Source organism: Bidens hawaiensis, unplaced genomic scaffold, assembly GCF_021521415.1.
Source record: "Bidens hawaiensis isolate Kalapana, Puna unplaced genomic scaffold, B.hawaiensis_p1.1 tig00028477_1, whole genome shotgun sequence".
In the NCBI taxonomy this organism is placed as follows: Eukaryota; Viridiplantae; Streptophyta; class Magnoliopsida; order Asterales; family Asteraceae; genus Bidens; species Bidens hawaiensis.
In genome coordinates, this window is record NW_027494650.1 from 73498 (window position 1) to 145586 (window position 72089).

The 72089-nt window shown below is 36.7% G+C and overlaps 4 protein-coding genes and 2 pseudogenes across 6 annotated transcripts; 3 read left to right on the plus strand and 3 right to left on the minus strand.

Annotated features, from left to right (window-relative positions):
• Window positions 1–3135: 3135 nt before the first annotated feature.
• Window positions 3136–3677, minus strand: LOC143577157 (uncharacterized). Its single transcript, XM_077061078.1, has 2 exons — window positions 3666–3677; window positions 3136–3564 (listed from the first exon to the last, which is right to left on the minus strand). The coding sequence occupies exons 1-2, from the start codon at window positions 3675–3677 to the stop codon at window positions 3136–3138; spliced, it is 441 nt and encodes a 146-aa protein (XP_076917193.1).
• Window positions 3678–25475: 21798 nt separating this feature from the next.
• Window positions 25476–30680, plus strand: LOC143577149 (BTB/POZ domain-containing protein POB1-like). Of its 2 annotated transcripts, none has more exons than XM_077061070.1 (6): window positions 25476–25799; window positions 27789–27923; window positions 28996–29117; window positions 29207–29270; window positions 29355–29634; window positions 29708–30680. In XM_077061070.1, the coding sequence occupies exons 1-6, from the start codon at window positions 25544–25546 to the stop codon at window positions 30519–30521; spliced, it is 1671 nt and encodes a 556-aa protein (XP_076917185.1). In that variant the 5' UTR covers window positions 25476–25543; the 3' UTR covers window positions 30522–30680. The 2 variants fall into 2 exon arrangements, with proteins under 2 accessions (XP_076917185.1, XP_076917186.1); XM_077061071.1 differs by having other exon boundaries at window positions 27798–27923.
• Window positions 30681–30798: 118 nt separating this feature from the next.
• LOC143577150 (NADPH:quinone oxidoreductase pseudogene) lies at window positions 30799–31609 on the plus strand (annotated as a pseudogene).
• Window positions 31610–32198: 589 nt separating this feature from the next.
• On the minus strand, window positions 32199–33882 carry LOC143577165 (protein CURVATURE THYLAKOID 1A, chloroplastic-like). Its single transcript, XM_077061080.1, has 5 exons — window positions 33679–33882; window positions 32883–32977; window positions 32671–32778; window positions 32507–32578; window positions 32199–32421 (listed from the first exon to the last, which is right to left on the minus strand). The coding sequence occupies exons 1-5, from the start codon at window positions 33812–33814 to the stop codon at window positions 32356–32358; spliced, it is 477 nt and encodes a 158-aa protein (XP_076917195.1). The 5' UTR covers window positions 33815–33882; the 3' UTR covers window positions 32199–32355.
• A 1754-nt stretch (window positions 33883–35636) lies between these two features.
• Window positions 35637–45655, minus strand: LOC143577159 (GDSL esterase/lipase At4g01130-like; annotated as a pseudogene). The gene is made up of 5 exons (XR_013143069.1): window positions 45574–45655; window positions 37972–38181; window positions 37728–37885; window positions 37319–37588; window positions 35637–36856 (listed from the first exon to the last, which is right to left on the minus strand). The product of XR_013143069.1 is annotated as a GDSL esterase/lipase At4g01130-like (transcript).
• On the plus strand, window positions 35639–36463 carry LOC143577158 (uncharacterized). Its single transcript, XM_077061079.1, has one exon. It carries the CDS (start codon window positions 35639–35641, stop codon window positions 36461–36463), a length of 825 nt encoding a protein of 274 aa, XP_076917194.1.
• Window positions 45656–72089: the final 26434 nt, after the last annotated feature.

Here is a 72089-nt window from a genome sequence, read left to right on the forward strand (position 1 = left end):
TCGAACAAGGTACTTCTTACTTCGAGCAAAGTTTGTATCCGAGCAAACTTTGCTAGATATCCAAGCTTAAACTAAGTTCACGAGTAAACTTAGTGGGTCGAGCAAAGATAATAATAAAAGGATCTCAAGCATGCTCGTAGGGAGTTATTGAAGATATTCACAAGTATTACTCCGAGCACACGTCTCAGCCTCGAGCACATCTACAGTATCCCGAGTATACTTATTTTTGTCAGCAACACATGTTGAGTGAGCAAACACCAATTAATATATAAATAGTAAATAAAAACTAATTCCATGCGGCTTGTGATAACACATCATTGAGTTAAACAATCACAATAAATATATATCTGCGGTGTCACTAATACTGCATATAAATTAAATACCTGAGGTGTCACATAGACGGCGCATGATTATACTATATGGCTGTGGAAATGCGGTCGCCACCCGAGAAAGCAATAAACAATTAAGCATGTAACAACTAATCGAATAGTTACACGTTTCGAATATAATGGAATCGCGTTTGAGGTTTATATGAAGTAAAACATTTTATGTTTACGCATATGAGTCCCAAAATAATATAATGCTAAAATGGGATAGTGATAACTAAATGAAAATAAAAGAAAATGACTGCTGTCCAAGTCAACCCGAAAAATCATATAAATATTACGGTAAATAATATCAAGCGAACATTTAGCCGCTGGAATCGCATCAAACGGCCTTACGGTTCAAAAGATATGAATTTAAAAAGTTAAACGAGTGTTTAAGTGAGCTGGTCCTGTTCATAATCCGAACTTCAAATCTGGAGTCGGGTTCTGGTCAGTACACTCAAAATTTCAAAACAAACATAAAAGTCTTTTTTCCCGAAAGGTAGAGGTGCTGCCGGATGCCGCTGCCGACGAGGATAAATAGGCAGCTTAGGGGGTGATGAAGGATAATAAAGACAAGGCCCGAGCCCCCCTTTTTTAGATGTTTGGTTGTGTTTGAAACAATTTCGATATGGTTGTAATGTTGAACAATAGTTTCTAGGTTAAAACAATTTGGTAGTCGGGGTGGAGGGATCCTGAGTTTCAGGATGAAGCCCTGATTATCCTGACTTTTGGTATCCTGACCCGGGTGGCGGGATCTTGGTTTTCAAGACGAAGCCCGGGTTTGGTATCTTTTAATTTCCTGCATGACTACTTAATAAAATATCAGTAATCTTTTGGCTTAATACCATGGTGTCTTTGTTCTATAAATGGTTAGTGTTTTAATACCAACATGCATCGTATCCACCATGATACTTAGCCAATATTAAGAATGAAACAAAGATAAAATAGTTTGGGATCCATACCAGAGCGAGACTTTCAATTTATCAGTCTTACTTGAGGATCCTAGTGTTGATTGAAAGACTTCTTATTTTTTCCAAGTAGTCTTTTTCTTCAAACAAAATTTGTAGTTTTACCTTGTTTTGGTAAAACTTTAAGTGCTCAGAGCAATATTCAAATTGATCAAGTCTTATAAACTAAGATTAGTTCATAACACTTTAGTGATACTGGCGATACAGCCTGGGATGCTGGCTACATAGCCTGGGATACTGGCGACAAGGCCCGGGCGACTAGGCCAATTCTTAGTGACATGAAAATGCCAAACCATTAGTTAGCATGAAAATGCTAAAAACCTTTGGATAATACACGAGGTTCAACAATTAAATGTTTGAAACCTCTTAGGATGGCACGTCTGCCATAAACTCAAGGATTCAACTACTTAGCCCAAAATAATGAAATTGTCAGCCACGTATAGTGAACTGGGATCAAGATTCCTGGACTAAGGTCGAATGATCGTGCGCTGTTGGCGATCTTAGAAAAGGTGAAGACCTTTTAAACCTTAGAAGATATTCAGAATATCTTAATCGTAGGAGAGGTGATCAGCCTCTTTTGGATGAAAAGTCTTGGGGATCCTGATCATCAGGATCCTAAGTGTCTGCAAAACATTGAATTCTAAGTAATGGGTGGGTGTTAGTTTTTCTAACACCCCTCCGATGCTTAAGTCAGCAAACTTGTTTAAAAGATGATAAATAAAATATGAATTTGAATAAAGTATAGAATATCATACCATACTGGTTACTTGGAGTTTACTAGGATCCCAAAAATTGATTAACCCAAGGATCCTAGATAAAATAGGACTTAAGGTGGATTGCATTCCAGGCCCTTGGCAGTAGGTCTCCTTCCATAGTAGTTAGCCTATATGCCCTCTTTCCTGCTTCTGACTCAATTAAGTAGGGACCTTCCCATTTAGGAGAAAGCTTCCCCTCGGCAGGATTAGTAGTATTCTGAAATGCTTTCCTTAGTACCAAATCTCCAACTTGGAATCTTCTTATCCTGATGTTCTTGTTGTAGGATTTCGCCATTCTTTGGTAGTACGATGCCATTCTAATTCTTGCAAGATCCCTAAGTTCGTCTACCGTATCAAGATCCTCAAGGAGATTCTGATTGTTAACCTAGGGATCCTGATTGCTGATTCTGAATGTTGGGATCACCATTTCTGTCAGGATCACAGCCTTTGACCCAAACACTAATGAGAAGGGTGTTTGGCCAGTTGCTGTTTTTGCAGTAGTTCGATCAGCCCAAAGAACAAATGGGAGTTCTTCAGCCCATTTTCCTTTCCTGGATCTCAATTTCTTCTTAAGATTGTTGATGATGATCTTATTGCTTGACTCCACTTGGCCATTGGCTTGAGGATGAACAGGTGTGGAAGTAATCATTTTGATGCCCCAGCTGGCATAGAAGTCAGTGGTTCTTCTTCCAATAAATTGAGAACCATTGTCGCATACTATCTCCGTCGGGATCCCGAATCTGGTCAGGATGTTGCGTTTGATGAAGGAGATAACCTCTCTCTCTCTGACTTGGACAAAGGCTTCAGCTTCAATCCATTTGGAAAAGTAATCTGTCATTGCTAACATAAAGACTTTTCCTCCTGGTGCCTTTGGCAATTTCCCAACTATGTCCATTCCCCATTTCATGAATGGCCAAGGGGATATAACAGAATGTAGAGGCTCAGCCGGCTGGTGCAGGATGTTGCTATGTCTTTGACAGGCATCACACTTTTGAGAGAAGATCATTGCATCCTTCTTCATAGTTGGCCAGTAGTATCCTGTTCTCAGGGTCTTGGAAAACAATGCTCTGCCCCAGTATGATTTCCACAATCGCCTTCATGAATATCCTTGAGTACTTCAAGTGCTTCAGGCTTCTCCAAACATCTCAAGTATGGTCCTGCAAGAGATCGTCTATACAATAAGTTGTTCAAAATAATATATGGAGTTACTTTTGTGCGAAAAGATCTAGGATTTTCGTCTTTCGAGATCTTTCCATCTTGAGTGTACTTAATAATACGAATGGTCCAGGATTCCTTTGTATCCTCAGGATCCTGAATTTCCATATCTTCAGTGTCTGATACTTCATTGATTTGAACCTCTTCTATCATCGGAGTCAAGATATGTGTAATAGGTATCATGACACCGTCTGGGATCCTGAGTGATGATGCTAAGTTTGCCAAAGCATCAGCCTCAGCGTTTTCTTCTCTTGGTACCTGTGAAATGCTAAATAACTCGAAAGATTATGCACATGAACATACAATATAGTCAGATCGTTACGAACATACATGAACTGTTGTCGATACACTTAAAAAACAAAATTGGCCATCTTTCGAAATAGACAATCTGAAAATGTCTATTGAGATAAACCATACTCGATTTTAATGCCTCTACTTCATGTGCAGACAAAGTAAAGATTGAGGATTCTGATAGTGAGAACGATGAGGGTGAAGGGGTTTATATTTGTAATAAAGCTGAGTCTGACGTTTCGTTAAACTCAAATGAATCAGAAACTTTAATAACCTTAAAAACTGAAAACTCAAATTCAGTTAAGTGTCAAAAATATAAATCACCTAAACCTGCTTTGAAAAACAAAAGGGTTTCATCCAAAGATTTTCAAAATTGTGCTGATAGATCGTCAGGTTTTAACTATGTTAAAAGACAAACATGTTATCATTGTGGCACACCGGGTCTTATAGAAAGAAATTGTGTTCATCGTCTATATGTACCCTATTACAAACAGGATCAGAGGGTTACATCAAGGAATCACTTTCATTCAAGAAATGTGAAACCCATGGTTAAACCTTCTGATAATGATTGGAATTTAGCTAAGCGAAATCGAAAAACAACTAAATTTCCTACTAAAATTGAAAAGAAAACCTTCGTGAAAGGGGGGTTGTTGAATGATGAGAGCTCAAAGATTGAAATGTCAAACAATGATTTCGTTACAAAGAAACTCGAATCAGCTTCCACTTCACAATCTTCCAAAACAGAGGTTAGTGATTTTAATGTTGTTAAACATAGAATAAAACATGTTTCGTCTGCGGGAATGGTGGACATCTAGCAAAGGAGTGTCCCCACCGGCCCGTGCAAAAGCAAACTCTTCCGGTGCAAGGTAATAAGTTTAAGAAGAATTCGGTGGTTAAACAAAAGTTTTATTCTACAAAGCCACAAGTATCTGTACATTCGGTTACATATACTCAAGGATTCAAAATTAATATGCCAGGTTTACACACAAATGATTTTGGTACCGTTAAAAGTAAAATGAATTTTTCAAAATCAAATAGTGTTAATAGTTTTGAGAGTTCTAATTCTAATTGTTCAACTCCAAAGTCTGTTCTTTCTCGTTTTACTAAACCAAAACAGATTTGGAAACTTAAGACTCAAGAAACAAAATCTGTAAAATCAAACTCATCAATTGATGATGGAAATGATATGCTTTTAACGGTATTTTGACCTTCAAGCGTGCAGATTATATTTCTAGTTGACCCAAATCTATATATTAATATATGCCGAAAGATTATCAAAATCGACATATAGCGGCATACAAAAGAAAATAAAATATAAAAACTAAACATATTTTTGTATTATCTTTTTTTTTTGGTTTTGCATAACAAAAGATATACCCTAAAATTGACCGACTCGAATGGAGATTGAGTACAAGCGGTGCAATTATGGAGATATCAAAAATAAAAATAGAAGAGAGAGTGACAAACTGTACAACTCGGGCTGCCTCCCGAGAGCGCTTGGTTTAACGGGTCCTCAGCCTGACCCCTTTCTTACTCTTAAATCGAAGATGCTGTAAGGCGAAAAACCTCACCTTGCTCCATGCTCTCCTTCTCACCAATGTAGTGCTTCAGACAATGACCATTAACTTGAAACTCCCATTCTTGTCTTCAATTTCGATCACTCCATACGGGAAAACTTCCTTAACTGTGTATGGTCCATACCGTCGAGAACGCAACTATCCCAGATGCAACTTGAGTCGGGAATTAAACAAGAGCACGAAGTCCCCACACTTGAACTGTTTATCACCTCTCAACTTCCTATCATGCAGCTCTTTGCTTATGAACAAGCTTGCCGACACGGACATTTTCACGCGCTAAACAAACAACCATAACCGCTCTAAGAATTATCCATCTAATCAGTAATCACAAAAGTTGAAACTATTTTAAAAATTTTAAGAATCAAAATCAGATTATTAGATTCATAAGCTCTATTTGCATAAACCTTCTACAAATGGGAAGCGAACTTCTATTTCTTACAAACCTATAACACATGAATATAGATAACTTCAATCTTTTCCGTTTTTAAAATGGGATATTGAATACGTAATGGTCTTAAGAAGCGGAAATATGTAAAAATATCTAGTTTTTATACGACCTGTTTTAGATGAGAGAGTTTCGTTTGATTGCTATTTTGTTATTGGTTAACAGGTGCAGAACACTTACTACTAGGTTGATAACGACCACATAAACAGTGACTTGTTCAACATGGTCAAGGACTTGTAAGACGTATGGTCACGATCCATGTTTGTTCTAATGGATCTCTATAGAGAAGTGATGATGTTGCGCTTATAATCCTCTTTTTTCTTTTCACATGTTTTAGTATTTGTAACGTTGCTACATTCGTTGTGCAAATTATGTGTGCTTAAGCAACTGATTTATTTACTCCGATGAGCATGTTTAGTTGCATTAGTACAATCATCAATGCATCATGATGTACCATCTTATGTTACATCAGTGTTTCTCTTTTTGTATTTAATACAGTCGTTGAAATCTAAAATCTATGAATGATCCTGGTTGGGACCTACAATTAGGTTGGATGTGTTCACAAACCGACCCGATAACACCCCAAAACCGGTTCCCGAACCATCCCAACCCGTAAGTTCGTATACCATGTCGCACTTTGGAGATTCACAAACGTTTTTTGTTTTGCACCAAACCGGTTTATAAATCAGAATCAAAACATGTTTAATAGGGTCATTTATTTTTCCTCCTTCACTATGAACCCGAACATGTTTAAACCAAACCGGTTTTGATTAGCTATTGAATAAATAGATCCGGATTGGACCCATTAACCAATTTACAACCCAAACCACATAAAACGGTTGGTCATGTTCAGATTATATTCAACTTTAACACTATTATACCTTAAAAAAAATAATTAATCAAGTTTGAAGCATCTAAATAAAACTAGATAAAATATTATACGTGATAATTTGTACAATTTCCTTTATCTTACTAAAGTAGTTTTAAAAAGTTACTTGATAATAGTCTGTAATTACTTTTATTAAGCATTAATGCCAAAATTTTAAAAAGTTACAATTTATATAATTTAAAAGCTTAAGAAAACCATACTTCCTATCTACTCTTTGAAAATATAGTTTCCAACACTCTTGAAAGTACTTTTTATAAATATGACAACTATTATATGCGTACATACCAGGGTATCTGTGATTTTATAATTAAAACAAAATAGTCAGTTATCATTATTTATAAATAATAACTAGCAATTCTAACAACAACACACATCATTTAACTAACTAAGTTTTAATCACTAATAAATAATTTAACTTGAAAAGGTACGTCTATATATGAACCAACAAAAATCATTGCGTAGGCCAAACCCGTAATTAGCTAGTGAATTTAGGGGTGTGTAAGAAACCGAAATAACTGATCCGAAACCATATAGCTGAAAAACCCAAACCGAAAAAACGAAACGAAACAAAAACTGACGGTTTAATTTTATGTTTTTGTAAAAACCAAACTTATGGTTCGGTTTTGGTTTTGCATGTAATAAAAACCGAAAAAACCAAACCGAACCGAATTTCAAGATTTTTTTTAGATAAGTAACTTGTAAGAATTTAATAAATATATAACTAAAATACTTTGGGCCAAATATAAAATCGTCAATTAGTTAATGATTAACAAAATTATATATACATAAATTCACTATTATCGGCTAAATTTTTTTTTTCCGATTAAAATTTCAAGCTCAAATGGCAAAACCCAAAAAACTAAAACCGAACAGAAACCAAACCTAAATCCAAACCAAAAAACTGAAACCGAATGGTTTCAAAAGTCCAAAAACCGGTTTTTGGTTTGGTTTTACAGTTTTGAAAAACTAGATATGTGAGTTTATAGAATATGTTGTACAAGTCATTATAGCAGTTTTTGGAATTGTATGTATTATTATGAACTATAAGCTCTGAACGCGAATTCTGCAAATAGATTATCGAACGTTCACCATGCGAATTCTGCAAATAGATTATCGAACGCTCACCATGCGAATTCTGCAAATAGATTATCGAACGTTCACCATGCGAATTCTGCAAATAAATTATCGAACATTCACCATTTTCTGCGACATTATGATACTTTGTCCCTAATTAATTATTATTTTATTTTTCTGAATTATGTGGTTATCTTTATTTGCAGTTAAGCAGTTAACTGCTGGTGAGACAGTAGAAGAAATGAAATCAGTGGCTGATATGCAAACAAAATGTTAGATATTTCATGTGATGTTAATGAAGCTAGAATTAAGGTGTTTTCTTAACTTGGGACTGTTAATTTTTTGAAAATGATATATGATACAGTTGTTTAAAAATGAACAAGAATAAGTTTTTTCATTTATGCTTCACCAACTTTTATTAACAAACTTCTAGACTAAATCGGGTCTTTGTGTTTATTATTACCAGACGGATTTTTGGCCGAATGAAACTTGTATTGTTCGTTATTTATAAGTACTGTCTAAAGGTGAAATTCACTATAAAAGGGTAATTTTTTTTTCTTTTCTGCTTTTAAAACGGGCGTGTCGGGTTGGACGGGGTAACAGGTAAAAACAGATTAGGGTGAAACTTGGTTCAGGTCCAAACGGGCTATGAGCAAAATGAGTTCGGATAAAACGGGTTGTTTAAAAGAAGAGTTAATTTGGTTTGGCTCAAAACGGGCTATGAGCATAATAACTTTGGGTCGAAACAAGTGGTTTCAAAAAACTAGCAATTTGGTTCGGGTTAAAACGGGCTATGATCAAAACGAGTCTGGGTTAAAATGGGTTGTTGTCAATCTGGTTCAGGTGAATACAGATTTTTTTTAGGTATATATGAATTGGTTCGGTTCAAAACGGGTTGTGAACAATATGGACTAGGGTTGAAATTAGTCATTTTAGACATAAGGGTATTAAAATGATTTGGTGGCTAAATATTTTGTTGTTGGTTGTGGTGACAGTTGGAAGTGGCTACAGTGGTGGCAGCGCTGGAGGTGGATAATGCGGTGGTGGAGTATGCGGCGAAGGCTTTCATTGCTAGATGCCAGGATACAGGCCCTCAAGATGAGTTGGGGCAACATTTGAAGCCAATGAGGCATTTGCAAATGCTAACGTGATTTAAGGAGTGAGCTGTGTTTTTAATTTGAAGTAAACTGTTTTAGTTATGTTTATGTTTTATCAATATGTAACTTTATTTGGGTAAACATCTTTTTGAAAACAGTTTTGTTATTAGTAAATAATTTGTATGGGGTTTGTGTACTTTGTTGGAGATGGAAGTTCAACTTTAGAATTTGCTATTGAAGTTGTAGGGTTGACTTCAAAAAGTTCAAATTATTTGACTTTGTGAAGTGGGTCATGTTGTTTGGTCTCTCTAAATCAAAATTTTTTTGATATCTATATTATATATTAGGGTTTAAACATGTTATAAGTGATGAGTCATTTGTTTAATAAAATAATAATACCATTAATAACTAAAGTATGGCTGACAAGATATATGAATCTTAGTTTTTTACCTTTATTAAGTTTTAATACATTACACAATATTATTGCCAATGGTCTTCATTTAAATAATTTATTTTTAAATCAAACAAATAAAACAAGTACTACAATGAGTGTTAATCTCAAACAGAAGTTGACAAATGTCTAAAGTTTGTGGATTATTATAATAATACGGGGTGATATTCCCGCGTTAATATTCTTGTTCACCGGACGGGTAAACTGCTAGTTTAGAGTGGGGTGAAATACTGAAATGTAATGGAGTGAGTGGACTTTTTGTTTAAATAACTAAATGAATGACACGATGAAGTGGTTAAATCTAACTAGTTTGCGGAACAAACTTTAACAATGAAATTGGGCAGCACCCTGTCACACCCCGACTTAGGGCCTAGGCGTGTGACCACAAGTTGGTACCTGTTTTGTAAATATATAAGAGAGTTTATGGGTTAATTTTAGCGGAATACTTTAGGTTGAATATAATATTAATTTACATTTAATTCCCAAGTATCGGTTTACAAAATATATGTTTCACATTACAAGGATTTTATATCAAAAACGGAGTCATCTTGTCATGCGCTTCTATCTTCATAAGACTCCAATCCTTGCTATTGATACTAATAGTTAATTACCTGCAATGGGTTGGAAAAATACGTCAGCTATATGCTTGTGAACACGTATGACTCGATAAATCATTTGAATGACATTATAATACAAATATAGTTTTCTCTACAAGCTCAGCAGAAGCATTTCTACTTCTGGTCTATGTACCACTGCCCTAGACACACAATTATTTCCCAAGCCACGTAGCCCTTAATGGGAGACTAGTTATGACCATTAGCCCGCGGCCACGTAGCCTTTGAATGATTAGGCTGAACGGTTATGTTTGGATCCAGACACATGTGTATTCGGTCTGAGTTGATTTTATTCTCTACTTTGTATTACAATGTTTTAGAGATCACATAATCTCATGAAAATATTGATTCGCTCTTTAAGACAAACATCCGTTTATCTTATTGAGTATAAATATGTTTTGACTGATTAAAAAGGTTAGCGTATTCACCTGTACCGTCGGTGTTGAAAACCTTGACTGATTGATTGATTTGAATGATACTTAACCTATACATAAATAGGTTCGTATGAATGTTTTGAATAATGTTAAGCTATGATTGTAAGCTTAACCTTGAAATCGTTTATCTTTGATTGTGAATGAAAAAGTACTTGATTTTATGTGACGTTTGATATAGCATGCTTTGGCTTAATAGGTTCTATCACGTTGGTAAGTTTCTCCAGGTAAGTAAACGGGTCCCTCGGTTGATTGGGATTTATACTAATTACTTTTCCTTAGGCAAGAAACTTACTACTAGTGATATCCCCCTTACAGTTACTACATGCCCATCAAAATATATCTTTTGTTGACATTAATTCGCCATGAAGTAACGTTTATGAAAACTTGATTGTGAATGTTTTTAAAATACGATCAAGGTTAAAGGTCATAGCATCGATTGATAGTCTAAGCTATAATTCAAATAACTTAAACATAACTCCTACCTTAATGCGAATACTTAGATTAATAATAAGAAAAAGGCAGGATCTTGATCTACTCGATTATATGATTACTAGCTCGATTATAACTTTGTTTCTTACACGAACTTCGAGAAAATGGCACGTCGGTATGTTACGGCAATGGGGCACACCTTTCGAGGTTAAGTGTGTGTAAATGAAGGTGTGTTTTGGGATGAGATGGTTCACTCCCGTAACCCCCTATTTATAGGCATAAACTGGACCCCATCGCGGTACGCGATGGGTTCCTTAACCCCGTCGCGTACCGCGGCGCCGTAATTTAACGCCACCTTATCTGGTGGTGACACGTGGCCTGTCATACTGTGCCACGTGTTGACACGTTGTTTGACACGTGTCCAATGACTCAGTAAGGTCACCGCGCTACGCGATGGGTTCAATCTTACCCCGTCGCGTATCGCGATGAGTTCAGATTTTCAGAATGTTCAATTTTGGTCCTTATACTTTCTAAGTTAGTATGTTAGGCTTAATTTTATAGGGTAAAAGACGCGGTGTTACACATCCCATGGCGCTAAAGGCGTTATAATGGTGGGCGCTAAAGCTTGCCAACACATACATTTTCGCCCTCCCAAACAAAAAGCCATAACCACTCTAAGAATTACCCATCTAATAAGTAATCACAAAAGTTGTAACTCTTTTAAAATCTTTAAGGAATCAAAATCAGATTATTAGATACATAAGCGTTATTTGTAGAAACTTTCTACAAAAGAAAAACACGCTTCTATTTCTTATAAACTTAATACACAAGAAATAGATAGTTTCAATCTTTTCAGTTTTTAAAATTGATATAAAGTAGTTTAAGTAAATGTTAGAAGTGCTGACAACAAGTTTTATATTCCTATTTTGTTGGTAACGAGTCATATTTTGCATATTGCATCTTCTATATAACAAGTCATATTGCTAATGCTCGGTGACATTAAAGTGTAAAGCTATTTGTGGATAAAGAATAGATCGAAATGTTAGCATATAGATTGGAACAAGTGGAAGTTGAATGTTACGTAAAAAAAAGTTTCTTTGTTTATAGCCAACTTCTACTAGTTGTGGGTTAGTTGGGGCTCGTGGTGTTTGTTTTTAATAAAAGTTGCAATTAAAAAAATAAATATATAAAGATCCAATAAAATACACATATTTTTTAATTAAGATATATTTTACAAACTTTTTTCTTAACTTTTTGAAGAAATAAAAAAAGTAAAAATAAAAAACCAACATTTTCTTTAATGTAATGAGATTAAGACTAGAAGCAATTTTAGAAAAAACATTATTTGTAGATATTTTTAAATATCATCATTTTGGTCAATATAACATTTAATTTATTAATGTATTTTACAACATTTAAGACAAGACTTAAAAAAAATAATGACCAGATCACCCAAATATGATTACTAGATGATTTAGTTATGTTGCCTATATAAAGCATTAGGTTTCTACATACATAATCATCAACAATAATTCTTAAAAGCTTTCAATTTTAGAGTTAGAGAAAATAGAAAAATTATGAAGGCCATGGTGAATATTTATGGTTGGAGCTCTCTATCACTTCAATTCTGAAAGAAGCAGTTGATGGTTAATGGTTGCTCGTTCATGAATGCATGTGAGTGCACAAAAAGTTATGGTGTGCATGTCAACGACGACCATGAATGTAGAGCCATGATTCCATTATCTTTTTGAATTGGAGTGAAGGGAGCTTCTTCCATAAATGCCATTAAATAATTCGATCTTTTTACGATTTCATTTCTTTTAGATGGGATGTATGTTCTGAATCGATATTCATTAACATTTTTGTGTTTTCCTTTTATGTTCTTAATTAATACAATTATGATAAGTTTAGGGTATTCTTGAATATTACGACTCATATTTGCCGGGAATCAAAAACCTTGTGTTTAGCGTTGTCCTTCAGTAGAGGTTTTTGAATGCAAACAACAATGATATGCTTATTGGTGAAATTAAATTAGACACGATGCATGTCAATCAGTTTTATGAAAAACAACATTTTTGCTCCACCTTTGTATTCTAATTTTTATTATGTCTTGTAGACGGAAAGATGAATTTCATGACAAAGAAATAGAATTAAACAAAGAGACAACATTCATCATGAGAAAATTTTCATTGGCAAATGTTGAACGACCTATTAGTCTAAAGATTGTTAGCATTTACAACAAGAACCTTCGGTTGTCGAAATTGTTCAAACAATCGTACACATTTTTATTGTTTATTGTTTTTCTTTTCTATATGAATTTGTAAAGTGTGGATTCGGTATGATGAATAGTAATTTACGAAGTTTAAAAGGTAAGATTGGAAGCCTAACAATGATTACAAAAGCTTACTTGATGCGTTTGATTATAGGGTGATGTGAGTTTCTTTTCTTGTTATAAAGTTGTTTAATATTAAACATTAAACCACCAATGTACATAGGGGTGTCCAAAATACCCGAACCCGATTAATCCGACCCGAACCCGAATAAGCAAATTCTGGTCGGGTTAAATCGGGTCAAAAAGTATTAATCGGGTTATTCGGGTTGCCCCGAATAACCCGAATTGTTAATAATTCGGGTTTCGGGTTCATTTTTGGGAAAAAGTCAGGTTTCGGGTTAACCCGATTAGTAGTGATACTTAACTTTAAATACAATGATTAAAAGGTGAAATAAGCACTATAAAGGCAATAATGTTGTGTTCATGAACCGTTCGGCGGAAAGTTCATTTATGTTGTGTTTATTTAAATAAACGAACGAACATGAACACATATTTCACTCGTTCATCTATGTTTATAAATGTATGTTTATGATCGTTCATTTAAGTTTGTTTACGTTTGTTCATGTTCGTTTACATATTAGTAATTATTAAATATTATTTGCATTTAGTAATTATATTACCCTAATATGTTTTATATTTGTTTGTTTGTGTTTATTTAAATGCGTTCATTTATGTTTGGTAATGTATGTTTGTGTTCGTTAATGTATGAACATATATGTTTCTTCATGTTCGTTTATCTTTATTTAATTATGTTCATTTATGTTCGTGAATTCTTCGTTTAGATTTTAAATGAACGATCATGAACACAAATATTTGTTCGATTAAGTGTTCGTGTTTGTTAAAAGTTAAATAAGAGAATACGGGCATGCCTTTGTTTATGTTCGTTCGGTTCGTTTACAGGTTTATATGTGAAAGTATAAGATAATTACTTGTAAAAGAAATTGAAAATTAAGTGGAATGAGAATTTTGCAACCTACAAGTTACAAACACATAAAACAACTTAAAATTATAAAGTAACATGATTAACCCGACTAACCCGACCCGACAAACCCGAATAACCCGAACCCGACTAACCCGAACCTTAATAGGGTCGGGTTGCGAGTTAGATATTTTAAAAAAAACCCGAATAACCCGACCCGATTAACCCGAAACCCGATCGGGTTAACCCGATTAACACCCATAAATGTACATGATCAAGTAACATTGTAAGAGTTAAGATGCCTCATTTTAATATACATATTAACTTTACGTAGAGGACATTATTATAGTTGAATTAAGTGACACCATTAACCTGGGAACCGATATAATTGGTGTGAGTTAGGCTATGTGAAAATGATATTTTGTAAATGACCGGCTTTCACGTTTTAATTTACTAGTGTGTGTTACAGTGGGATGAAATGTATTGGAGTGAGTGGACTTTTTTTAAATAAATAAAAAATGAAATGATGAAGTGGTTAAATCTAACTAGTTTGAGGAACAAACTTAACAATGAAATTGGGCAGCACCCTTGAAGGAATTGGACGTGGAAGGGGCATCACCCCATGGCGCTAAAGGCGTTACAATGGTGGGCGCTAAAGCTTGCCGCCACCCATGGACATTTTCGCACCCCAAACAAACAACCATAACACACTCTAAGATTTACCCATCTAATCATAAAAGGTGGAACTGCTTTCAAATCTTTAAGAATCAAAATCAGATGATTAGATACATAAGTGCAATTTGAAGAAAATTTATATTAAAAAAAACCGCATCTATTTGTTAAAAACTTAATGTTCATGAAACAGATAACTTCAATCTTTTCAGCCTTTAAAATTGATATGATGTAGTTTAAGTACATGTTAGAAGTGCTGACAAAATGGGTCACATTGCATATGATAGAGTAACATATTGCAAGTTTTATATTCCTATTTTGTTGATATCGAGCCATATTTTGCTTGTTGTATCTTATATGTAACAAGTAACATTGCTAATGCTCGGTGACATTAAAGTTTTAAGCTATTTATGGATAACGAATATATCGAAATTTTAGTAGGGACAAGTGGAAGTTGATTGTTATGTAATTTTTTTTTTTTTTTTGTGTGTTTATTGGCAACTATTACTAGTTGCGGGTTAGCTAGGGCTCGTGGTGTTTGTTTTGAATGAACGTTGCAGTTAAAAAGATAAATATATAAAGACCCAATAATATATATATATATATATATATATATAATATAGTTTTAGAAATTTTTTTCTTAATTTTTTGAAGAAATTAAAAAAATAAAATAGATTAATATGGTGATGGTTGTTTTAAGATACAGAAAGCCAGTAAGGGATAGAGGAAGATAATGGTGGATTAGGTAATAATTAATAAAATATATATTGAGAAACCATTTTTTCTAATATTTATTGAGTTAATAAGTAATAAAATAGATTAATATGGTGAAAGACAAAATTACCCATCATTTAATGTTAAAAACTAACTGAGTTAGTGAATTGGATGAAAATGGCAAGAAACGGACAACCTCAAGGTTCTGGATGCAATAAAAAAAGTTTTTGGACGAAAGTCGCATAAATGATCAAACCTCAAAGACGAAAATGACACTTTACTCCATTTTTGTGTTTTCCTTTTATGTTATTAAATTAACACCTTTCTGACAAGTTTAGGTTATGCTAGAATGTTACGACTCAGATTTGCCAGGAATCAAAAACCTTATGTTTATCTACTTATTGGTGAAATTAAATTAGACACGATGCATGTCAATCGGTTTTATAAACAACGACATTTTTACTCCACCATTATATTCTAAGTTTTATTATGTCTTGTAGACAGAAAGATGAATTTCATGACAAAGAAATCGAAGTAAACAAAGACACAACATATATCACAAGAAGATTTTCATCATCAAATGTTGAACAACCTATTAGTCCAAAGATTATTTAGCTTTTACAACAAGAGCCTTCAGTTGTCGAAATTGTTCAAACAGTTGTACACATTTTTATTTGTTTATCGTTATTCTTTCTATATGAATTTGTAAGTACGGATTCGGTATGATGAATAGTAATTTACGAAGATTAAAAAAGCAAGATTAGAAGCCTAACAATGATACAAAAGCTTACTTGATGTGTTTGATTATAGGGTGATGCGAGTTTCTTTTCTTGTTTTAAAGTTGTTTAAACAATAAACCACGAGATGTACATGATCGATTAGGCAATATTTTAAGAGTTAAGATGCCTCATTTTAATATACATATTAACTTATGTTAGAGGACATTATTATAGTTGAATTAAGTGACACCGTTAGCTTGGGAACCTATACAATTGGTATGAGTTAGGCTATGTGAAAGTGACATTTTGTAAATGGCTGGCTTTCACGTTTTAATTTACTAGAGTGTGTTATAGTGGGGTGAAATGTAATGGAGTGAGTGGACTTTTTTTAAACGACTAAATGAATGAAATGATGAAGTGGTTAACTCTAACTAGTTTGAGGAACAAACTTTAACAATAAAATTGGGCAGCACCCATGAGGGAATTGGTTGTGGAAGGGGCAGCACCCCATGGCGCTAAAGGCGTTATAATGGTGGGCGCTAAAGCTTGCTGGCATGGACATTTTCGCACCCCAAACAAACAACTATAACACACCCTAAGATTTACCCATCTAATCACAAAAGTTGGAACTGCTTTCAAATTTTTAAGAATCAAAATCAGATGATTAGATACATAAGTGTTATTTGAAGAAAATTTATAAAAAAACCGCCTCTATTTGTTAAAAACTTAATGTTCTTGAAATAGATAACTTCAATCTTTTTAGCCTTTAAAATTGATATAAAGTAGTTTAAGTACATGCTAGAAGTGCTGACAAAATGGGTCACGTTGCATATGATAGAGTAACATATTGCAAGTTTTATGTTTCTATTTTGTTGATAACGAGCCATATTTTGCTTGTTGCATCTTATATGTAACAAGTAATATTGCTAATGCTCGGTGACATTAAAGTTTTAAGCTATTTATGGATAATGAATATATCGAAATGTTAGCATATAGATTGGGACAAGTGGAAGTTGATTGCTATGTAATTTTTTCCTGTGTTTATTAGCAACTTCTACTAGTTGTGGGTTAGCTAGGGCTCGTGGTGTTTGTTTTGAATGAACGTTGCAGTTAAAAAAATAAATATATAAAGACCCAATAATATATATATATATATATATATATAATAGTTTTAGAAAAAAATTTCTTAACTATTTGAAGAAATTAAAAAAATAAAAATAAAACACCAACATTTCCTTTAATGTAATGAGATTAGGACTCGAAACAAATTTAGAAAAAACACTATTGGCCTGTAGATATTTTTGAATATCATCATTTTGGTCAATATAACATTTAATTTGTTAATGTATTTTACAACATTTAAGACAAGACTTAAAAAAAATCATGACCGGATTACTAGATGATTTAGTTATGTGGCCTATATAAAGCATTAGGCTTCTACATACATGATCATCAACAATAATTCCTAAAAGCTTTTAATTTTAGAGTCAGAGAAAGTAGAAAAACTATGAAGGCTATGGTGAATATTTATGGTTGGAGCTCCCTAACACTCCAATTCTATAAGAAATATGGTTCATGGTTGCTCATTCATGAATGCATGTGGCTATGTTGCTGCACCAAAAGTTATAGTGTGCATGCCAACGGTGAGCTCATTTTTGGCAAGCCAAAAGTTATGAAGAGCCATGATTCCATCATCTTTATGAACTGGATTGAAGGGAGCTTCTTCCATAAATGTCATTCAAATGCTTCGATTTTTTTATAATTTTATTTCTTTTAGATGTGTTACAAGTATTGAATCTATATTTTGTTAACATTTTTTTGTTTTCCTTTTATGTTATTAAATTAACACCTTTCTGATAAGTTTAGGTTATGCTAGAATGTTACGACTCAAATTTGTCGATGATCAAAAACCTTGTGTTTATCTTTGTCCTTTAGTAGAGGTTTGTGAATGCTAACTTAGTGAAGTTAAAATGGATACGATGCATGTCAATTGGTTTTATAAACAAACGACATTTTTACTCCACCTTTATATTCTAACTTTTATTATGTCTTGCATACAAAAAGATGAATTTCATGACAAAGAAATCGAAGTAATTAAAGACACAACATTCATCACAAGAAGATTTTCATCTGAAAATGTTGAACGGCCTATTAGTCCAAAGATTGCTAACATTTACAATAAGAGCCTTCACTTGTTAAAATTGTTAATTGTACACATTTTTATTTGTTTAATGTTATTCTTTTCTATATGAATTTGTAGAGCACGGATTCAGTATAATGAATGGTAATTTACGAAGTTGAAAAACAAGTTTAGAATCCTAACAATGATACAAATAGCTTACTTGATGACTTGATGTGCATGTTTGATTATATGTGAGTTTCTTTTCTTGTTTTAAAGTTGTTTAACAATAAACCATGTACTATAAGTTTCTAATGACTAGGCAACAATTTTAAAGGGATCTATTTTAAATGAGTCGTTGGTTATGTTAGGGGTGTGCACAGTTTGATTATTAGCCTCAAACACATTAACCGATTGGGTTTTCGGTTCAGTTTGGTAATTGCAGTTAATAACCAAAATCAAACTTGAGCTAAATTTTTGCTTAGAAATGCATGCAATGAATTAAGGGTGTGCATGGGTCGGTTTGAGGCGGTTTTGAACTAAACCTATAACCATAACCAATATGTCGGTTAATGGATATCCATAAACATAACCGATCCATTATGGCGGTTTCGGTTAAACGGTTTTGAAGGTTATAACAAGTCGGTTTGGGTCGGCAAACCGTAACACAAACAATGTACCTACGCCTAAAAGTTTGGTACCAAATATTGAAAAAGAAAAATGACATTACATAGTCTAACAAAAATATATAATCCATAATACTAATACCAAATAATAAAAAAACGGCAACATATAATCCAACAATGAAATTCCAAGTTAATTCAATAACAAACGTTGAACCAAAACCATCAAAACGGTATATTCCGACCATATGTTTGGTGGAAGTTAGCCTCAAACATATTGTTGGTTAAATAAATGGGTCGGTTCGGTTATAGCGGGTTTGGAATTATCTTTAACAAAAACCGACCCATATTTGGCGGTTTTTGAAAATTCATTAAAGCGACCCACTGGTTATGTTTGCTATCGGTTAAAATTGATTCGGTTATGTTGGTTATGGTTCGGTTAAATGGTTATGGCTGTTAAGTTGCCTCTACAATGAATGTATAAATACATGAAATGAAGATCCAGAAATGGAGGTATAAATATATGAAAAGAAGGTTACATGAAATGGTGACATAAGTATATGAAATACAGGTATAAAAGTTAAAAAACAAAAGTGTCACCTTGTCAAAGGGGGCTTTAACATTTTAGCTAACTAATGGAATGATGAAGTGGTTAAATCTATGAGGGAATTGGATGTGGAAGGGGCAGCACGCTATGGTGCTAAAGGTTTTATGACTTATGATGGTGGGCGCTAAAGCTCACTGACATGATATTTTCGTGCTCCAAACAAACGAACATAACACACAGTCTAAGAATTACCCATCTAATCACAAAAAGTGAAACTACTTTCAAATCTTTAAGAATCAAAATCAGATAATTTTGTAAGTAGACGAACCAACAATAAAATTATTATTTGAATTTGAATGTGTGATAGATGCGGAAGCGTTGTTTGTAGAAACTTTTTACAAAAGAAAACCCGCTTCTACTTTTTACAAAATTAATGATACACATGATATAAATAACTTCTAAAATTGATATATAGTAATTTAAGTACATATTAGAAGTGTTGACAAAATGGGTCAGATCGCATATGATAGAGTAACATATTGCAAGTTGTATCACACTATTTTGGTAACGAGTCGGATTTTGCAGATTGCATCTTCTATGTAACAAGTCAGATTGCTAATGCGTCAGATTGAAAAATCATCGCGCAGGCCAAACCCGTAATTAGCTAGTGGATTTAGGGGTGTCTAAGAAACCGAAATAACCGAACTGAAACCGAAAGAAACGAACCGAAACAAAAACCGACGGTTTGATTTTATGTTTTTGTAAAAACCAAACTTATGGTTCGGTTTTGGTTTTGCATGTAATAAAAACCGATAAAACCAAAACGAACCGAATTTTTAGATTTTTTATAGATAAGTAATTTATAAGAATTTAATAAATATGCAACTCAAATACTTTTGGCCAAATGTAAAATAGTTATTTAGTTAATAATTAACAAAATTATTTATACCTAAAATCATTATTTTCGACCAACTTTTTTTCTAAATAAACTTTTCAAGCTCAAATGGCAAAACTGAAAAACTAAAATCAAACTGAAAATCCGAACCGAAAAACTGAAACGAATGGTTTCAAAAATCCAAAAACTTGTTTTTGGTTTGGTTTGGTTTGGTTTTACGAAGTTTAAAAAACAAGATTAGAAGCCTAACAATGATACAAAAGCTTACTTGATGTGTTTAATTATAGGGTGATGTGAATTTCTTTTCTTGTTTTAATGTAGTTTAATATTATACCATACGAGTTAAGATGCTCACTTTAATATTATTATTAGCTGTATTCAGAGTACATTATTATGGTTCATGGTTGAATTAAGTGACAACATTAGGAAAGTAAGGCTACCTTTATAATAGGTGTGAGTTAGGCTATGTGAAAGTGGTATTTTGTAAATGGGGCTTTCACGTTTAGAGTGTTATAGTGGGGTGAAATGCAATGGAGTGAGTGGACTTTTATTTTTTGTAACTAAATGAATGAAACGATGAAGTGGTAAATCTAACTAGTTTGAGGAACAAACTTTAACAATGAAATCGGGGCAGCACTCCGTGGCGCTGAAGCTTACCGACACAGACATTTTCACGCCCCAAACAAACAACCCTAACACACTCTAAGAATTACCCATCTAATCACAAAAGTTGAAACTGCTTTCAAATATTTAAGAATCAAAATCAGATGATTAGATACATAAGCGCTATTTACAAAAACTTTCTACAAAAGAAAACCCGCTTCTTTTTGTTACAAACTTAATATTCATGAAATAGATAACTTCAATCTTTTCAGCTCTTAAAATTGATATAAAGTAAGTACATGTTAGAAGTGCTGACAAAATGGGTCACATTGCATATGATTTACATATTGCAAGTTCAATATTCCTATTTGTTTTGGTAATAGAGTCATATTTTGCATGTTGCGTCTTCTATGTAACAAGTCATATTGCTAATGTTCGATGACATTAAAGTTTAAAGCTATTTGTCGATAAATAATAGATCGAAATATTAGCATATAGATTGGATCAAGTGGAAGTTGAATGTTACGTAAAAAAAAGTTTCTTTGTTTATAGCCAACTTCTACTAGTTGTGGGTTAGTTGGGGCTCGTGGTGTTTGTTTTTAATAAAAGTTGCAATTAAAAAAATAAATATATAAAGATCCAATAAAATACACATATTTTTTAATTAAGATATATTTTACAAACTTTTTTCTTAACTTTTTGAAGAAATTAAAAAAATAAAAATAAAAAACCAACATTTTATTTAATGTAATGAAATTAAGACTAGAAGCAAATTTAGAAAAAAAAAATTATTAGTAGATATTTTTTAATATCATCATTTTGGTCAATATAACATTTAATTTATTAATGTATTTTACAACATTTAAGACAAGACTTGAAAAAAAATAATGACCAGATCACCCAAATATGATTACTAGATGATTTAGTTATGTTGCCTATATAAAGCATTAGGTTTCTACATACATGATCATCAACAATAATTATGAAGGTCATGGCGAATATTTATGGTTGGAGCTCTCTATCACTCCAATTCAGAAAGAAATTGTTGATGGTTCATGGTTGCTCATTCGTTGGGTACCAAAAGTTATAGTGTGCATGCCAACGGTGAGCTCATTTTTGTGCATGTCAAAAGTTATGAAGAGCCATGATTCCGTCATCTTTATGAACTGGATTGAAGGGAGCTTCTTCCATAAATGTCATTCAAATACTTCAATCTTGTTACGATTTTATTTCTTTTAGATGGGTTGCACGTATTGAATCATTATTCATTAACATTTTGTGTTTTCCTTTTATGTTATTAAATTAACACCTTTCTGATAAGTTTAGGTTATACTAGAATGTTATGACTCGGATTTGTCAAGGATCAAAAACCATGTGTTTATCTTTGTCCTTTAGTATAGGTTTCTGAATGCTACAATAATGATATACTTATTAGTGAAGTTAAATTAGAGACAATGCATGCCAATCAATTTTATAAAAATCGACATTTTAACTGCACCTTTTATTCTAACTTTTATTATCTCTTGCAGGGAGAAAGATGAATTTCATGACAAAGAAATCGAAGTAAATAAAGACACAACAATATTCATCACAAGAAGATTTTCATCTACAAATGTTGAACAACCTATTAGTCCAAAGTTTGCTAGCATTTACAACAAGAACCTTCATTTGTCAAAATTGTTAATTGTACACATTTTTATTTGTTTATTGTTATTCTTTTCTATATGAATTTGTAAAGTACGGATTCAGTATAATGAATGGTAATTTACGAAGTTTAAAAACAAGTTAGAAGCCTAACAATGATACAAACAGCTTACTTGATGTGTTTGATTACAGGGTGATGTGAGTTTCTTTTCTTGTTTTAAAGTTGTTTTAACAATAAACCATGTACTATAAGTTTCTAATGACCAGGTAACATTTTAAAGGGACATATTTTAAATGAGTAGTTGGTTATATTAGGGGTGTGCACAGTTCGATTATTAGCCTCAAACACATAACCGATTAGTTTTTTGGTTCAGTTTGGTTATTTATGGTTAATAACAAAAATCAAACTTGGGCTAGATTTTTGCTTAGAAATGCATGGAATGAATGCATACATACATGAAATGAAGATCTAAGTATATGAAATGGAGGTATAAACATATGAAATGAAGATTACATGAAATGATGGTATAAGTATATGAAATACATGAAATGGGGGTATAAAGTTAGAAAACAAAAAAGTGTCACCCTGTCAAAGGGGGCTTTAACATTTTAACTAACTAGACTGTATTATGGTGGGATGAAATGTAATGGAATAAATGAACTTTTTTCTTTTAAATAAATAAAACGATGAAATGATGAAGTGGTTAAATCTAACTAGTTTGAGAAACAAACTTCAACAATAAAATTGGGCAACACCTATGAGGGAATTGGATGCGGAAGGGGCATCACCCTATGGCGCTAAGGTGTTATGATGGTGGGCGCTAAAGCTTACTGACACGGGATATTTTCGTGCCCAAAACAAACGAACATAACACACACTCGAAGAATTACTCATCTAATCACAAAAATTGAAACTACTTTCAAATCTTTAAGAATCAAAATCAGATGAATTTGTAAGTTGACGAACCAACAATAATATTATTATTTGAATTTGAATGTGTTAAAGATGCAAAAGTGTTGTTTGTAGAAACTTTCAATAAAAGAAAAACCGCTTTTATTTTTTACGAAATTAATTATACTTGTTATATAGATAACTTCAATCATTTCAATTTTTAAAATTAATATAAAGTAGTTTAAGTACATATTAGAAGTGTTGACAAAATAGGTCAGATTGCATACGACAGAGTAACATATTGCAAGTTGTATATCACTATTTTGGTAACGAGTCAGATTTTGATTTTGCAGATTGCATCTTCTACGTAACAAGTCAGATTGCTAATGCGTTAGATTCAAAAATCATCGGGCAAGACAACCCCGTAATTAGCTAGTGAATTTAGGGGTGTGTAAGAAACCGAAATAAAATATCTGATCCGAAGCCAATAAACCAAAAAAAACGAACCGAAACAAAAACCTTATGTTTGATTTTATGTTTTTGTAAAGGTTTTGGTTTTGCATGTAATAAAAACTAAACCGAACCGAATTTTTAGATTTTTTTTAGATAAGTAATTTATAAGAATTTAATAAATATGTAACTCAAATACTTTTGCCCAAATGTAAAATAGTCAATTAGTTAATGATTAACAAAATTATTTATACCTAAATTCATTATTTTCAGCTAACTTTTTTTTCTGACTAAAATTTTCAAGCTCAAATGACAAAATCCAAAAAACTGAAACCGAACAAAAACAAACCGAAAACCGAACCAAAAAAAACTGAAACCGAATGGTTTCAAAAATTAGCCTAAAATCACACGAAACCGCAAGAATAAGATGTATCAATTAACAAATATTAATGCACCGAACCTAAAATCGCACCGAACCAGTTTTTGATTAATAAGATGTGTCGATTAACAAATATTAATGCAAAAATTTTTTTATTAGTACAAAGTTTCTTTAATGTAATGAGATTAGGTCTAGAAGCAAATTTAGAAAAAACACCATTTGTAAATAATTTTTCAATATCATTTCGGTCAATTATTAAAATATTTAGTTTGTTAATGTAGTTTAAAACATTTAAGACAAAAGCAATTTGCACTTTTCAATAATAAAAAGGAGAAAAGTAGAGTAAATTACACCCAAGTGTTTATATGTTAAGATCATACTAACTATAAAAATTATAATTTAATATTCTTTTAATTTTGTTTATATTTTAAAAACGTTAATAATTCATTCTATTAATATCTTAATCATAAAAAGTTATTTTATATTTTTTTCTCTCTCTTACACATTTTCATAGCTATATAGAATAATAACTGGTCACCCTCCTGTAGACAGAAAGTTACTATTACTATCTACTATATATTTTGGAGTATGAATAATGAGTTGTATAAGCTAAATAAGTGAAAACTATATTTTCTTTTACATTTTAGATATAAAGGGTAATACATGGTATAACCGTATAAGTGCGAATACTTAAGATTTTAATAATCAATGTTCAGAAATTACGGGATTGGTCCAAGATTTGTCGATTTATAACGCGTTTTAATTCTTGGAATGGGTGTTTGGTTATTTTTTGCACCAACTTTTTTAAATGAGTTTTGTACCCTTTATATAAATAACATAAAATTACATATATATCACTGTATAAATAAATTAATTTGTTAGCTTTTTTTAAATCTGACTTTACAAAGACATTTTAGATTCTCATTTTACCTTTAGTAACTTTATAATTAAAATTCTACAAATATTTCAATTTAATTGATATTTCAGATTCATGTATGGTAAGTTGGTAACAGCATACTAACTACTAAGTATACATATCATAAAACGAGCGTTTTTTATTTATAGAAAAATATTTGGATTTGATGAAGGTTATCTATTTAAAACAAATAATAATAATAATAATAATAATAATAATAATAATAATACTAATAATTAAATTTGGCAACTTTCTTACAGTTACAACTTACAACCACCAAAAATCTATCATGTCCAATAAATTAATATTAATACAACTTCACCCAAATAATCATATTATTATTTAAAATAAAACAAAAATAAATAAATTAGTCTATGTTTGACCATAAAGAACACCTTTGTTGAGCTCAAGTCATCTATTATCATTATTATCAAAATCCCATTTCATTTTCTATATCTATCTATCTTCACCACCAAACCAAAATACTTTTATTTAGGGTTTGAAATTACACCATGAGAGACTCCAATTTGGACCTGTTTGATCCTCGGACAGCTGTGATGGACTATAATAATAATAATAATACTAGCGAAGTTGGTAGTGACTTTGGGTTTGCGTTCAACGATAGCAACTTCTCCGATCGGATACTTCGAATTGAGGTGGTTTCTGAGTCCACCGAGAGCAGTACTGCCGATGGAGAAGGTTCCATTAGTTTAGCCGATTGGGCGAGGAACCGCAAGCGGAGGCGAGAAGATATTAAACGAGAAAATGGTAATTGTATTGTTTATTGGTGATATACATGATCGAAAGAATTGTTGCTTGTGTTATAATAATAATAATAATAATAATAATAATAGTTAATGGAGATGCCTTTAGATTTTGCTGTTATTCCTAGGGGTGTTTACGAGCCGAGCCAAGTTCGAGCTCAGCTAGTTTTGAGTTACAAGAGCTCGAGGTTGGCTTGTTTTTCAATGCTTGAGCTTGGCTCGTGAATTGTTTATTAGTTAATTTGTATACGTTTTTTAGTCGAGCTTGTCTCGTTTATTGTTTATTAGTTAATTTATATATGTTTTTAGTTTTTTATATATTTTGAGAAAAACCTTAAACGAGTCTTAGCCCGGCTCGAGCTCGTGTTGTGCCTTGAACAAGCCAAAGCTTGGCTCTTTTATTGTTTATTAAACGAGGAAATGGTAATTTGTGTTTGTATATTTTGTTGTATCTAATTGTATTATTGTTTGTTGGTGATATACATGATCAAAAGAATTGTTGCTTGTGTTAGTGTAGTGCTATAAGATGTCAAGAATTTGATGATTGTTTTTATGTTAGGGAATAGGGACAGATTTTAGTTAAAAGGAGATGGCTTTAGATTTTGCTGTTAATCATAGGGGTGTAAACGAGCCCAGCTCGAGCTTGTCTTATTTTGACTTACATGAGTTCGAGCTTGAGATTAGCCCGTTTTGACTTATGGGAGCTCTAGCTCAAGCTCAAGCTTTGCTCATTTTGACTTACAAGAGCTCTAGCTCGAGCTTGGCTCGTTTTGACTTATGAGAGCTTAAGCTTTAGCTCAGCTCGTTTCGAGCTTTTTTTCTAAAGCTCAAGCTCGTGAATTGCTTTTTCAAGCTCGGGCTTGGTTCGTTTATTATTTATTAATTTATTTTTATACGTTTTTAGGGTTTTATTATATATATTTTGAGAAAAACCTTAAACGAAGCTAAGATCAGCTCGAGCTCTTGTAGTACCTTAAACAAGCCAAAGCTCAGCTCGAGCTTGGCTGTGCGGTGTGAAATTAATACATAGAATTCCGAAAGAGGTAAAACATAAAAATGCTCAAGGCTCGACCAGCCTAAACGAGCTTCCCATACAAGCAGTGTTGTAGAACTCGCTAGCCGCTAGTCGAGCAATGTGGTAGAGACTAACTATTAATAGGGATAAATTGGTTTAAGTTTATATGTAATTTTTCAAATATACTTATATATACCTAATTTTATATATAAAATTTTCAATTGTTACCGATTTTGACTAAATAGCAATTAATCGGCGACTAGTCAGTGGGGTACGACCAGTGATTAATCAGCACCTAGGCGCAATTTTTACAACCATGCGCACAAGTCTCGAGCCTGGGCTTGATTACTAAACGGGCATATTTGTGGCTCAGGCTCGGCTCAAGCTCGAAAAAGCTCGGCTTGTTTTGAGTTTTTTTTATCAATATGAGCTCTGGTAGCTTGCGTGCACCTTGGTTTGTTTGCACCCCTAGTACTTAATCCATTTTGGTTGTATGTAATTTGGTTAAGTTTTTGACACGCCCGGAATAATGTGTTGTTAACAGATTGAACCTGTAGGTTAATACATGAATATTGGTTTATTATTGGCTAAACTATGCTTGCAGAACATAATTATTTATCAGTTTGTGGTTATTGTGTTAGTAGAAAGTTTTAACTGACATAAAGAAAGTACTCTTTTACTCCTCTTTCAATTAATTGTTGGTGCTGCACTGCTGTCATTTGATGAATTGAAAAAACGTGAAAGATACTTTGTTGTTTGAAATTGAATAAACTAGTAGGTTATAATTTATTCAAGTTCTGCTAGACTTGTTTGACTGTATATTTTTTGCGGTTTTGCTCTAGATTCCTTACGGCCCTTTCTATGTTCTTTCTATTGTACTCTACATGCTTTGTTAGGCTGAACAACATTATGCAAATTTGGTTACTTTGAGCAAATGTTGACATTGATAACATTGATAATGTGATAATGACAATTTAGCATTCACAGCTGTAGACATGGCTGCTGCGGGTGCAGAGGAACAAATTCTGAACCAACCTGATAGCATTCCCGATGACGTGGACACTGAAAATCAGGATGAGGAGCCTGCAGCAATGATCGAAGAACCACCATCAGGTATGATGATTTTTCCTACTCGTTTCGTAAATACTTCTTGATGTTGTATTCATGTCACAGTTATCATTGCACCAAAATCTGTTGGATGTGTTACATTCTTAAGTCTATTCAATACCTCATCATTTGCTAATTTTTAATAAAGAGAAAATGTTGAGCGGTAGCCGACTTGAGATATTTTATTGAACAATAGTATCATATTACATACCTACAGCATTTGCTAATTTTTTGTAAATATATTTTGTCTTGTTTTAGTTTGCTTGATTGAAGATTCCAAAAAGTTTGTCGCTTGTCTTCTTATAAACTACCCAAATTTGATAGGAGGTTTATGTGTACTGTGTGGTGATGAGTGATAATTAGATATTGAAAAATCAAAGTTTGATTTTTATTAAAGTAACATAGTTGTCCTGATTCGAGAGGGGCTAATCTCCAATACAATAACCACTTGATAATCAAGATAAAACAAGACAAAGAAAAGTAGAACGTTAGATGGAATACTTAAACATAATTTGGTAGTTAATGCCTTCTAACATTCAACCCCTAACAGTCAACAGTCAATGGTCAACAATTAACCACCCACTAGTTTAGCACTAAACCTTTGTTCCTGATTGGCTGGGTCAAGGTAACTGGACCGAGACCTGTTGGACCCCAGATAGGTCGACCCGCTGATAAGGTGGAGTCGTATAAGGCGAATGGATGAAATGAAAATATGTGTAGTGGTCAAAGAAGTAGCTATATTTTTTGCATATGAAACATGATAGATGATAATATTGTTTGGCCTTCACTCTTCATAGATAAAATATGGTTTTTCTCTTATTATACGATTTTTTATCTTTATTTTAGCAAGATGATCAAATGATGTTGCTATGATTCTAATTCAAACATCAAGTTTTTATTGGTTTACTTGTCTTCATTCTGTGGTCCCATTTTCTTAATCCAAACTTCAAGTAACTATAACATACTATCACATATTCTTTCCTCTCACATAGCATAAATGTCGTTACGGGTCCCACAAATCAATCTCAAGTTACCAAAACAAGTTTTTATTTACGGTTTCTTTCATTTCACTTTACAGGAGATGAAGGCGCAAACGATGCTGATTCAAACTGGAGTATGGAGTGTTCAACTATAGTGAGAGTAAAAACTCTACACATTAGTTCTCCAATTTTGGCAGCCAAAAGTCCCTTTTTCTACAAGGTGAATTATAATATCCAAACAAGTGTACCGTTTTTGTCGTTTAATTTCATAATTTTAATGAAACACATTTTCATTTATCTTCAATTTAGCTCTTCTCGAATGGTATGCGGGAGTCAGAGCAACGGCATGTAACTTTACGGATCAATGCGTCAGGTACATGTTTTTTTTTTTCAGCTTACTATAATTAATTATGAGGAACACTTTTAGATAAACCGTCACGTTTTCTTTATGGAACAGAGGAAGCTGCACTTATGGAACTCCTTAACTTCATGTACAGCAACACCTTAACAGTGACATCTGCGCTTGGTCTGTTGGACGTGTTGATGGCTGCTGATAAGTTTGAGGTGGCTTCATGCATGAGATATTGTAGCCGTGCATTGAGAAATTTGTCTATGACACCTGAATCTGCACTATTGTATCTTGATCTTCCATCCAGTGTTTTAATGGCTGAAGCAGTTCAACCATTGACCGATGCAGCAAAACAGTTCCTTGCTGTTTGTTACAAAGATATAACAAAGTAAGCTCATTATCCTTTTTTGAGTTTCAGTTTCCAGTATCAAGTTATTTAATATTTATCATGTAATCATCAGGTCTCAAGAAGAGGTTCTTAACTTACCACTTGCTGGAGTGGAAGCAATTTTGGCAAGTGATGATCTCCAGGTGGCATCAGAAGACGCAGTTTACGATTTTGTTCTCAAATGGTCAAGAATTCAGTACCCTAAAATAGAAGAACGCCGAGAAATCCTAACCACACGTCTTGCTCGGTACATTCGTTTCCCCTACATGACCTGCAGAAAGCTAAGGAAAGTTATGGCCTGCAACGATTTCGACCACGATTTTGCACAAAAAGTCGTGGTTGAAGCCCTCTTCTTCAAAGCCGAAGCCCCTCACCGACAACGCACCCTAGCTGCCGACGAAAACCCGAGCCCAAACCGCCGGTTCATCGAACGGGCATACAAGTACCGGCCAGTTAAGGTAGTGGAATTCGAGCTTCCACGTCAGCAGTGCGTGGTGTACCTAGATTTGAAACGTGAAGAGTGTTTGAATCTGTTTCCATCGGGTCGGGTTTATTCTCAAGCTTTTCATTTAGGCAGTCAAGGGTTTTTCTTATCGGCTCATTGTAACATGGACCAACAAAGCTCGTTTCATTGTTTCGGGCTTTTCCTAGGCATGCAGGAAAAAGGGTCGGTGACATTTGCGGTTGACTACGAGTTTGCAGCGCGGTCAAAGCCGACTGAAGAGTATATTAGCAAGTATAAAGGGAATTATACTTTTACGGGTGGAAAGGCGGTCGGTTACAGGAACTTGTTTGCGATTCCATGGACTTCGTTTACAGCAGTGGATAGTCTTTACTTCATCAATGGTATTCTGCATCTTCGGGCCGAACTTACAATTAGGCATTGAAGATTCGACTTCGGTTAGAATGTTTCTAACCTCTTTTTATGTTGTTCTCTCAACACAAAAACTGGAAATGTAAAGTCGTAATCTGGAACTCGAATATTTCTTTTCTGTTGTGCGAATTCGTATTTAAACCGACATCTTCTACAAATAACTAAACAAATACATGTAGTGGATCATTTAATTCAATAAACGATTACAATATATAGAGTTAAACCAGGCCCGTGGGGTTGACACTAAAACCTTAAATACTATATTTCAATAGATATAAATAGTAGGTTGCAGGGGCTAAATAGTAATTTCATAGATAAAATTAGTATGGCTTTTTTTTCATTTTATTTATTTATGTCTTATATATATAAAGTCCAAGCAAAATATTATTCCTTTGGATAACATAACATGGACCCTGCATTGCCACCCAAACCCATCGTCAAGGTTGCTGCCATTTGCGGTTCCCTTCGGAAAGCTTCCTTCCACCACGGCCTCATCCGCTCCGCCATCGACATAACCAATGAAACTCTCGACGGAATGTCGATTGAATACATTGACATATCATCATTGCCCATGTTGAACACTGATCTTGAAATTGACGAAAAATTTCCACCAGAAGTAGAGGCTTTTCGTCACAAGATTCTCAACTCGGACTGCTTCTTATTCGCTTCACCCGAGTTCAACTACAACGTCACTGCGCCTTTGAAGAATGCCATTGACTGGGCGTCAAGGCTACCGAACGTGTGGGCGGATAAGGCTGCGGCTATTGTTAGTGTTGGAGGGAGTTTTGGTGGAGGCTTGTCGCAGTATAGTCTTCGGCAAAGTGGTGTTTATTTAGATCTTCATTTTATTAATAAGCCGGAGTTTTTTTTAAACGCGTTTGAAGATCCGCCTAAGTTTGATGATGATGGGAATTTGATTGATGATGAAGCTAAAGAGAGGTTGAAATCTGTTCTTTTGGCTCTGAAAGCTTTCACTTTGAGACTCCAAGGTTGAGTGGTTGATAGAGCTTGTAAATGTGCTATGTGTTGGATTTCTGATATCTTATCTGTTTGGATTCCGGCATGTAGGGCTGTAAGCGAACGGAAAGTTTGGTGAGAAGTTCGTTTGTGTGTGTTCGTTTAATAAATTAATGAACATGAACAAGGAATTTCGTTCGGTTAATTAGATGAATGAACTCGAACAGCGGCCATGTTCGGTCAGTTGTATTCATGAACATTCAATAATGTGTGTTTACGTCCGGTTATGTTCGATAATGTTTATTTAATAGTGTTTGTTCATTAAAGGTTTTTGTTAACTATTTTCTTTTATATTCTTATTATAAAGATTTAAACAAACTATTAACTATAAGAAAATATAAGTATTATGTGATTAATTAATATGTAAATTAGCATATGAACGTGAATGTTAATAAAAAAAACACAAATACAAATTTGGTATCTGGATCGAACTGTTGACACCGACCATTCTCGGTTAACCAAATATAATAAATGTTGTTTGTGTTCCTTTGTGATCGTGAATTGCGTTCACGAATAAGTTCATTTCCTTAATGAACGGACATGAACAAGAAGTTTCGTACACTTAGGTGTTCGTGAACTGTTTGCTTGCCCGATAAAAGCTTGTTCGGTTTGGTTTGGTTCGTGTATAGCCCTACCATATGTATCTTATATGTAGGTTTAGTATTTCAAAACAAGATCAAAGCTACATACAAATTCCATATAAGAAATATACTATACATTACAAGACCATATACGCCTCTTGTACATAAAATTTATAAAACAACGATTCAAATTCAACAAAACAGGTAAATGCAGGATCATGGATTGTAACAACCATAACAATAACCAATCTATTCGGTCCCTGCAATCTTCTTCTTTATGGACTCAATGTCTGTCGCTAGCTCTTTTCTGCTCGACTGCAGTACAAAAACACATGATATTATTATTATCAGCCGTTTAAGACGAAATCAGTTAAGTCAAAAGACTAGTCGAAGCTCTTACTTTGAAGAGGAGATATCGGTAGACAAACCATCCGGTATATCCGAGTCCTACTAACTCCAAAATCTTTGGAAGCTGAGGTTATAACTTATAAGTATGGTACAAATGTACAATCATACAAAACTATTTTGTTACAATAATATTAATTAACTTATGATGCTACTTACTAATGGTACTGCGTTGATTGCGCCGATAAGAATCGATGATATCCATATTGCTACAATTCCTCCTCCTCCATAGATTATGACTGTGGATTTGTTCTCAAGAGCATCCCACTAAACAAAAAAAATAAAAAAATAGTTATCCTTCAAGAAAGATTCATCATAATGATATATGAAGCAGAACATGCTTATGATGTTTTAGTATCATACATATTTACCTTTTCTTTTAAATCGTTGAACAGCTCGGTAGCATCTGGTGCGGATGATGCATCTTCTGAGGCTTTGATTCGGAAAAGAGATGACCGTTTCGACTCTGGTATGCGAAAATAGTTAAATAAAAATTATTTGATTAGTTACACATTAAAAGTTGTTACCCAAAACAATTTCATCTTGTGTATCATTCTTATTCCATTTTCAAATAAGCAATGTATATAAGCAAGTAACAACTTTGCAAAATGCTTATTACACCCACAAATAATCAGATAAACATTTTTTACTAAGCAACTTATGTGGCATAGTGGTAGGAAAGCCAAGTTTGATTCCCACATGTTGTCACTTTGGGTGGATATCAGTATTCAGTAATTAAGGATTTGAGCTAGGCCTTGTGAGTTTGTCAATTTGGGATCTGAGCCCACCCGGGTTTTTCGTCACACCGTTGTACACTAGAGAGTTATGCTCTTGTGGTGGCACAACGACGAACGCCCAAGCCAAACTCTGAAGCTAGCGTAGGCCCGGTTAAGACAACATAGTCTCGTAAGAGTGGGGTAATGGGACTCTCCAAATTGGAAAGTGCGGTGGCTTAAACACAATAAAAAAAGTTCTAAAAAAAATAATATAATTCTTTTTGTATAACCTTTTTATAAATTGAACATTTTTTTATATAACTCGTTTAACTAAACTATATCGTTTTTCTAAAAAACATTTACATATTTATAAATCGTATCGTTTTTATTATCCAACACGTACAATACATGTGTCTATAACATACTTAACTAATGTATGATGCAACATTACCTGAAACGTGCTTGATGGAAGTAGAAAATGAACGAACAGGTAGGTTAGGTAACGCGGAGCAACGGGCAGTGGTGGTTACGGTAGCAACACGTGGTGACATGACGACGGTGGCCGCCGCAAAAACTGTCGTGGCCATTTCAAATGTTGTCCGCACAAACTTAGGTTCGTCCTATCTATGTATATTTTATTAAATGTTTTTTTTAAAGGTTTTGTTGTTAAGAAACTGAAAGTAAAAGATTTTGTTGTGACAGGTGGAATGATAATGGTTTATGATTGGTTGTTTGTCTATCTTCACAATCCACGTTATATTGGTTTGAGCTATAAGTTATTGGGACCTTGCCCTTAGCTTTTATTATTTTGTTTGTTTATACATGTTATTTTGAAATATGGGATAACTACATAAAAGTGTGACAAAAAGATGGTATTTGTAGTGTTTATTATGCTAACTTTTGTTAATTGTAATTATCCAATGATTCACTAATTAAGTAGAATGTCATGTGTGTCAGATTAAGTTATGTTTTGAGTTCGTAGGGAACAATCGAGAGAAAATACGTTTATAATATATTGTAATATAAATACGACATAAAAGTAAGAAAACGCCACAAAGAAGAATCGAATGTTGATTAATATAAGTATTTGATATGACTCTCTCATAACATCGCAATCATCTGAAGCTCGAGACGCTCTTCAAACCAATCATAAACTTTATTGAGATAGGTGTGATCCCCCCCCCCATTCGAGAACTATATATGAGACTTTCATCTAGTACAAGTCAAGCAAAAACACCCAAATACTGGTTGGAACGGATATTTAATAGAAAGTTTGAAACTTCTTACTTTCTAATTCAATCTGCTATGAAGATAAGAATAAAAAAATCGGAAAGTTCTTTTTGGCGATAATACCAAAATATCAAGTTGGCCCGGTTGTCTTTATCATGATCCTTACAGACCTCTTGAGTTACTCTTCCCTATTTTTTTCTTTTTATTTGATTTGTTTTTGTAAATAATTTTTATTATATTTGTTTTATTTATTATTTATAGGAATTCTCTTGTTAAGACCCTATGAATCGATTCAAATCCAAGATTCATACTAGAACCACGATGATTCAATAAAAGTACTAAGTTAAGCCCAAAGATTCCCTGAGTAAGAACCATCTGATCATCGCTTATTCCACGAATATATGTTCGTTCGTGATATTGAACAAGAGTAGCGGAAGTATGTGTCTGTCGTGATGAGTTTCAAAACTACCTATTTTCATATCAAAACACATCATCATTTTAAACATTAATATCTCACTTAGCTTCAATTTGATTACACTCTTTTTATGATTTTGAAGCTCTCATCAAAGTGAAAGTAAACCATATGTCACTAATTATTCATATCAATATTATAATTATTCTGTTAAAGATTAACAAAAAATGCATTTGCTTACACTAATTTCCCAACGTATAAAGGATCTATTTTAAGAAGGATTCTCAGCAGCTCCTCTAAAATATTTGTGGTGTGAGGTAAGGTGTGTATGAAGGATCTATTTTAAGAAGTGTCTTTGAAATGAGCAAAAGACTCGGTCGAAGTAAACGTCACCCTCTCAAACTCTACTAGACATTTCATTTTTCATATTTTCCACAATCATAGGAACAACCAAAACGTCCCAACGTCTTCGAGAATACTTCGAAAAACATCAAAACATTCATCTCTCATTTCATATTATTTCATTGTCATCTGAGTGTCCATTCATACCACCTAACAAAAATTCACGAGATCACACAACCAAGATCTTGTTCAGACGCTTTTCTAGATTTCATATTAAGATTCGCACGAAAAAGAGAAAAAAAAGATGTCCATATGACGGACTTTGGGAAAACAACGATTGGTATTGATGTTGATGGGGTCTAAAACATACTTCATCATCAAGTTTGTGATTATTTATTATTTATGTTCGTTTCTTGTAACACAAGCGATGACTAATGACGATCAATCATTGGATGATTTTCATCGACCATTGGATGGTTTTCTTCAAGATCATGCGAAGAAATCAATGCCTGAAGCTCCAAAAGTGGGTAAGTTGTATAACGTTTCTCTACCCTCAAATTTCACAGGAATGCAAGTTTCGGTTGTCCACCTACGCAGCTCGACTGTTTGGGCTACTGGAGCTAATTTGGGTCATTTTCGGGTCCCTCCAAGGACAGTCCCCAAGCCGAATGTTACATCCTTAGATATAGTCTTTTCGAATTTAGGAAATTGGTCATCTTATTATTACAATATACCAAATTACACTTTTGTTACCCCGATTCTCGGTTTCGGTGCCTACGGTGAAACCTACGTGAGAGGTCAAGACGGTCATCTCACATCTTCAGTTACACAAATAGAGCTACCTCTCATCAAACCGATTATGGTTAATTTTCCTTCAATGTGGCTCCCTCATGGGAAATGTGTCAAGTTTTACTCTAATGGGATGACTAAAATAACCAACATGTCGTTGTCTCGCACATGTGAAGTGTGGGGCCAAGGGTACTTCGCGATCATGGTACAGGCCCCACCTTCTTCACACCAGATATGGAAGCTTTGGGTGGTCGGAATTGGTGTTGGGAGCATTGGATTCTTCTTGTGCGGATTAGTTTTATTTAAGGTAATTAGATTTGTCGAAAAGAGAAAAATTCAGAAAATGGAGAAAGAATCCGAAAAAAGCGAGGTTTTGGATACAAAATATGTTGGTCATAGTAGAATGCCTTGTGCTTTTGGGATAAGAACACAACCTGTTCTTGAAAATGATTATTTTCCTTAGAACTTTTGTAACCTTTTATGATTAAAAACACCTATAGTGTAACTTGTTATTAGCATACTCTCAAAAAATGAAAATTTTCATTATTGAATTTACTCATTGCCTTTATTGACTCGGTTTATTTACCGAGTAAATTAACCAAAATTGACCTATGAACAATTGATCTCGAAAGGTGGTCGGTGAAGTCGCCACTAAGGATGGCATCAGTGACTATCTTGTTTGCAGCCTCGGTGGCGTGGATTCCATCCCAACTAACATAGTTTTCGGGGTCTTCACAAGCTGATGCGGTCAGATTTTGACCGTCTATAACCTTTGTGTTCCCACAAAACACTTGTGGGTTAAAATTATAGGGATCGCCGCCATTTCCACAACATGCTAATGGACCATACTTCAAACCTACATTGAGGTACACACTTTAAAAATCCGTACCATGAGATATAATGTTGGAATTTGCAAATTTTAGCAACAATTTATAAGAGTTATATGCTACATGCGCATCCTATTGTTTTTACTGAATATATCTTTACTCTACTAAATCAGTCACATCATCTCTCTACTTCTACTCATAAAGGATAATACTTTTACTCATAGAGGATACGCTCAATAGTATACAAAGGGTAAAAGTGCAAGATTTTGATGTAAAAAAAGGCATACCCCACAATAGGGTGTCCCCCACTAACTGGTTCCAGAGCCAAAATGAGGGAAGTAAATCAAAATTTGATGTTTAAGGTATATATGTCTAAACGCTAGACTCTGGGTCTCAACTTGACCCGACCCTTTTGAAGTTGTGCTACACATACTTATTTTGAAATGTTACTCAACCCGTTTGGCCCACCCATTGTAATGAACTAGTCGTACCATGAGATGTAGGATGTTGAAAAAGCTCTAGCAACACTTTGTGAGAATCAGCATAGATGACTTGGGCATCAAATAGCTCTTGTCTCGTTTGATTAAGAACGTCACGAAGCATATTATTGTAGTCAAATACAACATTATTGTACGAGATCAAACACCCAAATTCATCAATATCGTCATCGCCATGAGGGATTGAACCAAAAATGAAGGGTAACATCCAATAGGTGCCAAATTTAGTACAAAAAACGCACGCCCTCCTAACGCGTACAAATCCTGAATAAAAAAATTTCAACAAAAAGTTTTCATAACATGCTAAAACATAATAATTGTATAATAAATCTTGTTACCCCAACTAGGCTCAATACCCTTATTATCTAGGATAAAGTCTATCTATACAATTGTTAATACTTGCCTTAATCGAGTTAACGATTCCAGAAATGATTTCCGGAAGTCTCTCTTTGACTCCGGTGATGCCAATTTTCGCTAAATCGGATGTGAAATCGTTCTGACCGATGTAAAATGTATAGAGTGATTTCCCAAACACATCAGGTGGAGGAAGATTAGTTGGCCCTATAAATGTAACCAAAGCACAAAATGTGACAACAATTACATTTTAAAACTTAACTTTAAAGTTTTAAACATGTATATATTAATACCTTGGGAGTAAAGACTATCTACTTGAGCCTTAAAGTGTTTCAATTGGTCGACTTGAATTGGCAATGCAAATGGGCTGAGTCCAGATACAAACAATGATGTTTGCGGAAGTCGAACCGTAGAGGCTAACGTTGCGAAATTTGCACCGTGAGTATAATCCGACCCGATCGATTTCAAATACGGGCTCAAAAATGGAATTCCAATTCTTTCAGCTTCATCAAAATAATAATAACATCAACTTAACAAAAGTTTTAACTTTTAAATGGTAACGATTATTAATAACAAATTAATTAGTTTCTTATTAGACATCTTTTCTATAATATAGTTGTCGTTCTAAAAGAAAATATATACCTAGGAAATACAAAAGTTTTAAATAATAACAATTTTAATAACAAATAAAATAGCTACTTACTAGATAGTTTTTTTTAATAATATAGTTTTCGTTTTAAACAAAATATATATACCTATGAACAATAATTAGCTACTTACTAGATAGTTTTTTTTTAATAATATAGCTGTCGTTCTAAACAAAATATATATACCTATGAACAATAATTAGCTACTTACTAGATAGTTTTTTTTTAATAATATAGCTGTCGTTCTAAACAAAATATATATACCTATGAACAATAATTAGCTACTTACGTACCGTAATGAACAAGAAAGAAACCGACCAAATTCGCGTAAAGTCAGTGCCTTTTGTTTTAGTTCCAGTAGCAACGCAATGAAAACCGACCAACTGCCATTTTTGTTTTTAGTCCGGGTATCGTAAGAGACCGACTGAATTCACGTTTACTTATCATCTCAACACTCGAGACCGACAACGTTTGAGTTTTACCACCATCCAGATTTTACTGACCCGCCCGGCACAACGCGCTGGGTAAATTCCTAGTTATAAATATCATCTCTCTGTTACTCATTCACATTATGTTAGATATTAAATAGTAGAGGGGGTCAATAGTAAAAAGATCATATTATGGGGGTTGTAAGTGTAATTAGAATTTGTACTTAAACAGCGTATTGATTTGAGAGTTTTAACTCTTCTTCTTCTTTGTTCTTCTTCTTCTACAATTCTTTAGCTTGATCTGACAGTTCTTTAGCTTCCGGCCGGCCGGCAGCGCAACGCCGTATGGTGGTGACGCCCGCGATAACGGCGGTAATGTTTTTCTTTTCTTTTTTTAGTCTTCCAGTAAAGATTCTGATATGGTGATTCACATCTAGGATGAGTATCATTACAGAACTGTTAAATTATTTAAAAACTTGAAGGAACCCTTGAAAACTAACGTTTTTTATAAAAAAAATATTGTATGTTAATGTTATTTGAGTGTAGCTTTATCATTTTTTATATCTATATTTACAATTTCAATTTTGAAAATTAGTTTTTATACATATCTATGTTTTGTTTTACACTTATGTAAATTTGTTCGTACATAAATTTTACACATATATAAACTTGTGATTAATATATGTAATCAAAAAATTTTATATAAAATATGATAAAACTACTCTTAAATAATGTTAATATATAAAAAAAATTAAAAAAAAATTGGTTGTTTAGAGTTCCTAATAGTTCTTAACTTTTTTAGAGTTCTTAAATAATACTAACCCCATCTTTATGTATCATTTTCAACTAGATCTACAAGTTCTATCATTCTTTTAGCTAGATCTACAACTTCTAAGGTTAGATCTACAATTTTCTAACTCGATCTATAACTTATAATGTTATATCTAACTTATAATGTTAGATCTATTATGTTTTTTAACTAGATCTACAACTTTTAAATTTAGATCTATCATTTTTTTAATCAGATCTACTACTTCTAAAGGTTAGATATAAAATTAAAAAAATCAGTTATTTGTATAAAAAGTAATATAAAATAAATTTGTTTAAAAATAAAATAAATATAAAATTTCTAAACTATAACTTTTGTTGATACAGGGTAGAAACGTATATCAGTTAAGAAAAAAAAAACTATTCTAAGTATTAAGTGTTGTATGATAAATTTATTAAAGTTAACAAGTAAAATCGTCAAATTGATTAAATAAAGAAAAAAGGCAATATAAACCAATGTTTTAAAAACCGGTATTTTACTTGTATCGGATTGGGCTTAAAAATTGTACAACCGGTTGAGCCGAGTTATACCGGAAGGTTCAACCGGTTGAATAGTTTACTTTATAATTTCCTATAAATGTAACTTAAATCCAAAAATAACCAAAAAATAAATGATTCCATAATAAAAACAATCCAAAAATTAATTCATATTAAAAAAATAACGCAAAATCATTCAATTTTTAAAAAGTAGTCCTAAATTTTACACATTTGAATGCTAATTGTTGGGTTAAAAGTAATTTTGAAAAAATATGGACCGTAAATATCAAAAATTTCTCGAACATAAAACCGGATTGCCGGTAAAAACCGGTATTTTAGACAAAAACCGCCGGTACGATGTTCTGGCAAACCGGCCAAAAATACCGGACTCAAAATACCGGCCTGCTGTGCGAAATCCGGTTTAACCGGTTCTACCGGCCGGTTTGAACCGGTTTTTAAAACACTGATATAAACATTAACGTTTAAAGAGAAAACAATATTATTGTTAAGAAACTACCTAATAAGCAATAACACTATTAAAGTTTAAGAGAAAAAAGAAAAAAAAAATGGATGGTCCAATCACATGTTACGTAGCACAATACTGATACCGATCCCAAAATTTGAAATATTTGGTATCAGTGCGTATACCGAACTAGTCTTTAATGCAAAATACAGAATATACTGGTACCTCAAAACTTGGTACCAAATTTTGTTTATCCCTGTAACATAATGTGACTCACTCTTGATTCATTTAAACCAGGTGATGATACTATTCTTAGGGATGTAAACGACCCGAACCAGACAAAACCTTTTCCGTGTTTATTCGTTAAGCTTTTGTCGTATAAACAGATAGTTCACGAACACTCTATCGAACGAATATTCATGTCCATGTTCATTCATTAATAAATTGAGTTTGCTCGTGTCCGTTTATGTCCTTTTAATAATATTGTAAACGAACACTAATTGACAAACGAACGCATCAATGGAAACTAATGGACAAACGAACATAAACGACTCTAACGGACAAACGAGCATTAATGATTACATATCAATTCAAAAGTAATAATCATAAAGCTACACAAGTTCACCCACAAATCCGGAATTACACCACATGATATCAGAAAAATAAAATAAAATAAACACTTAACATATAGTATAATGTTAAGTATTAAATAGTAGAGGGGGTCAATAGTAATAATATCATATTACGAGGGTTGTAAGTTTAATTAATATTTATACTTAAACAATGTATCGTTGAATGAAAAGGTAGCTGTTGGTTTGAGAGATTCTCTCTTTCTTCTTCTGTATTCTTCTTCTTCTACAATTCTTTAGCTCAATTATTGTTTATATCGTAACAATCATTGTTGCTTATAATTATCTTTACGAATTTAAAATTATTGAAGTTTCAGGATGTTGTGATTCGTTTGTGTATTAAAGTTGTAACATGATTGGATGTGCACTTGTATGTTAGAATTTTAAGAATAAGCAAATAGTACCGGGTATTTGATCTAACGAGATTACTTTCTGGTCAATGTGAAAAAAGTGAGTTATCTTCAAGTTGGTTGCTCATCTCATTCATATGTAAATTTGCATTACTGGTTATTTGGTTCCACTTTAGGAGGATATGGTACCTCGAACACGAATATATCTTTTTATTTGACATTCAATTTTATGTCATTTTATTGTGAACTCTGAATATACAATTAGGATTCATCTAATTTTAAATATACTTTCTTTACTTCTCTTTTTAATCTACTTTTCGATGTTAAGAAGCGATCCGCCGCAACGTGGCGTTGGCATGTTGGTAATTTCCATTATATTAGGCCGTCACGTGTAGGTGACCGGGTTAAACCTATTGAGCCATGAAATTCATTAATGATGTAATGAGTTTATGGGGTTACAATTGGGCTTTATTTTGGTAATTACTTGTTGGCCAAGTTAGGGTTTCCCTATAAATACATAGTCATGTTAGGGTTAATGTATAAGTGAAAGGGATTATTATATTCAAGTTTTGTGCTAGTTTCTTGATTATAATATACGTGAGTTTACCCTAAATATTGTGTGCTCGTTTGTGTTTTCGTTATCAATTTGTTCTTAAATTGGTATTAGAGCACACAATATTAAGGGTAAATTCATGTATTATTATAATCAAGACGACATTGCCACTAGTAATATATTTTTTATTTTAAAATTAGTGTTGGTATCAAAACGAATCTAGCGATAGTATCATACACTTTGACGGATTCATATTTTTGCCAATTGCATGCATTAAGCCAACGGCTTCATCACAGAAAGAGACGATGATTCACAAACAATCTATACGTGTATCTGTGTTGTATCGATGTTTTCTTCTTTTCTTGTTTCTTTAATTAATTAATAATAGAAGCTACCCCTCCATCAATCCACAATCACCCCTTCCGACGATATTATAAAATTATTATTATTTAAATTGAAAACTCTGACCTATTGAAATTATGAGAATTGAAATATAATATAAATTATTAAATAATAAAGACATTATATCATCATCATAGTATTCAAAAATATCATATAACATAATAATAGGTGTTTTAAAAATCGGTTCAAACCGGCCGGTTGAACCGGATTTCGCACAGCAGGCCGATATTTTGAGCCCGGTATTTTTGGCCGGTTTACTAAAACATCGCACGGGTGGTTTTTTTCTAAAATACCGGTTATTCCGGCAAAACGGTTTTAAGTCCGAGGAATTTTTTATATTTGTGGCCCATATTTCTTCAAAATTACTTTTAAGCAAACAATTAACATTCAAACGTGTAAACTTTAGGTCTTTTTTTTTAAATTGAGTGCATTTGTGTATTATCACCATCACATACCTCCCAATCACGTCACCTAGATCTCGACAACATCATCACTAACCAACATAGGTGGGACAAAAAGTTCCCTTAGGACTTCACCACCAGCTACCCCTCCCATTAATAGCTTGGAAGAAAAATGAACATTTGACTTCCTAGTAGGACCCGGTAGTGAGTCATAAGCTTTCTGGTTGGTGTTGAAGACTCCCGATACTCCCAACCATACTCCTTCCTGTGTTTCTAATTTTTTATAGTATTGTGGTCTCCTTCGTCAATTTATCCACGGAGGAGGCCACAATACTGAAGAAAATGAGAAAGACAAGAGTATGGCTGGGAGTACAGGTAGTCTTCATCGACAACCCATTAGCTTATGACTCACAACCGGGTCCTACTAGGAAGTCAAATGTTCATTTTTCTTGCAAGCTTTTAATGGGAGGGGTGGCAGCCGGTGGTGAAGTCCTAAGGGATCTGAATTTCCATCTATGTTGGTTAGATGATGTTGTCGAGATCTAGGTGACTTGTGATTGGGGGGGGGGGGGTATGCTATGTGATGATGTTATGTCGAAATCTAGGATATTTATTTTCTCACCCTTCTATTAAGCATGCTTTGGAAAAAGTTGTGCATAATTACACAAATGAGTAAATTACTTTGTTTTTGCAAAATTTCTCCATGGTTAGAAGCCACCACTCAACTGATATATTCTATATTAAATTCTTTTCTTATATTATTATTAGAAAATATAAAAACATGTCTAATAAACTGTTGGATTAGATTATATATGTCAATGATTCTGTTTGAGTTCATTTTTTATTCAAGCTTGAACTCGGTTCCTGAGCAACTTCTCAAGCTCTATATTTGAGCCTTTTTAAAGTACTCTTGACCAAAACGAACTAAGTCATGCCAAGTATGGCATTGAGAAACATGGAGATTACTATACTACTGAATAAAGAAAACATGTCATGATATAAAAATATATGAACTGAATTTAGGTTAGTTCTGACTATGGGACAATGAGATTCATGCTAAGTACCCCATTTAGTTATCATTAAAATGCTTGCTTAATATTTCAAGAGAAATATGATTTTTGAAGATGAAAAGTCGTTTGTTTGACCTCAAAAGTCAAACTCAAATGTAAACGGATTTTCTTTTCTAGCCCATATATGCAGAACTATACATGAAAACGGGAATGATAAGCCTGCCACTAGATTCGTGTTCGAGGAGCAACAAATGTGTGGATTATATTTCAATCAGTCTCCTGTAAAGGCAATTTTATATCATTTTCTATTTGAATTATAAATATTTCCTTTTTTTATTTTTTTATGGTTAAATATCATATATTTAATATTTCCTATGTTCTTAAAATGTACTTATAGATAATGCATTAATTTTGATAACTTAAATGTCTAAATTCTTAATACATAATTTGTAGGAGGTTTTATGCATAGCATATGTCTTGTGACACTTTTAAATTTGATCAGTTTCTTCCTTTATTAGTCTTCATGTTACATAATTTATAAACACATAAATTTAAAAATTTGGGTAGCATACAGATGTGGATCAATTGTGTGAGAAAATTATACATGCAGGTAAAAAGAATTATGCAACCGAGTTTAAAGCTTTTAAGAAAGGGTAATTTGGAAAGATAGCAAGAGAATAAGTTGTACATTCTCCGTAACAAAACATTTAAATTTTACGAAACACAAATACAGTGAAATGAACTCTCGCCAACATAGATGTATAAGGAGGTTGAAGGATGAAAAGGGTAGTTTGGTCATATAAGATATTATGGAAATAGGAATAAATTGTGGCAATTTTGACTTTTCAGTCAAATTTGACTCTCAAGGTCAAAGTTGACTTATGGAACACAGATATCTGAAACTTAATTGAATGATTGTATTCCTTCTATTTAAGCGTCGGATTCACTACCTGGCTTGATTTTGACAGCTGATGTAGTATTTGCTTAGGGTGTTACATCTAGAGGTTGATGATGACATTGAGGACGATGTAAACATTGATTGAGATGACAATTAAGCCACAAATATATTTAGATGTTGAGTGACGAAAATACCCTTAAATGGTTTAGATTTGACGGCTTTAACCCAACCTTCAAAGGCACGGTGCGGTAAGCACTTGATGAGTCCCTCTAGCGGAGGTCTTAGATTCAAACCCCTTTGTTTTCTGCTTTAACCACCTTGAAGACAACTTCTAAGTTTACCATATAAAAAAACAACTTTAACCCATTCGTTTTCTTTTTAAGAGCATTTTCATCACCTAGCGTGTCTTTTTTACCTAACTAATATAAGTGAAACTGGATACATACTTGAGGTGGCCTACTATAAGCACTACAACCGGATTCTCACCTAAATAATTTTGAATATTGATATATTGTAATATAAATTTATATATAATTCTATAGTTATTAGTTTCCATACATATTGTAATCAAATTCTTGTATCATAGCTAACTGCCTAACTCTTTGTATTTATTCCCTACTGTTGAATGAGAATGATCAATTTGGTTGCATATCTTTGTGTTCCTTCCATGTCTCGCAACATAATTTCAATATCCCGTTTATGCATTGAGAATAATGTAATGGTTCATTTTTTCGTTAAACTTGGTTATCAAATATTCTCGTACCAACACTCCCCTCCTCCGCATGACAAGTACTCTAGGAATGTATGACCTCCGACCGGCCTCACAACCTCAAGATTTTCTTTTACAATCATATAAGGCCTTCCTTTGGCATCATCGTCCAGGTCATCCATAATCTAAAGTTTTACAATATTTGACTTCTTTAGTTCCTTTTATTACCAATCTTCATGATTCTTGTAATTCATGTTGCATCAATAAAATCATAAACTTCCTTTTCACTGGTCACTTTTTACGATGGCTACACAAAATACACTTGGATTTACCCGCTTTAAAGGAAATCCGATTCTCTCAATATATTATCAGCTATCAAAATCTAGTCTAGAATTATTTTTTCAATGTAAATTTAAACAATTATTCTCGGATAACATGGGTGAATATATTATGCTTGCTTCCCATCTAGCTTCATGTGGAATTTCTCATCTCACATCCCCGCATCATACACCCGAAATCTTTCAAAGTCATCTACCCCTTCTCCTCCTAATCCCGCCTCACTATTCAATTATATCCAGCTCAAATAATATCCTCCAAAACAATCTCTCATGCCCATTACGACCATACCCGGCCAATTCCGCTCAGTGGCGAAGTTTGAACGAAAATATTGGGGGGTGGGGCGAACTTAAGTTGTATGGACAATTTTCATAAACGAGGGGGTCGGGCTCAAATTTCCAGCAGCAAACAGGTAAATTTACACTACGTACGCAAATTTTCGGCCACTGTGGGGAAAAACAGGGCGCGGGGCACCCCTACCCTCAATAAGATCCGCCCCTGATCCCTCTACAACACCCACACCTCTTTAACAACACCTGACCAACTTCTTTCTTCAAACAATAACAATTTTAATTCCCTACCTCACACCAGTAGAGTCAGTAAACCAAATCCCAAATATCATAATGACACTTTCGTCCTTTACAATGCTACTTCTGCTCATCCTAACGAACCTACAAATGTTACTCAAGCACTTAAAAGTCCGCTTCGGCGGAAGGCCATGCAAGATGAATTTGATGCTTTACAATGAAATCATACTTGGTCTCTTGTTCCACCCGAATCCGCCCACAACCTCATTGGTTGTAAATGGGCTTCCAAACTAAACTTAAACCCGATGGAATGGTCGATTGCTTAAAGGCTCGTTTAGTGGCTAACAAAAAAAAGTTACTGTATATTAGTGGTTAATTATTTGAATATTCAATGACATGAATAAATGTTTCAGTTAGTTGTTGGTTATTTGTGTAAGTTGTGTTACAAGAGCATGAGCTAGTAACTGGGTTGATAAAAAAAAGGCTTGAAGTTGCTTGATTGGGCTAAAGGTAGTTGATACCGAGGGCAATATAAGAGTGTGCATGGGTCAGTTTTTGTTAAACACATGAGACCTGCACATACCTTGCTAACCTATGAAAGCTAACAAAACTAAGGGTGTGCATAGGTCGGTTTTTTTGTTTTCACAATGGGTTTGGTTCGGTTTCGGTTAAGATTTAGGCTTGTAACTTTTGGACCGAGAAAGATGACCCGAAATAATGAACTTGGGCTTGAAACTTTAGGCCTGTTTTTTATGTTAGCTAATAGTTAATTGATTATTACACAATTGGGACTGTGAGTAAGTATTTGGGCTGCACCATTTATTAAATTATTTGTAAATTACTTAACATCGAAAGAATAATAATAATCCATAGACACAATAACAAAAGTTGGTTTATTTCGGTTTTTATGGGAGTGTCCCCTATTGTCGGGCTTAGGGACACCGGGTTTGTTGCTAGGCAGGCCGTGTTAAAGGCAGAAGCAGGAAAAATTGCTAAGCACGAGAAGGCGTGTGTTGAGAATCAACACGCCTTCATTTCTTTTGCTTTTGATACATTTGGGTCTCTTGCCCCCGATGCTGTTACGTTTCTAAATAGAGTTCAGCGGGTCGTGCACAGTAACTCAACGACGCCGAAGAACGATAATTTTATTTTCATTAGGATCGGTTTTGTCATTCAAAAGGGGGTGGCGGCGCAACTTGTTGCCCGCTTACCTGCCTTTTTATTGTAATTGAATCCTTTTATTTGAAATGAAATATGAACTAATGGAACTCAATTCATTATTTGAAAGATATATATCATCACTTAAACTAAAACTGAAACCGAACCGGAAATTAGTTCGTCATACTCAAACTAACCAATCCATCATTTACATTTTTAAGGTATTTGAAACATTTGGGCTGTGAAGTTAAATACATGAGGAACTATATTTTGTGAAATATAGTTTTATACATAGAACTGACACAAAAGATTTATTATTTCATAAGCTTTGAGCATCTTATGTTTCATGGAATTTTTGAGGTCAAAGTCAAATTATATTCTTTCCAGGTTCTAATTTATTTGAATTATTTTTAAAACCAAGTATCAAAAACTGCTTCAAGTTATATTACTTGTAATCATCATAAAATTGTTGAACAACTAAAGTAAACATTTGAATTTTGAAGTTTTATGTTAAATATACACTCTTTTTTTTTGCTTAAGTTTTATGTTTAATATACTAAAACTGCTACTTATGAAGATTATTTTCTAAAAAACTTTATAGGAATCTAAGCTAAGTATTTAAGTTGAAGAGGTTACATCCTATACAACGGGACCAAGAGTCACGTCAACGACGGATGAACCAAGGACCACGTTCCATACATATGAACTAAATACAAAACCATGCGGGTTTGTAACGATATTAGTAAACATGGTCGAATTTTAAAAGCCCGTCGTATACCATTTGTCACACACAACCGGTAAGTACAAATATGTATTATCATTTGGGCATCGGTTATCTCCACCAGTTTCATATGCCCGTTAGCTTGTTAAAAATGGTTGTTGTAATTCTCATGTGCATTTGTTACTAAAACAAAAAAAAATACATAAGCATAAATGGAAATATAAATTCAAAAAAATGTTTACAGGTATTGTTCGTTAAATGGATATGTGTTTTAAGACTTTCAGTCACGTTATCAAATACCCCTTCCGGTAATATTCGAATGCGATTTAATATTCCATCCCTCATGCAAGAACTTTAAGAGATTAAACGTGAAACTTGTGTTAGAGCATTCTCATCCCATTATTCATCTATATCTCTATGATTACACTAAAAAACAATACATTTATCTCTTTTGTTTATTTAAATAATATTTTTTATACCTTTATCATTACAGTTTTCTCTCTCCTCTCCTCTTCTCAACCAATCCAACAAATATTAAAAAATAAATATGGGTAAACAATGTTTTCCAAATTTACAAAAAAATCACTACATTTCTCTATCCACCCTATAATTTACACTCACAATCACTCAAACCTCATCCTATAATTTACAAACTCCTCAAATTAAATTATAGGAGATGGGATGAGAATGCTATTAATATCAATATTAAGTTATTAACAAAACTTTAAATATTTGTGCTATACATAAAAACTAAAAAGGTTGTATTGCACTATATGTTAGTTTAACACCTAGATCTATACACATAGACAAAGCCCTATGCTTCAACGTATCAGAAACTGACACGTAACCTGACACCACGTGATACATCTACGTGCCACATGGGCCCACACGAAGATCCGAGGAAAGTCGTACTGATGACGTGTACGTCTAGATCTGTGAGCTGGATTATGGTAATGGGTTTGTAGGCCCATCTTGCTCTCTTTTATTTAGCGTGACCCGGTTACTCAGTGGACACGTCAATGGGCTGGACCACATATTAAACCGACATCAGCACTGATGGGGCCCACATTATGCTTTTACTTTCGTGGCTAAATCTTGGCTGTCGATCTTATATATTATCTAGACAAGGTCCCATGTGAACGTGAAGACAATGCTTGGTTGTTGCAAATGTTTATTTACTGGTTTGTCCTTGTTTGTGTCAAGTTTTACCTATGTAATCTTGCATCTAAAGTAAACAAACACCGACTATACACTAACAGCATATGTTTTAGTTTTTTTTTTTATTTAAGCATAATCACCGGAAATTTTACAAAACCCGTTAATATCCTGTTAACCAATTAGATCGGATATATTGCAACATGAGAGGTAGTTTGTATGTCGCTCTTAGTTGGTCTAGATGTGTACTACCGTCTATATATCTGAGTAATATCATCGCAGAAGATATATAAACTTTCATGTGAAGTTCTTGTAGACATATTCAAGTATTCATCATATACGTTGTAAACTGTCTTGTATGCTAATAATGCGGTGAAAGGCCTTGCACGCCAAGAGACTCTAAAAAATGAAAATTGTCTTTCCATATCAACTATTTGCGTTAGATGAAAATCGACCCTTGATATACTTTAAAGATGAATCTTGCATTGTATGTCGCAGCACTATATTGAGCATTTTCAAGACGATCATGAGAACTTCTCGATCTTTATCAAGACATGTTCTTTTATTTACTGAACTAACCACATCGGAAAAAAGAAAGAACACAGGTTGAGATTTTGTTGCTAAAAGGCAAGTACTGTTACGCTCATTAATACTAGTTGAGGACTCATACGAGCTAGAAGATAGGTGTTTGATTCATTTATGATAGATAAGTATAGAGAATATACCGGGTGTGGTTGTATGAAAAATCTTTTGATATATAAAAAAGTTGTATAGAGGTATTGGTTTAAAGAAAAATAACCTTTGTCGAAGAGTGGGCTCAAGTTCCTTAACATTTCTCGGCTCCTCTCTCTTTCACAATTCACATAAAAGCATTGAATAGTCCCTAAATTCCACATTTATGTAAATTGCAACAATGAAGAAACACTAAGTGACCCGGTACAGATTATAGATAATCTGGGGGTTAAGTAATGTTTCCCACGGATGAGATCTAGCTGAGAAGGCTGTTCTTCAGGAGACCTGCAAAACAAACACCGTAAGCTCGTCACTGAGAAGGGGAGGGGTTCCTCCTTGTGACCACCCTCCGGCGTGAGAATCAGACTAGGTTGCTCTGAATATAAGTGTATATTAAGAGATTGCTAGATAACTGGATAGCAGATGATCTTACCATTCCAAGATGTTGGAGTATTTATAGCCGAAGGTAGGTTTCCTAGAAGGTACAGCCGGCTGAATAGTATTCCTGTTCTACCAACAGTGGACTATGCACAGGCCATACTGGTTGGTGGGTAGGTTACGGCCAACAGTAACAAAGTCGGCTGCACTATTCCACCAACTGTAGACTATGCACGTCCCACCTACTGTGGATTGTACGCAGGCCATGCTGGTTGGTGAATAGGTTACGGCCAACAGTAACACTATTCCACCAACTGTAGGCTGCGCATGCCCCACAGTAAGGGTTGGTGAGTAGGCAGCGGCTAATAGTGACAAACAGTACTAGAGGGTGCTCCTCCTCGCACTGTTGTCGGTGAGCTGTCACCCTGTGATTGGCTCATGGGCTGTTCTGGTCAGATCGTCTGTCCTATCCATACCTTGGTAGGTATAGTACAAAAGATCTTTCAGAATCATAGACTGGCTCATTTAGGCGGGATTGTTCCCGCCTTGCTCATTCCTTCATGTGACTACTGAAGTATCTAGTGTCTTGTGCGTGTAGCCCTGCTGTCTGCGGGTAGCCTTCCCTGATGGCTTGTATCCGCAACTGCGGGAACAGGCGGGGTACTTTACCATTGGGAGGCTTTCCCTGCGTGTACAGCTTGCGTACTGCGCGTAAGGTTCTCTGAGCATGGTGGGTCCTGCGGGAGCAGATGGACTTTGCGCAGACGTCCCTGTTCAAGGTTAGTCTTGCGGGACCAACTGGGCTCTGCTGGGACCTACCTCTTCAAGTCCCCCCAGTCCAATGTTCTTCTCATGAATGTTCAATAAAGTGAGGTGAACTTTTGGACTTTAAGCAAGGGGTTTTGAAAAGGTTTTTAGTATTAAGGTTCTCCGTGGGGATTCTTCCCGCGGATTTCCTAATGTCACTTGCAAAAATTCCTGATTTTTTTGCTTGATCTTTGGGTATGATGCGGGTAGGTATGTAACCTTCTCGCAAGTCAGGAGCGTTGAGTCTCACTTGTGTGGATTCTCCTTGAGGTTTTAGTGGTTTTGAACATAGTGATCAATTATGTTTAAACCACCAATTCCATCCTGGAGCCTCAAACAATGTAGTTCTCGACGTTCCCGCTATGCGGGGATGTTATTTCCGTTTCCACAAGCATTGCCCAAAAGATCCTTCTTGGTTTCAATTCCCTGCGGAGCGCTAGGTATGTGAAGGGTTTTGCCTTAACACTGTACCCGCGCTCGTCTTACAGTTACTTTACTTTCAAGGTACCCCTGGCGTCAATTCCCTGCGGGTGCTAGGTATGTGAAGGGTTTTGCCTTAACACTGTACCCGCACCCGCCTTATAGTTACTTTGTTGCCGGGGTTTTCTTGGCTTCAATTCCCTGCGGGTGCTAGGTATGTGAAGGGTTTTGCCTTAACACTGTACCCGCATCCGTCTTATGGTTACTTGGTTGCCAAGGTAAGGGGTATTTTCCCGCTTACTTTTGAATCTTTTTGAATTTTGAATTTTGAAATTCGAAAGGTTGGTAAGGATAAGAACAGTCCAAACATCTGAAACGTCGTGCGACGGTTTCTTCTGACTGTGTCAGGACGTGCAGGAAGTTATGGTGACGTGACAGTACATGGTCATTCCAGACGCTTTTTCAGGCGCGTGGGCGCGATTTTTCGGGCGCGTGGCCGCGAAATTACTGGCACGCGTCCTTTTGACAGCTGTTGCCAGGTTGCTTTTTGCCACGCGTCATAGTTTCATTGCACCTTCAATTTCTCTCTCCTCCGCATTAAATTCACCGCATTAATTGCGATTAGTATATAGAGGGGGTGGAGGATCCTTTCCAATTCATACTTTCACATTTTCTCTTCATCTTTACAGCGATTTCCGGTGAATACTCTAATTAGTCGAGCATTCCCCTGAAATCGTTTTCTTCTTCCTTTTGCAAGATGTCTTCACATGATTTCGAGCCTACGACCGATGATAGGAGTACTGCTGGCGAGTGCCAGTGTGCTCTGCCCGGCGATCAGTACCGGTATGTTATTAGGAAGTTCATGCTCGATCCTCTCGAGCCTGAGTTTCCTGAATCCCACCAGACCGTGTACGATGCCCCCAGAGGCAAGATCGGGGTTTATGCAGCATTCTTTGTCTATGGGAATCTTAGGTTCCCATTGACAAAGTTTGTTTACCGTGTCCTTGAGAGGCACGGTGTTCATTTGACCGAGCTGCACCCTATGGCGGTCGCCAAGATTCGCCACTTCGAGTGGGTGTGCCGGATTCTGGGCATCGAGCCCCATGTGGACCGCCTGATGACCTTCTATACTTGGAGGTGCATCCAGGGGTGGTACACCCTGACAACCCGGATCAAGGGTTTGAAGATTTGCGCGACCGAGCGCAGTCTCCGATCGTGGAAGCAGGAGTTCTTCTACATTTCTGCCCGCGCCGTCCCCATTGCCATGAAGTTTAAAAATGGCCAAGCAATTCCGAGCCACCACGCCACCAACTACCAGGAGGCGGAATGGTTTGCGAAAATATCCCGGGTCCAATCTCCGGTTTACCGGTTTGCGGAGTCCGGGATGGTGATGCTGGGGATGAGCCGGGTATGGAAGGAGGCGTCTCAGGTTCCCATCCTTCTCGAATACGGTTTGAACTCTACTCCTTATGGTATGTCTTGTCTTTCTTGCTGATATGAGTTTGTCTTCTAACTGTTTCTTTTCTTTCAGAGGGGAACAATTTGGAGTCGCTCCTGTACCCGCGGGAAGCTGACGATCCTGTGCGGATGGGTACTCGTGCTCTTGATGAGAACGAGTTGCCCATCCTGGAGCAAACAGCGGATCGGTTTGTGGAGGTTTATCCGCTGGGCCACGAGATCCTGAGCCACCGGCGGCCAGGTAAGGCGTTATTCTCTCCTCCACCCCTCAGTGCTGTACCCGCTGCTGGAATTCCTTACACCCTGTCTTCTTCTGAGGAATCCGCAGATGGTCCTTCGTTAGTGCGGAAGAAGCGGGCTGCCGGCGGGAAATGGAAGGAGAAGGCGGCCTCCACAGCCGATCCAGTGCTCCTATCCGACACTGAGTCAGATAGTGAAGGGGCGGGGGGGAAGCCTGGTGGTGAGAAGACCACTGTTCCGGAGGCTACGACTGTTACCTCTGGAGAACCAATGACGACGACGGTGACCGGCATCAAGAGACCGGCTCCATCGGGTTCGTCCCCGCCCGTCCGTACGTTCAAGCTGAAGAAACCCTGTAAGTACAACTCTCTTAGCTTTTATCTTCGTAGTTTGATCTTCAAGTCTTTTTAACACTTTTCTTCTTTACGCAGGTGTGGATGTTGGCGCATTCCAGGGTGAGGGGCCGAGTACTACCTCTCCGCCAATGACGGTAGGCTTGGTCAGCCTACCTGAGGCGTCGACCCAGGCGCCTGCGCCTGCTTCCGCTGGTTCAGTTGCTCATTCTGAGCCGACTGTTCCAGCCGAGATAACGTCACCGCCGGCTGTGAGTGCGATTTTTACAGCATCCTTCACAGAGCCGGCGGTTACTTTTGCCGCGGATTCTGCGGCAGCGACCGCGGCGGCGACTACGGCGGCTGCTACCATGCCCCCGTCATCGGCAACGACGGCCGGTCCTTCAGGTACGCGTGGGGCTTCTCGCATCTTTCCGCCACCTTCCCATCTGCCTGACCTCTTGGATGGATTTCCATTGGGTTCAGGTGATGGGTTTGGCGGCTATCGGCCTGTAATTGACCCTACAGGTGCGTAGGGTTCCTTTGGCCCTTTTTTACTTATATATTTTATCATCTTTTCCTAACTGCTTTTTGTTTTCTGCAGTTTCGGATTCCAATGAAGTGTATGTTCCTCGATGGAACATACGCCGAGGAACAACCCTTCGTACCCCTGTGGAGTGCGTGGAATGGGCTCGCCACGCTGCTCCCCATGGTGCGTTGGGGGAAGCCATGGCTAGCTACCAGGAGGGTAGGCTAACCAACGAGCTTCGAGTTCTCCAGGCCCGGATGCAGCCGCGCGTCGAGCTGCTTTGTCGTGAAAATGACAAGTTGAAAGCAGCTCATGCCAAAGAAGTATCCCAAGCGCGGGCTCTTCGGGAGGAGAACCAAAAGCTGTCCGCAGCTGCTGCGGAGAAAGAGAAGGCCTTCAAGGCCCTCGAGGTTGAGGTTCAAGCGCGACTCGAGGCCCGCTCCAAGGCTGCCCAAGCTGTTAACGAACAGCTTCGGCTAGCTAAGGAGACTGCGTGGAACGCGACCGAGAGGGCCACCAAGGCTGAAGCCGTTGCTGAGCCTTTACGCGTGGAGAACGAGGAGCTCAAGGCCAAATTAGAGGCTCTCCAACGCGCTCATGATGCCTTGGCGATGGAAGATGCCAAGAAGCTCCAGGAGATCTTGGACCAGAGGGGCGTGCTTGACCATACAGAGCGGAAGCTTAAGGGCGTCGAAGAGGCTGCCGCAAAGGAAGTGCTACTTGCCAACCTTAACAAAAGCGAAGCCGAACGCGCCTGCACCCAAGCTCAAGCCGCCCTTAAAGAAGCTCTGGTTGCCAAGGAATGGCTTCTTCGAGAAGCGTTGTCTCAGGTAAGTCTTTCATGTCTTCACGCTTTTCTTTGTAGATAGGGTGTTGACACTTGTATATTTTCTTATGCAGGTTGTGCATCGGGTCTTTTCAGAGACGTCTTACGACGATGCAATGAGCGCAGCCCTCAACGCTTCTCACGAGGATGGGGAACGGGTCGGCTTCTTGCTTGGTCTAGGGTTTGTTGAGAAAGGCGTCCCGCCATCCAACTTCCCTTTGTACAATGTAGATACTGAATCCATATACGACCAAGCAGTAAATCAATACGCCGCCTTCCCGCATCCGGTGGTGGAGAAGGTGAATGAAATTGCTGCTGCTGATGACGGGTTACCTATCCTTAAGGCTTTTCTTGAACAACCACGCTCTACTGACGGCGCTGGTCCAAGTGGAAGTGGCCCTGAAGCCTGATCCTGAAGATCCCTTCCCGCTACTAGGATAGATTTAGTTTGTATAGATTTACTTTCTTGTAGGCGGGTAGTTACCCGGCCATTCTTGTAACGAATATTTATGAAATGTAAATCTTTGCGCGGCTAAGACCGCTTGATTCATTGGATTCCTTGCTTTATAAACGTTATATGACTTACATACTTAAGTTTAAATTAGCAATTTTCCAAGTGTTTAGAATAAGTTAACCTTTGAACGTGGTAGATAGGTGTGAAGTTTTGCTTCATTTTCCGTGATTGTGCGGGTAGGACCGTCACTTGCACGTAGTAGGATGGCTAAACTTTACCATCTGACCTGCGTGTAGGTTTACCTTATTTGAGGATAAGTTAACCTTTGAACGTGGTAGATAATAGGTGTGAAGTTTTGCTTCCTCTTTCGTGATTGTGCGGGTATGACCGTCACTTGCACTTAGTAGGATGGCTAAACTTTACCCATATCTGACCTGCGTGTAGGTTTTCCTTATTATTATTATTATTTTTTTTTTTTTTTTTTTTTTTTGGATAACCTTTGAACGTGGTAGATGAAATGTTGAAGTTTTGCTTCTTTGTTCGTGATTGTGCGGGTAGGACCGTCACTTGCACTTACAAGGATGGCTAAACTTTACTTACATCATACCTGCGTGTAGGTTTCCCTTAACGTTGTGTTTATGCGGGTTTTGCCGCCTTACACACGTAACGACTTACTTCTCCCCGTTTATGCGGTAAATACCGGCACTAGCGGGAAGTTCATAAGGATAAAGGTAAACACATTATGAAAGGAGAATCATTTCCATTAGAAGTGGCTCTAGGCCTTTTCTTTACAAGTTTTGGAATTGATCTACATATAACATTTGCGTAATTGAGCTCCATTCCATGTTCTTGGGATGGGAGTGCCATCGAGCCTTTCGAGCCGGTATGCGCCCTTTCCCAGGACTTCTTTGATAATGTATGGCCCTTCCCAAACCGGGGCCAGCTTTCCCGGGCGCTCTTGGTTTGAAGCCTCGTTGTTACGCAGTATGTAGTCTCCTATCTTGAAGTTGCAGAGTTTTACCCGCGTGTTGTAGTACTTTTGCATTTGTCGTTTGTAGTTCTCTTCACGCACTGCGGCTAAGTCTCTGCGTTCCTTGGCTAGCATAAGGTCTAACCGTCTTTCCGCATCATTGTCTTCTGGCTGGATCAAGACCCTTGGTGAGGGTAAACCAATTTCGACTGGGACCATGGCTTCAGTGCCATAAGTGAGACTGAACGGGGTTTCTCCCGTACTGGCCTTTTTCAGCGTTCTGTTTGCCCAAAGGACGTGCGGAAGCTCGTCCACCCAGCCGGATCTGTGTTTCAAGAGTCTTTTCTTTATGCCATCGACGATGCTCTTGTTTGCTCTTTCCACCTCACCATTACCTTGCGGGTGTGCCACTGAGGTAAAGGTGTGGGTGATTTGAAGTTCTTTTAGCCACTGTTGTAGCTTCTTGTCAGCAAAGTTGGTGCCGTTATCGCTCACTAAATTCTGTGGAAGTCCAAAACGACAAATAATAAATTCCCAAATAAATTTTTTGATATGTTTTGCGGTTGTTTGGGCTAAAGGTTTTGCTTCTATCCACTTGGTGAAGTAGTCGATGGCTACCACTAGGAACTGAACATTTCCTGCTGCCGTGGGAAATGGGCCTGTCACATCGATGGCCCATTTCTGAAATGGCCATGAAGAAGTGACCGGAACAAGTTCATTCTTCGGGCGGTGCGTGTTGGGTGCGTAAAGCTGGCAAGACCTGCATTTTCTGATGTATGCCAGTGCATCCGTATGCATCCCCGGCCAAAAGTATCCCGCGTTGTTTAGCTTGGCTACAACAGCGCGGGGACCTGCGTGTACCCCACAGATGCCTTCGTGTACTTCCCTTAGGAGGTAATCAGCATCTTGGTTGTCCACGCATCTTAAGAGTGGGCCAAGAAAGTTACGTCTGTAAAGGATGTCATTGATAAGTTGATAATTTAGTGCTTTATAGCGTAGTTTTCTTGCCTGTGTTTTTTACTCCGGTAGTGTTCCTGCTGCAAGGTAATTTATTATCGGTGTCATCCACGTTTCTGTACCGGTTTGGATGACACAAATTTCCTTGTGCGGGACTGATGGTGCTTCGAGGAGTTCAATGCGGATGTCCTTTCCCAAATGGGTGAAGGCTAGTGACGCAAGCTTGCTTAACGCATCCGCAGATTTGTTTTCGCTGCGCTTGACGTGTATGACTTTACAATCATTAAAATCACGCATGAGGGTTTTTGCCTGGGCGAGGTACAGGGCCATTGTGTCGTTCACAGCCGTGTACGTCCCATTTATTTGGTTGGCCACCAGCATGGAATCCACGTGGGCTTCCAAGTTTTTCACTCCCATCTTACGCGCAATTCTCAAACCGGCCAAGAATGCTTCGTATTCGGCTTCGTTATTCGTACTTGGAAAATCCAACCGAATAGCGTAAGTATATTCTTGGCCTGCTGGGTTGGTTAATTTTAACCCTGCGCCTGAACCCTCGTTACTGGCGGCTCCATCAGTGTAGAGTCGCCAGACATCATTGATGTCCTGTGCTGGGGAGGGTTGAGCCTCCTCCTGGCACTCTTTCTCCCGCGAAGCGGGGACTTCTGCAATAAAATCGGCAAGGACCTGGCCTTTTATGGCTGGTCTTGGCTTGTACTTAATTGCATATTCTCCCAATTCAATTGCCCATTTGGCTAGACGTCCCGATAATTCGGGTTTGCCTAGAACGTTTGAGAGTTTGAAGTTGGTGAGAATGGTAATTGGGTGACCCTGGAAATATCGTCTTAACCTGCGTGAAGCGTGTATAAGTGCTAAGACTAATTTTTCGAGGGTAGAGTACCGGGTTTCTACGTCTGTTAGTACACGGCTAACATAATAGATTGGCATCTGGATGCCCTTTCGTTCTACTAGCAGGACTGCCCCGGTTGCTCTATCTGTTGCGGAAAGGTATAGGATTAACTCCTCTCCTGCTTGTGGTGCTGTAAGTGTTGGAAGTTCGATCAAGCGTGACCGAATCTCCTGAAAAGCTGCTTCCGCTTCTGGAGTCCAGCGGAAGTGCGTTTTCTTCAAGCAGTTTCTCAATGTTGACACGAAAGGAAACGACTTATCCGCATGGTTTGCCAAGAAGCGATTAAGTGCGACTAGTCGTCCATTCAGTGTCTGAGCCTGTTTGATGGTGGTAGGTGATTCCATTTTAACAATGGCTTCGACCTTTTCAGGGTTCGCTCTGAAGCCATCTTTAGTAACAATGACTCCCAAGAACTTCCCTTCTTCCATCCCAAATGAACACTTGCTCGGGTTGAGCTTCATGTTTATTTTTCGGAGCGTGTTGAAAGTTTCTTCAATGTCTTTCAACATCGCTTCTGGCTCGAGGCTTTTGATGACCAAATCATCCATATAGACTTCCAAGTTTCTCCCGATTTGGGCATGAAACTCTTTGTCCATTAGTCGTTGGTACGTGGACCCTGCATTCTTAAGTCCGAATGGCATCATTTTATAACAAAATGTACCATCGGGCGTCCGAAATGCGGTTTTGTCCTGGTCATCTATGGCCATGTGGATTTGGTGGTACCCCTTATACGCATCCAAGAAGCATTTAAGGCGAAATGGTGCCAACGAATCCACCTTGAGATCAATTTCTGGTAACGGATAACAATCTTTGGGGCATGCTTTGTTCAAATCTTTGAAATCTATGCACATGCACCATTGTTTGTCATTCTTCGGTACCATTACGGGATTTGCAACCCATGTTTGATATCTACTAACGCGTACGATGCCTGCGTCAAGGAGTTCCTTGACTTGGGTTCTACACGCGTTAGTTTGTTCAGGCCCCATTACTCTGCGCTTTTGTACGACTGGCGTAACAGCCGGATCGCACTTGAGCTTATGCTCCGCCTTACTTCGGGGTACACCAGTCATGTCAGCTGGTGCCCACGCAAAGATGTCAGCGTTTTTCTGCAGTAAGCGTTTGAGTAATGTGCGGGTGGGATCAACGATTGTTGGTCCAATGGTAACGGCCTGGTCGGGGTATTTGCCATTGAAGGCCCATTTTTCCGGTTTAGTGATGGTTGGTTTAGCCTTTTTCGGTTTGGGTTTAGATGAGACAGATGCAATGCATACCTGGGGAATGCCAGAGATCATCGCTACACCCTCAGCTGTTGGCCATCCCATCATGCCGTGGACTGAAGATACCACGGCATTGAATCTTGCCATCCCGTCTCTTCCGAATAGGATGTCGTACGTGTGATGTGGCTTTTTCATCACGACAAAATCCACGTCTTCTGTGCGTGAATGATTCCCATCAGTAAGAGTAACGGGGAAAGATAGGATACCCAGGGGGGTTTCTGTACTGCCGTCAAACCCTTCCATTGAAGCGTAGACCGTTTCCAAGCGTTCTTTATCTTCATCATCCAGCTTATCAAAGAACTGCCTGTACATCACTGTCGACGAAGCGCCGTTGTCAGCAAGAGTACGGGAAGTGATGTAATGCCCCAGCTGGCTTCTGATGACGATGGGGCCTTCTTTGCTGGGGCCTCCTGGCACTCGCGGGAAGCGCACCTCAGCTTCCTTCCACGCGCATGGTTCTGTCACTCGCCTTTTTCTTCCTTTGACCTTAACATGAACCATGTTGATGCTGATGTCGACGGGCTTCCGTCCGTTACCTCTGTACCGGTTGTCATTCCTTCCTCCCTTCCTGATTGATGCCACGAGATGTGCAAGTCTTCCATCCTTGACAAATGTCTCAATAATATCCTTCAAGGATGTGCACTCTTCAGTACCATGACCCTTTGTCCCGTGGAAATCACAGGATTTGCTTTGATCCGCATTAGGTTTCTGCCGGATCAATGGGGCTTTTGGCCATGGCAATTTTTCCGTGGCAAATATCTCCGTGACGCTCTTCGTGAGTGGCGTCCACCGGTGTTTTCGGTTTGAAGGGTGTGTGTTATCCCTTCCGCCAACAAGAGGGCGAGAGCTGGATGAGGTGTCAAAGTTTACCCTTGACTGCCAAATACCTAGCCTCCTCTTTTTGTTCTGCCGGGCGATCCGGACATTGTTCTCTCTTGTCCTCTGCGTGTAGAGGTGTGTACTCTGGGGAAGATCCCTTCCCAGTTGCTTTTCCGTCTCGGCAAAGCGCTTTGCCGCCGTCATGATGGCATCCCAAGTTGATGGCATGCCATCCTTACCCGTCAATGTGCGGATAAGTTCTGGGTATTCGGCGCCTTGGATGAAGGCGGCGCGAACCAGATCCTCACTTATGTTGCCGAGACTAAGCTTTTTGGAGTTGAAGCGAGTGATGAAGTCCAGTAAAGATTCATCCTCCTCTCTCACGCAGTTGAGGATCGTCCACTGCTCTTCAGTGTACTTCCTCTGTTGGCTGAAGTGCTGGCTGAACTAGTTCTGAAAGTCCGCCCAGTCATATATGTGGTGGATCGGTAAACGATCGAACCATGCCCTGGCCGCTCCGACCAGAGTCATTTGGAACATGTAGCACCACGTGGGTTCCGTCCAGTTGCTGACGGTAGCCCCCGCAATGAACCTGTTCAAATGGTCGTCTGGGTCGGATAAACCATCATAAGTGCCAATGTTGGACATTTGTTTGGCACTTCTCGGGGCGATTGCTTCCGCAATGTCCCTTGCGAATTTTGACTTTCCTGCATTTGTAGCAGTTGGTCTAAAGGTTTTGGAGAAGTCACGCGGGTTTCTCTCCGCGATTGGTTTAAAAGCTTCCCCAAAATTCCTTTTTGGTTGGACGTCCGTCTCCTTACGCTTCCCTTTCGCCTTATGGCGAGGGTTCGCGTCGGTATCGGACTCCAACTCGTCGTCTGAGTACTCGCAGTCACTGCTCATATTGAGGTGTTGGCGAGTACTGCCGAATTCGTCGGCCTGTTGAGCTGAACGCAAGCGTTCATCCAATTCGGCTTGGAATTCTCTTTGCCGTGCTTCGGCCCACGCCTTCACTTGATCTAGTGTTTGGCGAGGGACCCTCGTTCGTTTTTCCAGCTGGGTATCGGTGAACCCCAGTGGAATATTTACTGCACTTGCCCCCGCTTGGGTAGTCGGGGTAGTGTTCGTAAGGATTGTATAACCGCCGGTGTTCCCCCCAGTTGCTGGGGTTGTTATCGGGGTTTCTTGGTCGGTTACAGGCCTTTGGACCGGAGTAACGTTAACCATTTCTTCAGAAATTGTGAAAAAACTAAAATAGTTCTAGCTTTTATGCACGGATGGCGCCAATGAAGAAACACTAAGTGACCCGGTACAGATTATAGATAATCTGGGGGTTAAGTAATGTTTCCCACGGATGAGATCTAGCTGAGAAGGCTGTTCTTCAGGAGACCTGCAAAACAAACACCGTAAGCTCGTCACTGAGAAGGGGGGGTTCCTCCTTGTGACCACCCTCCGGCGTGAGAATCAGACTAGGTTGCTCTGAATATAAGTGTATATTAAGAGATTGCTAGATAACTGGATAGCAGATGATCTTACCATTCCAAGATGTTGGAGTATTTATAGCCGAAGGTAGGTTTCCTAGAAGGTACAGCCGGCTGAATAGTATTCCTGTTCTACCAACAGTGGACTATGCACAGGCCATACTGGTTGGTGGGTAGGTTACGGCCAACAGTAACAAAGTCGGCTGCACTATTCCACCAACTGTAGACTATGCACGTCCCACCTACTGTGGATTGTACGCAGGCCATGCTGGTTGGTGAATAGGTTACGGCCAACAGTAACACTATTCCACCAACTGTAGGCTGCGCATGCCCCACAGTAAGGGTTGGTGAGTAGGCAGCGGCTAATAGTGACAAACAGTACTAGAGGGTGCTCCTCCTCGCACTGTTGTCGGTGAGCTGTCACCCTGTGATTGGCTCATGGGTTGTTCTGGTCAGCTCGTCTGTCCTATCCATACCTTGGTAGGTATAGTACAAAAGATCTTTCAGAATCATAGACTGGCTCATTTAGGCGGGATTGTTCCCGCCTTGCTCATTCCTTCATGTGACTACTGAAGTATCTAGTGTCTTGTGCGTGTAGCCCTGCTGTCTGCGGGTAGCCTTCCCTGATGGCTTGTATCCGCAACTGCGGGAACAGGCGGGGTACTTTACCATTGGGAGGCTTTCCCTGCGTGTACAGCTTGCGTACTGCGCGTAAGGTTCTCTGAGCATGGTGGGTCCTGCGGGAGCAGATGGCCTTTGCGCAGACGTCCCTGTTCAAGGTTAGTCTTGCGGGACCAACTGGGCTCTGCTGGGACCTACCTCTTCAAGTGGGCTCAAGTTCCTTAACATTTCTCGGCTCCTCTCTCTTTCACAATTCACATAAAAGCATTGAATAGTCCCTAAATTCCACATTTATGTAAATTGCAACAATGAATTTCTATACTAATAAAAAAAGAGAGCTTAAAAAGAAGAAACATTTCATTATTTAGGAAAAAAAACATAAATAAACTAAAATATTTACATAAAGCTTAGACAGAATTACAAATTTTGTCCTTTAAAATAAGCCAAATTTCGGTTCGTGTCCTTTTCTAAGTTTCCTTGCAGGCGGTGTACTTTAAACTTTTTTTTCCTACAAGTTTTGTCCTTTACGCTAACTGGGTTAGAAAAAGTCAGTTAAATCCCATCACGTGAGTCGCATGTGAGGGTACTTTTGTCCTTTCTTATATCTCTGCAACTAAGCCTCTGTATCACTCTTCCCCCTCTTTTCCATCAGTGTGTCCTTCAATCGATTCAATTCTCCGGCGACGCGACTCAATTAGGGCTTCAATCAGGGCTTCAATTAGGGCTCGTGTCCGACGCGACTCAATTAGGGCTTCAATCAATTAGGGCTCGATGCGAAATTCAAATACCAGGGCTCAATTGATGATGGCTTACTGTGTTTGTGGCAAGGTAGCAGTTGTTCGAACTTCATGGACTGATAGAAATCCAGGTCGTCGGTTTTTCTCTTGTCCGGACATGGTAAGTGTGTAATTCGATTTAAGTTCCAGTCAATTGTTTATACTTCATGTTTCTCCTCTTTTCCAGACATCGGATTGCCCCTTTCTTGGATGGCGTGACCCACCAATGTGTGAACGGGCATTGGAGATTATCCCGGGCTTATTGAAGTCGAAAAACAAGGTTGAACAAAGTTTAGAGAGTTATAAAGAACAAGCAAGGAAGATGAAGAACAGATTGGTCATTAGTTGGATCATTTTCATTGCAATTGTAATTGCAATGAAAATGTAACTAGTTGACTGAATTTGAAGTTGTTGACTATTTGTATTTTGACTTTATTAGTTAATTTAGGACTTTATGCAGTTTAAGTATTATGTATTTTGACTTTATTTTGGATGTAATTTTGGATCCCTTTTAAGCAATGTATCATCAGTTTATTTTGAATCTTTGGTTAGTTTATTTTGGACTTTTGGATGGATTGAATACACAATCTGCACATTGTGCACTATCTACACATGATGCACAATCTGCACATTGTGCACTATCTACACATTATGCACAATCTACACATTATGCAGAATCTGCACATTATGCACAATCTGCACATCATACACAATCTGCACATCCATCTATCTGCACATCATGCACAATCTGCAATCTGCACATCCATCTATCTGCACATCATGCACAATCTGCACATTGTGCACTATCTATCTACACATCCATCTATCTGCACATTGTGCACTATCTATCTAGCACATTGTGCACTATCTATCTACACATCCATCTATCTGCACATCATGCACAATCTGCACATTGTGCACTATCTATCTACACATCCATCTATCTGCACATTGTGCACTATCTATCTACACATCCATCTATCTGCACATCATGCACAATCTGCAAATAAGTAAAAACTGCCAAACCATTACATGAAAAACTTAATACATCCATAACAACTTAATACATCCATACAAGTGTTTGAAAAACTTAAAATAAGTCCAGACAACAACTTAATACATCCATACCATGAAAAACTTCAAAAAAAGTCTAACAACTTAATCTGCAAAAACAGTCATAAAAATATCCATACCATAAAGTCATAAAAACTACAAAAACAGTCAAACAGTAGGCACATTAATCTGCAAAATTTTTCATGCATGATCTCTTGTTGTGACCCTTTTGACCACATGTCCCACAAGTGTTTGATCCTTTTGGCTTTGTCTTTCTCACTGCCTTCACTTTCTGGCCTTCACCCTCCACAGCCTTTCCCTTGCCCTTTGCATCAACCTTTGACTTTTTCCTTGAACCACCATCTTCCCTTTCCACTGCTGACTTTTTCCTTGATTTCTTTGGCCTTCCAGTTTGCTTTTTTAATTTAGGAGCTGTGATCTGGATTGGGACTTGTGATGTGGGCCACATACTCATACCATTGATGGGATACACCTTGTAGCTATACACTGCCTTCCACCTATCCATTGTGTAAATTGGTTTGACAAATGTTTCTGGCCTGCCAACAGATCTGTCATGTGCACCCTTCAACCAAATACATGCCACCACATGTCTACAAGGTATCCCAGTTATCTCCCATCTCCTACATGCACATGTACTTGTGCTCATGTTCACTACACACTGATCACCATATGGACCTGTTACCTGATAATGATCCTCACCGTTCCAATGCACAGAGTACCTATCATCCAAATATGTAAACCATTCACATCATTTACAAGACAAGTAAATATTCACATACAACTCACCTGCTTGCTTCCTTCTTCACTGACTCCATAATTTGTGTAGCATATGGTGTTAGTAACCCTGATGACCTATCAATTACCTTCAACACAGTAACAATCTTCCTCATCACATATTCTCTGATGTATTCCAGCAATGTGATAATAGGCTTGTCCCTTCCATCTACCAGCTTTGAATTGAAACATTCACACATGTTGTTGGTCAACACATCAGACATTGCTCTACCTATTATAACAAAACACAAAAGATAAAGGACAAAACTTGAAAGTTATGAGAGAATAAAGGATACAAAATTAAAAACTTACCAGAGAAGTGTGACCTTGACCATGTTTCTGGTGGGATCTTAGATACCCAAAGATGACACCTTTTGTTCAAGTTTTTTAGGTTGTTCATCTCTCTCTCATATTGTGTAGGTGATGTACATCTAGCCAGCTTCCAAAGAGCATCCCTTAAAAGCTTTCCTTTGAAGAGTGTTCTTAGGTTATCTTCAATGTGCCTCACACAAAACCTATGCTCTGCAGAAGGAAACAACTTATCTACAGCCTGTATAAGACCCTTTTGCCTGTCACTCATAAAGGTAAACTTGGATCTGTTGTTTATATCCAAGTCATCACCAAGGCATTCCAAGAACCATTCCCAAGAGTTCAATGTTTCAGCTTCAACTACAGCATATGCAACAGGGTAGTATCCATTGTTTGGATCTAGAGCAACTGCTGTTAAAAGTTGACCAGGCCAAGCACTTTTAAGGAAAGCCCCATCCAGTCCCAACAGATCCCTACCTATTGCTTTGAACCCCTTTTTCAAAGACCCCAAACAGATGTATATCCTCTTGAATTGTCTTGTCTCAGATGTTGGATCTGAGCATTCTTCTAATTCAAGCTTCACTGTTGTATCTGGATTAGTCCTCTTCAACTCTTCAATATAATCCCTCAATAACCCATATTGGCCTTTGAAATTTCCAATTATATGTTCCCTGGCCAACATCTTTGCCCTATAAGCTTTCATCTCAGACACACCAACTTCAAACCTCCTTTGAAACCTTTCTTTGATGGATTTAACTTTCAGCTTTGGGTCATCTTGAAGATCAGTAACCAAATGGTTTGAGAGGAACCCGGCTGTGCAAGCATAAATTTCCCTAGATTGAAGGCATTTATGTTCATTTATCAACCTTGTAATTTTCCATGAAGCTGTTCTCTTTTGGTATGACAACAACAGTAACCAAGGGCATCTAATAGCAAGTGGGTCTTTCCTTTTTCCCCTACCCCCAATACTTTTCTGGACTGGTCCCTCATCTTTATTAGCACTGCTAGATCCACCCCCCTGCACTTCCATATCTCCTTCACACACAGCCCTGACCCTTACCAAATCATCTTTTCTTATCCTAATTTGTCTTCTTGTTTCAACTGCATGTGCCTTGATCATATCCTTCACCTCTGCTTTTGTACCAAAAACTTGTCCCACATGGAAAAGATAATCCATGTCCCCCTCATTTCTTTGTTTCTCATTATACATCCTATCATTATCCAACATCACATCATCCGTTTCTATGTCCAAAACCTCTAAACTACAATTTGCATCCTGCTGTTCAACTTCAAAATCAGTATGCAGTCTGAAATCCCTCATATCTACATCTACATCATGTATTTCACCATCTTCATAGTTGAAGTCACTATCTGAATCACTTTCTGAATCTTCATCACCATCCCTAGTTTTCTTAACATTTTTAGATTTCTTTTTGTTCTTAGATTTCTTCACATTCTTTGGTTTCTTAACTGGACAACCCTCTAGATGTTCATCATCATCAGAACTCTCATCTCTCATTTCATAGTTAGAATCCCTACTATCATCAGTTCCACTTTCATCTGAACTTGAAGACTCATCTCCACTTTCTTCATCTGAAATTGAAGAATCTTCACTATCTTCATCCCCACCTCCATCCCCACCTCCATCCCCACCTCCATTGTAATCCATATCCACCTCATTTGTAGGCTGCACACCATATCCACCTCCATCCCCACCTCCATCTACATCACCATTGTAATCAATCTCCACCTCATTTGTAGGTTGCACACCAAAAGCATCCTCTCCAAACATAGGGTCAAATTCTGGATCCTCATGACATATATCAATCTGGTCTTGTTGTTCAACAACACCAACATTATTCTCTTCTTGAACATTCACATTTGCATCCTGTTTGTCTTGTTCCACAACTACCTCATTTGTGCTATCTTGCCATTCCAACAACAACATTTTCTTAACTGAGTTTGCTTTATCTAGTACGACCTCGCTTGCAAGAAACTCCTCATTTGTTATCTCTTCAATGGTAAACTTTGAGGTTGAGCAGAAGTATGTGTGTACAGAGGTGAACTCATGCTCAACATACACATTCATTAACTGATTAAAAGCTCCAATATACTTAGCAAATCCCCTAACATCATCATCACTTCCCAAAGCTCTAAGCCCCCAATCCAAATCTGAACCCGGTACTACATAATGGTAGAATCTAACCTTATCTGTAGGATAGGATAATTCAAGCAAGATTCGATCAAGCTCGTGAACTGAAAACTTGTCAATATCTAGCATGTCAACATAATGGACAACGGCTCTCTTATAAACCCGTCCTGGAAATTTAGTGAAACTGCCACCATGGTGCATCTTGATCGTGAACAAATGTGGATTATTTACTATACAAACAAGATTAAACAGCTGTTAGTTAAATAAACCCAATTATAAACCCTAAAGTTTTAACTTACCATAAAACGCATCAGCATTTGATTGTTCATCAGCTTCACGAATGTAGAATGGAGGATGAGGAGGATCATCCATCTTACGTGTTTAAGTTCTGAGAATGATGTGCAATTGATTGAAGCCCTAATTGATTAGTCGCGTCGGACACACGAGGGTTTAAGGTTTCTGATCGCCGGGAATTGATTCGATCGACAGGGAGGGGGAAGAGTGATACAGAGGCTTAGTTGCAGAGATATAAGAAAGGACAAAAATGCCCTCACATGCGTCTCACGTGAGGGCATTTAACTGACTTTTTCTAACCCAGTTAGCGTAAAGGACAAAACTTGTAGGAAAAAAAAGTTTAAAGGACACCGCCTGCAAGTAAAGGACACGAACCGTAATTTGGCTTTTTTTAAAGGACAAAATTTGTAATTGGGTCTAAAGCTTATTTAAAATAAAAACAAATAATGTTTATTTTCTGGATCATATTAGCTAACGAGTTGTAAATCACCCATACGTTTCATCAATTCCTTCAACGAGAATTACCCGACTTTACCCCTACCAGAGTTGAAATCGAGGTCTTAGACCAGTGTTTTCATGCGGCTTTTTTAGCCCCCCCCCCCCACCTCCGTTCTCCCCCTCTCGACGTCAAGTCTACACCAAGTACCCTAACGGAAACATCCTCGCCGGCACCAAGGTCAGTGGCGCAGCTTCGCTAGGGCCAGGGGTGCCCCCCCTTTTTCCGCTTAGTAGTGTATATTTTCCGATATTCAGCCGAAAATTTGTATACGTAGTGTAAATTTACCCGTTTTTGGCCTAAAATTTGAGTCCGGCCCCCCGAGTTTATGATTTTCACAATACATTGCCCGTTTTTTGCCGAAAATTTGAGCCCGCCCCCGACAAACTTTTCCAAACTTCGCCACTGACCAAGGTGTCATGACTCACATCCCTTTATCTATGCCCATAGCAAAGCGTATCCCTCCAATTTATTTTTTTTATATATTCAAATTGCCCACGTGGGCATGAACTGAACCTTGATATACATTGACTGAAAATTAATTAAAATGGGTGAGGTCATTTATATGGATTCCCTCTTGATCATTTGATTAATATTAATATTAATATCCTTCTTTATATTATAAAGTAGCTCATTAATCTTCTTTGTGTTATGTCATGAATTATTATTATCTTCCACACTTCTTTTTGCCACCGGATCAAGTTAAATAACCATAATAATTTAAAACATGAACACATGTACGTATGCAATCGCTTTTGTATGTTTTACATAAGGTATTTGCTATTTAGAACATAATAGCTTATGAATATATTATATTTTTTATCCTTCTGGTTTCAATCAAATTACGGGTTCTGCCCATTTGTCAAGGTTTTACAATCCGGCACATGTAGACATTGTTTTTGTCATGATTCATTGGCTTAATGACGATAAGTTTAGATGTTTAGTGGCCTCACACGAACACGACACGAAGGTATTATAGTAAAGCCAATGTAAAAATATAATAACCCCGACTCCTCCCCCACATCGCCTTGTTTCATCTTAGCCATAACTTTGCACGTCCAAATCCTTTCTTGTCACCTTTTCTCACGCAAACACAGACATCGTAAGGTTTTTTCGTGAAACTTTCATAGAAAATAAATAAATACGAATGTTCCCATCTATTGGGTAAATGTGAGCGACTTTTTGCTTGTTGTCTTTATAAGGGTTGTTCAACATCGTTGGCACTGAACATTCCTATATGTTTTCTTGTTCTCCTTCCTGGATCAACTTCTTCTTTCCCCAACGGATAGAGACACAAGATGCAAGTACGATGGTAGTTCAAACAATCCTTAGTAACCGAGACAACAAAAAGTCTCAAGTGTCACAAGATTAAAACACTAAGCCTTTATAGTGATTTGAAAAGGAAATAAAGAGAGAACAAGCTAGAAGAAGAATTTTGAAAAATTAATAGTTATTGAACTTACTGAGATATCTGGTTATTACTGGACGAATTTTTCCTAAAACGACACGATACTAAGATATTGGTGGGCGTAAAACAAGAGCATTTAGATCAAGTTTTAGAATCCATCATGTGCTAGTGTAATTAGTTTAGATCAAAGATAATATAGAATATATATTGTAATGTTTAAAAAAATATTAATAGTAGACAAATCACTTATCCTTATATATTGTCCTAAAAATTATTTTTCTTGTTGAAATAGCTAAAGGCTTTAAAAAGTATCATCAATTTGTCTACAAAGTTAAAACCTAAATATGATTCAAAACATTCGATATTTGTATTGCATCAAAAGATATGATGAGTTCAATGTTTCTCAATTACATAAACTGATAAACACGTAGATTACATGTCAAATGTTACTTTTTTACTTTACTTGTTTTAAAACAGGTTAATTAGTTTTTTTTTTCTGAATGTTAATGCTTTTCTTCTACTATTTATATTAAACCGCCATTGCTAGGGATCGAACCCTGGACCTCTCACCCAAAGCCTTTACCATCCCACCAAAGTGGAGATGGCAAAAAAAAGTCAGGTTAATTAGTGTGATAGGATAACTATTTAATAGTATTTATTAAGAAAAGATAACAGAAAGTAATTTAATAAAGTTATTGGAAACAACCAAGTGTATATTTGCTGGAAGTAAGTGAGATAGAAAGCGTGGTGAATCAGCATAAACAAATGGACGGTTGGGATAGAGTTGGTTTTTGGTGGGCTGTGGCTACAAGTCAAACATCATGCGTCAGACATGCTGTGCTCTCCGCGTCGGATAAATTGACATGTGGACCCCACTTCCCATCCTTTTTTATTTGTTTGTTTAAATTTAAATAAAATCTTATTATTCACTTTTGTACACCTCAACAAAATTATAGATTTACTAAAGAATAAATATTAAAATTCAGAAATAGAGCCATTAGCTTTCTGGTCAGGTATAGGCGGTTAAGATTTAGGATTTATGAGGTCTTGAATTCGAAACATTATTTCCCACAATAATAGTGGGTTAAATCATTTATGGTGTTTTTATACTGAGTTAAACATTAAATGTCAAAATCAGTATAGAGGGCTGATATTCTGTTTCAAGAATGGTCGGTCATTTAGGTACTTGGGGCAGTTCCAAACTTTCGAAACTTGACTAAAGAGAGTTTTCTCATAGTGGTGGTGCATTTTCTTCTTGACGGTGTTCTTAAATGAGTTAGGTCTAGATCGTTAAAATCATTATGGATGATTGATATCCTCACTCAAAAATGATCACTTAGGTATTACTGATAGTTTCAAACTCTGTTAAAAAATTGAAACATCAATATATTGTATGGTTGATATAACTGATATGTATCACAACTTTGGTTCTTAAGTTTTAGAAATTATATCGATGTTTTTCATCGTTTCGTGAGTTTCTATAAAAGTTAACAGAAGATTAAGTTGATGAAACATGATCAAACTAGCAATATAGATTAACTATATGGAATGTTTGTGTAATAAATCTTAACATATTTCTTATTGAACCTTCAAAGATCGGCTCAAAGAATGAGAACATATATGATTAGCTTGCTACAAAATGAACACAGATTAAACTCGTTAGATATTGAGAGCCTTTTCTTTGATCATTATCTGACGTGAGAATTAGTAAATAGGAGAGAATGTAAGTGAGTATAAGTGTTGGATGCGATAGATGATGAATGCCTCGTTACGGTTGACTTACTAGGGTATTTTGTACTTGTTAGATTCTATCCGGATCGATCACTACCGTTGTTTGTTATGAGTGCGCCTAATTGGAGAGGAGTTTTGACATAATATGTTATGGGTGGGACCTGTTTTAATTTCGGGACTAATGACACTTCTTATAGTATAAAGGTCACACCTTTCATGTAGCTTATCTAGCAAGTCCTAAACATTACATGCTTCGTCGTAAGAGTTACCTCTATGAAGAAGTCGTGTAAGTTCATCCATCGGTGAAATCATACTACATGCATCTTATTAGTATGTAACATCTTCACTTGTCATATTATAAATCTTTTTATTTATTCTAAATGAGTAATCTATGATATAAATAAGATCGAATGAATATATAAAAAATAATAATTTTTAAAGTTTTTTTTATATGTTATACACATTTTCCAAAAGTTACACATTTTCTTTTCGTTAGC

Bases quoted from the DNA above. Each gene is read 5' to 3' on its own strand.
- LOC143577149 (XM_077061070.1), top strand. From the start codon at position 25,544: ATGAGAGACTCCAATTTGGACCTGTTTGATCCTCGGACAGCTGTGATG. The intron at 27,924-28,995 runs GTATGATGATTT...TTCACTTTACAG, and splicing joins GATCGAAGAACCACCATCAG to GAGATGAAGGCGCAAACGAT. The intron at 29,118-29,206 runs GTGAATTATAAT...TCTTCAATTTAG, and splicing joins AAAGTCCCTTTTTCTACAAG to CTCTTCTCGAATGGTATGCG.
- LOC143577165 (XM_077061080.1), bottom strand. From the start codon at position 33,814: ATGGCCACGACAGTTTTTGCGGCGGCCACCGTCGTCATGTCACCACGT. The intron at 32,978-33,678 runs GTAATGTTGCAT...TTCGCATACCAG, and splicing joins TTCCATCAAGCACGTTTCAG to AGTCGAAACGGTCATCTCTT. The intron at 32,779-32,882 runs GTAAATATGTAT...TTTTTTGTTTAG, and splicing joins TCAACGATTTAAAAGAAAAG to TGGGATGCTCTTGAGAACAA.
- LOC143577158 (XM_077061079.1), top strand. From the start codon at position 35,639: ATGACTAATGACGATCAATCATTGGATGATTTTCATCGACCATTGGAT.